We start from the raw sequence: 71,293 nt of genomic DNA on the forward strand, positions 1-71,293 counted from the left end.
ATGGCGCGGCGCGTGGTCCCAGTCCGGCCCGTGTTCCAGGCCCTGCCCGTGGCGGCGCTGGCCGCGGTGGGCGCCGTGTCCGCGGTGTACACGATGGGCGTGGCGCTGGGCCCCGCGGCGGGCGCGGTGGGGGGGCTGGTCCTGGCGCTGCGCTGGTACAGCCGGCGCGTGCGGCGAGTGCAGCAGCGGCTGGCGCGGGGCCTGTCCGCGGCGCTGGAGGCCGCGGGCCGGGCGGGGGAGGCCTGCGCCCGGGCGCGGGCCGGCCTGCTGGCGGAGGGGCTGAGCCCCGCGGAGCTGGACGGCCGCGTCGCCGGGGACCCCGAGCTGCGCGCGCTGCGCGACGGCGCCCTGGACTGGGCGGCGGGGGTCCGGCTGGCGCTGGGGGCGGCGCAGTGCGGGTCGCTGCTGCCTCGCGGCGCTGGCGAGCTGGCCCACGCCCTCCAGAGCGTCCTGGAGGGGGGCTCGGACAGCCTGGAGACAGCGCAGCGGGTCGGGGAGTGCGCCCGGCGAGTCCAGGCCAGGATCGCCGGCGTGGGGCAGCGCCGCCCCCTGCTGGCCAGGCTGGGGAGGTGCGGCGGGGAAGAGACTTCGGAGTAGGGCCGCTCCTGCCTGACGCTGGGTCAGTCCTGTCTGGACTGATCCTGGTTCTGTCCTGTCCTGACACTGGGCCGCTCCTGCCCGTTCCAGAAGGAGACTCTACCTGCCAGGGGCTTGAGGAAGAAGAGCGCTGCCTCCCTCTAGTGGCCTCACATGGAACTGCAGCCTGGCAGAGACGGGGGTCTGACCTGGAGCCCACGCTCACCGGCCGAGCGGCTGTGAGGCTGACCGAGCCAGCCAGCAGGGTGGGGAGCCCAGGCTGCAGCAGGGGAGACACAGGGAGCAGGCAGGCCGCCCTCCACCATCCAGACTCCGCACAGCTGCTGCTGGGGGGGGGGGGGGAGAGACGCAGTGGAGCCCCACAGACTCGCTGCGATGGCGTGTGGTGGCCGTCTCCTGTTTCTGCTGTACCAGCTGTGGATGTTGTTCTGTTTCGGCATCAATCGTGCCAATAAATTCCAGTGACTCTGATCGACTGTTCGGTATGTCTGTTCAAGAAGGAGCAGAGACGGACCGTACCCCTCCCTGCTGGACAGACAGACAGGGGAGAGACCAGCCCTGCCTCTCGTGACGTCCATCTCACCCAGACCCACCCTCCCCTCTGACAACTACACACACACACACAGCCCAGTGATCACACTCCTCTTACAGCTACACACACACAGCCCACTGATCACACTCCTCTCTCACAGCTACACACACAGCCCACTGATCACACTCCTCTCTCACAGCTACACACACAGCCCACTGATCACACTCCTCTCTCACAGCTACACACACACAGCCCACTGATCACACTCCTCTCTCACAGCTACACACACAGCCCAATGATCACACTCCTCTCTCACAGCTACACACACAGCCCAATGATCACACTCCTCTCTCACAGCTACGCACACACAGCCCACTGATCACACTCCTCTCTCACAGCTACACACACAGCCCAGTGATCACACTCCTCTCTCACAGCTACACACACACAGCCCAGTGATCACACTCCTCTCTCACAGCTACACACACAGCCCAGTGATCACACTCCTCTCTCACAGCTACACACACAGCCCAATGATCACACTCCTCTCTCACAGCTACACACACAGCCCACTGATCACACTCCTCTCTCACAGCTACACACACAGCCCACTGATCACACTCCTCTCTCACAGCTACACACACACAGCCCAGTGATCACACTCCTCTCTCACAGCTACACACACAGCCCAGTGATCACACTCCTCTCTCACAGCTACACACACCTCTCAGTGAACCACACACAGCCCACTGATCACACTCCTCTCTCACAGCTACACACACACCTCTCACTGAACCACACACAGCCCACTGATCACACACACCTCACTGAAACACACTCCTCTCTACTACACACGCCTCTCACTGCGATTGTTCACTGATCTCACTCCTCTCTCGCGCACACAGCCCACACTCACAGGAATACACCCTCCTCTCACTCGGAGCACTCTCCTCTCTCACACTCACTGATACACACTCACACACACACACACGTACAACACGCAATCCTCTCCAACACCACTAACGGATACACACCTTTCTCTCACACACTCACCGCCTTCAGAATAAAACAGCCAGACACGAGCCGTCAAAACAAAACAAACTGTTTATATACAATCAGAGTAACGGAAAGGACAGGAGAGACAGAAACGCAGTCTGTCAGTGAGGATAATAGAAGTAACAAGAATAATGTTGTAATAATGCAGACAGCAGGGGGCGCCGGGGGTCTGGGGTCCCCAGGGCCACCCGTTCTCTCTGCTCCTCCCCCGAATCGGACCTGGGGCACCCCCCAGTGGACGGGCAGGCTCCTCGAGGAGCTCAATTAACCAATTAGGAGCGCGGTCTGGACCGAGGGCGGCCCATCGTCGAACCCGAGCAGGAGCCTGCAGCCCTTCTTGTGCGGGACGTCAGGGGCCAAGACAGACCTCCTGCTCCCCTGGGACCCGTAATGGTCGGCGAATTCGGGTTTGGACCCAGACACCCTCCGTCATGGCACATGGTTTAACCCAGGCGCCCCCTCTCACATTCAGGACACATGGTTTAGCCCACACCAGAACACACACTTTTCAAATCTCATGCCTTTTTACATACAAAGTTCTCCCTCTCCAGCATCAAACCCCATCAATCTCAAACAAGATACACTCTCTTCACGCCTTCAAAAGTCATGACAAATGGTTAAATCCACTACTTCTCTAACTGTGTGATGGCTATATATTCCATCCTCCCCCCCCCACACCTTCTCAAATAGATTAGCCCAACTCACTTCCTCCCTGCAGCACAGGAAGTGGTTCACTATGGCCACAGTCTTCCCCGGCACCTGACAGATGGTTTGGTCCTTCCATCCTCATGCCTGCTCTTCCCCTGAAAAGCTTTTAATGGTTCAATCCATAACCAAACCCGTGCCCACGTTGAGAAACGGCTTATCGTCCCCCCCCCCACAAACACCAGCATTCAGGAAATGGCTCAGGCCACTACTCCAGCCCATGAACAGATCTAACTCCTCCCCACTTGTGTTGATGAAATGGTTTGGTCCACTCACTCAACTTACCCCCCCTCTCAGAACTTCCCCCTCACCTCACCGCAAGACCCAGCCCGCCAGAACAGCCTCCTGCTCCGTCGGTCACCAACACGCCCAGGACCCCCATCAAACAGCACCCCCCCCTCAGCCCACCCGACCAGCAGAGCTAGAAGACTCGCTCAGTCTGGAGAGAGGTGTCCAGCTGTCCACTCTGAGCTCTGGTCAGGAGGGAGATGTCCAGTGAGAGGGGGGACAGAGACACACCTGGACAGGAAACGGCTGCACTGTCACAATCAGCGAAGACCCCTCAAGCCCAGCAGGGGGGCCGTGAGGAGGGTCACTCCAGCCCAGAGAGGTGGACAGAGGATTATAATGGGATACAGAAAGGAGATACAATTCCCTCAGGAGTACAGCCCCCCCACCCCCCGCCCTCCCCGCACCCCGAAAATAAAACCGCCACGCCTGCTCCAGCCCGAGAGTCTCCCCTCGTCCCCCGCGAACACAGCTGGACCGCCCGAGCGGACCTCACCCCACCAGACAGCCACCCGCAGAGCGACCAGCGCACTCGGACCACCCCGGACCGGGCCCTCTGGGCGGGACGGGGGACTGGAGCAGCCTGGCGCTGGCAGAGCAGAGCCCAGGCACACGCACTCGGGCACAGAGCACGCAGCACACACACTCGCTCACACGCTGTGGGCTCTGCATGACCCAGCGTGCAGAAGCTCACAAGCAGAGCACACAGCGTGACCCAGCGTGCACAAGCTCACAAGCAGAGCACACACTCATGCCCAGAGCACATAGCGTGACCCAGCGTGCGCACTCGACACGCAGAGCACACAGCGTGACCCAGCGTGCGCACTCGACACGCAGAGCACACAGCGTGACCCAGCGTGCGCACTCGACACGCAGAGCACACAGCGTGACCCAGCGTGCGCACTCGACACGCGGAGGTAAGGGACAGCTGGCAGTGCACACGAGGAATAAAGGTCCCAGGCAGCACAAAGGAATGTTTCCATTTCCTGCACCTGGAGCTGCTTCCACTACAGCGGGGGGCTCACGGCTCTCGCCAGGTCCTAGAAAAACAGTCCATAACCCCCCCTGCCCCCGCCGCAGAGACATCGCCCTGCCACCCCTCTCTCCCCGGACCCCCGGACCCCCGGACCCAGAAACAGGATATACAAGGATATAATCAGGCATGATCCTGCAGTACTAACCACGAACATCACGAATAATTATAATAATACCAGCCATAATAATAATTATAATAAGAACAACATTAACTGTGAAGAGGAACGGAGAGCTAACAAAAACGGAAATGCAAAAAACAAACGTCAACCAAAAAAAACAACCTAAAAATTAAAAATTCTTCCTCTTCTTCCTCCTCCTCCTCGGATCCGGGGTCGCCGTCACGCCCGGACTCGCGCAGACCGAACGGAATGAGGTATCGCACATTAAAAACGGGCGGGTTCGGGCGGGCCGGTCACCTGGGGTCAGCGGGGCCGCGGACAGTCCCCCCCCCGCTGCCCCCCCAGCCCTCTCCCGGCGGCTCCGCTGTCGTCACCCTGAGGCCTCCGGCGCCCGCCGCGGCAACGCTCCTCCAGTCCTCTGTGGCTCAGGGCTCCAGGGAGAAGGCATGGGGGGGGGCAGGGGGGAGTCGGGGGGGGAATGGGAGTGGGATCTTCAGTAGGGGGCAAACCTGCTGTAGCCGCCCCTGTACAGACTGGCCTGCAGGGGGAGCCGGAGAGAGGGAGGGGCAGTTAGTCATACTGCTCAGCAGGGAGGGTGAGAAGACAGACGTGCTGTAAGACAGACGGACTCTTACCACAGCGCCTACTCCATAGGCAGCAGCAGCAGCAGGGGTCAGAGCGTGGTAGGGGTCTGTAGTGTACACCCGCCCGTAACTGAGAGAGACAGAGGAGTTAATACACACACTCCTCCTGCACACTACTGTACACTGACACTGCACTGAGAGAGAGAGGGGTTAATACACACACTCCTCCTGCACACTACTGTACACTGATACTGCACTGAGAGAGAGAGGGGTTAATACACACACTCCTCCTGCACACTCCTGTCCACTGACACTGCACTGAGAGAGAGAGAGGGGTTAATACACACACTCCTCCTGCACACTACTGTACACTACACTGCACTGAGAGAGAGAGGGGTTAATACACACACTCCTCCTGCACACTACTGTACACTGACACTGCACTGAGAGAGAGGGGGGTTAATACACACACTCCTCCTGCACACTACTGTACACTGACACTGCACTGAGAGAGAGAGGGGTTAATACACACACTCCTCCTGCACACTACTGTACACTGACACTGCACTGAGAGAGAGAGGGGTTAATAAACACACTCCTCCTGCACACTACTGTACACTGACACTGCACTGAGGGAGAGAGGGGTTAATACACACACTCCTCCTGCACACTACTGTACACTGACACTGCACTGAGAGAGAGAGGGGTTAATACACACACTCCTCCTGCACACTACTGTACACTGACACTGCACTGAGAGAGAGAGGGGTTAATACACACACTCCTCCTGCACACTACTGTACACTGACACTGCACTGAGAGAGAGGGGTTAATACACACACTCCTCCTGCACACTACTGTACACTGACACTGCACCGAGAGAGAGAGGGGTTAATACACACACTCCTCCTGCACACTACTGTACACTGACACTGCACTGAGAGAGAGGGGTTAATACACACACTCCTCCTGCACACTGCTGTACACTGACACTGCACTGAGAGAGAGGGGTTAATACACACACTCCTCCTGCACACTGCTGTACACTGACACTGCACTGAGAGAGAGGGGTTAATACACACACTCCTCCTGCACACTACTGTACACTGACACTGCACTGAGAGAGAGAGAGGGGTTAATACACACACTCCTCCTGCACACTACTGTACACTGACACTGCACTGAGAGAGAGGGGTTAATACACACACTCCTCCTGCACACTACTGTACACTGACACTGCACTGAGAGAGAGAGGGGTTAATACACACACTCCTCCTGCACACTGCTGTACACTGACACTGCACTGAGAGAGAGAGGGGTTAATACACACACTCCTCCTGCACACTACTGTACACTGACACTGCACTGAGAGAGAGAGGGGTTAATACACACACTCCTCCTGCACACTACTTTACACTGACACTGCACTGAGAGAGAGAGGGGTTAATACACACACTCCTCCTGCACACTACTGTACACTGACACTGCACTGAGAAAGAGGGGTTAATACACACACTCCTCCTGCACACTACTGTACACTGACACTGCACTGAGAGAGAGGGGTTAATACACACACTCCTCCTGCACACTGCTGTACACTGACAATGCACTGAGAGAGAGGGGTTAATACACACACTCCTCCTGCACACTACTGTACACTGACACTGCACTGAGAGAGAGAGGGGTTAATACACACACTCCTCCTGCACACTACTGTACACTGACACTGCACTGAGAGAGAGAGGGGTTAATACACACACTCCTCCTGCACACTACTGTACACTGACACTGCACTGAGAGAGAGAGAGGGGTTAATACACACACTCCTCCTGCACACTACTGTACACTGACACTGCACTGAGAGAGAGAGGGGTTAATACACACACTCCTCCTGCACACTACTGTACACTGACACTGCACTGAGAGAGAGAGAGGGGTTAATACAGACACTCCTCCTGCACACTACTGTACACTGACACTGCACTGAGAGAGAGAGGGGTTAATACACACACTGCTCCTGCACACTACTGTACACTGACACTGCACTGAGAGAGAGGGGTTAATACACACACTCCTCCTGCACACTACTGTACACTGACACTGCACTGAGAGAGAGAGAGGGGTTAATACACACACTCCTCCTGCACACTACTGCTGTGTACAATGTTTTAAAGTTGTTGTAAGATGTAATATTCAGAATTATCTACTGAATAAAACACTGACCATCTCTCCTCCACTATCCCAGGGTGCACTGCACTCACCTGTCACTGTAGGCAGCTGCCGCGGCGGCAGCGGCTGTTGCCCCGGTAACGGCAGCCGCTGGCTGGGCGTAACGGTACGCGGCATAGCCGCCCTGGAGAGGCGAGGGTTAAACGAAGAGACAGGAGTGACCGACTGCCACACAGACAAGACCAGAGACGCTGGGCACAGGCAGATGACTGAACGATATGCAGACAGAGCAACAGTCCAGGCAGGAACACTGCCACGCAGACAGACATGCAGACACAACCCCCCCCCCCCCCAATCAAAGATTCAGGCGGAGAGAGAGAGAGATGGACAGACAGGCGTTGTCAGACAGCATGCACCCAACAAGGCAAACCAACTACCACTCAGCATCCGACCTAAAAGACTACAACTCCCAGCATTCCTGCACAGGACCTTCAGGAAGGGGAGGGGCTCCACGGGGAAGGCGAGGAGGTAGAGGCGTGGACACGTGCAGACGCGAATGCAGGCAAGAGGCAGAATGGAGTGGACAGAGGGGGTGGGCGAGGGGGGGGGGGGGGTCAATACAATCAAATCAGTCGTCTTTTTTACGGACTGCAGAGATGGAGATCTTCATACAACTGCAGTGTCCTGGGTTGGCCACAAGGGGGCCCTGCAGGCCAGCTGTGGGCTTTAGAACTGTCAAGATCCGTCCCAGTGAAGAACTAATCCAGCTCCCAGTCCAGCCCAGCCTGGAGAGTCTCAGACTGCTCTGGCAGTGGAGTCTGATTATAATCCCAGTGAAGAACTAATCCAGCTCCCAGTCCAGTCAGTCCAGTCCAGCCTGGAGAGTCTCAGACTGCTCTGTCAGTGTCAGTGAGTCTGATTATAATCCCAGTGAAGAACTAGTCCAGCTCCCAGTCCAGCCAGTCCAGTCCAGCCTGGAGAGTCTCAGACTGCTCTGTCAGTGTCAGTGAGTCTGATTATAGTCCCAGTGAAGAACTAGTCCAGCTCCCAGTCCAGCCAGTCCAGTCCAGCCTGGAGAGTCTCAGACTGCTCTCTGAATTTCAAGGTTGGTCAAAACATTAAAATTGTAAAAACAAATTCCCTTCCCCACTGCAGTATGAGAGGCTGGGCTTGGTAAGTTAGTAGAGAAGGAAAAAAAATCACATCAGAACCAAACCCAGACAGAACAATCATGTTATCAACGACACCAGAACCCACACAGCCTGCTGGGGACAGCTGCTCTAGAACAGTCCCTACCTGGGGCAGCCTGGAGCTAACGAAACCTTCCTGAAACACTATTCTATAACAGAGAACAGAACAGCTCTTCAATTCCCAGCGCTGTCTCGCACGCACACGCACACGCACGCAGGGCCGGCGGCCAGTCTCCAGCGTCCAGCGGCCTGTCCAGACCCGGGCTGGGAGTCTGGGCTCCGGCCCCGCACCCACACCACAGTCACCTGGCCAGGTGAGAGCAGCACTGTCCTTGAGCCCCCCGCCCCCCGAGATGACCCCAGAAACCCCAGTGCGCCAGACCAGGTCCTCACAGAGCTCTCCCTGACCGGACCGCACCAGACCGGACCGGACCGGACCGGACCGGACAGCTCGGTCAGATGCCGCCTCCTCCTCCCTTCACCCGGATTGGGGCAGCAGGTTGCCATGGGATCTAAACCGCTAGGCCACTGTCAGGTCCAGCAAGTCAGCAGCCAGGCAGTGTGCCCAACAGCCCGCTGTCGAACTGACCGACTGACCGGCCACACACTGACCTGACCTGCTTCACCTACTGACCGGTCACACACTGACCTGAGCTGCTTCACCTACTGACCGGCCACACACTGACCTGAGCTGCTTCACCTACTGACCGGTCACACACTGACCTGAGCTGCTTCACCTACTGACCGGCCACACACTGACCTACTGACTGGCCACACACTGACCTACTGACCCGTCACACACTGACCTGAGCTGCTTCACCTACTGACAGGTCACACACTGACCTGAGCTGCTTGACCTACTGACTGGCCACACACTGACCTACTGACCGGTCACACACTGACCTGACCTGCTTGACCTACTGACCGGCCACACACTGACCTGAGCTGCTTGACCTACTGACCGGCCACACACTGACCTACTGACTGGCCACACACTGACCTACTGACTGGCCACACACTGACCTGACCTGCTTGACCTACTGACCAGCCACACACTGACCTACTGACCGGTCACACACTGACCTGAGCTGCTTCACCTACTGACCAGCCACACACTGACCTACTGACTGGCCACACACTGACCTACTGACCGGTCACACACTGACCTACTGACCGGCCACACACTGACCTGAGCTGCTTGACCTACTGACCAGCCGAGCATCTGACTAGTGTCAAACCTGCAACCGACCTCATCAATCAGGGTGTCCAGGTCCCTGCAGGGGCAACGGTCACTCTGTAAGGAGCTGGAGCGACTACACATATTGACACCAGGACACTAATCAATTTAATTAATTAATCAAAGAATGATTCCCCAGGCCTGAGAGAATGCTGCTGGCACCTGGAGGAAAGGACGGGGTTAATTCACACACATGCACAGAACACAGAGAACCAGGCAAGAGGGCCGAAAACGGAGAGGGTGAGTCTGCTCTCTGCAGCGCCCCCTGGTGAGTTGGCTAGGTATGGCACTCAGACAGGCCCCTCCCACCCCCTGCTGGTGGCACAGGACCCCCGTCAGGCTGGTCTGCAGACAGCGAGGGGTCGGCGCTCTGCACCCAGACCGGACTGCAGACAGCGAGACAGACTGCAGACAGCCTGCTGCCCGGTCACCCCTGCACTCGTGTGGAAAGCAAGGAGCTCAGGAAGAGCAGACTCACCCGAAAAACAGACAGAGAAGCAGAGAGATCGAGAGAGAGGGAGAACGGAGAGTGTACTTACATAGAGGTCAGCGCTGTAAAAACCATCCTGATACACCACACTGAGGAAGAGAGAGGAGGAAGAGGAGGGAGAGAGAGGAGGGGGGTGAGGAGGAGGAAGAGGAGGGAGGAGAGAGAGGAGAGGGGCGAGAAGGAGGAAGAAGAGGGAGGGGGAGAGGAGAGGGGTGAGGAGGAGGAAGAGGAGGGAGAGAGAGGAGAGGGGCGAGAAGGAGGAAGAGGAGAGAGGGGGAGAGGAGAGGGGCGAGAAGGAGGAAGAGGAGGGAGAGAGAGGAGAGGGGCGAGAAGGAGGAAGAGGAGGGAGGGGGAGAGGAGAGGGGCGAGGAGGAGGAAGAGGAGGAGGAAAGGAACAGGAAGAGAGAACGAGAGAGAGAGGAAGGCTGTTATTTCACACTCATGCAGCATGCGGGCAGAAATACAACTCCCGACAGACAGGGGGTGATGCTGAGGCACTGCTCACCACCCCCCGCGCACACGGTCTGAGGGTGGGAGCTGGAGGCTGTATTTCCTGCGGTTCAATACTTGTCCACATGACAGATCCGCTCCTTCTCGAAGTGTTACACTCAACACCATCGCCCTCCTCGACGAAGGGCTTCACAGGCAGCGTGCAGACTGACAGGGCTCACACAGTAGTGTGTTCAGTACAGTGTGTGCGCAGACTAACAGGGCTCACACAGTACAGCGTGCTCAGTCTTACCCTGGGTATGCTGGTGTGTTGAGTACAGTGTGTGTGCAGAGGGGTGTTGAGTACAGTGTTCAGTCTTACCCTGGGTATGTAGGTGTGTCGAGTACAGTGTGTGTGCAGAGGGGTGTTCAGTACAGTGTGTGTGCAGAGGGGTGTTCAGTACAGTGTTCAGTCTTACCCTGGGTACGCTGGGATGGCAGGTTGGGGTACCGCAGCCCTCACTGCGCTGTACACCGTGCGGCCCCGCCCCCGCAGGTGAGCCCCCCGAAACGCCGCCGCTGCTGTCGAAGCTGCAGCTGCTGTAGGGTAGGGGAACCCTGGGACTGTGGAAGACAGAGAGAGGGACCCCCAGCACCCCATTAATACAGACAGGACCCCCAGACTCCCCACTGATACAGACACAGACAAGGACCCCCAGAGAGAGTTTCACACTGAAGTCTCGTACCTGCATACAGCTCAGGTCCGTACACAGCGCCCATCACTGGGCTGAGCTTCCAGCCTGCAGACAGACAGACAGACAGGCGGTTAGTGACCCCTCCAGAGCCCAGAGCCCCTACTGTAACCCCCCCACACACAGCCCAGAGCTATTACTGTAACCCCCACACACACACACAGCCCAGAGCCCCTACTGCTCCCCCCCAACACACACAGCCCAGAGCCCCTACTGTAACCCCCACACACACAGCCCAGAGCCCCTACTGCTCCCCCCCAACACACACAGCCCAGAACCCCTACTGCTCCCCCACACACACAGCCCAGAGCCCCTACTGCTCCCACCACACACACAGCCCAGAGCCCCTACTGCTCCCACCACACACACAGCCCAGAGCCCCTACTGCTCCCACCACACACACAGCCCAGAGCCCCTACTGCTCTCCCCACACACACACAGCCCAGAGCCCCTACTGTAACTCCCACACACACACAGCCCAGAGCCCCTACTGCTGCCCCCCACACACACAGCCCAGAGCCCCTACCGCTGCCCCCCACACACACAGCCCAGAGCCCCTACTGCTGCCCCCCGCACACACAGCCCAGAGCCCCTACTGTTGCCCCCCACACACACAGCCCAGAGCCCCTACTGTAACTCCCACACACACACAGCCCAGAGCCCCTACTGCTCCCCCAGACACACAGCCCAGAGCCCCTGCTGCTGCCCCCCACACACACACAGCCCAGAGCCCCTACTGTAACTCCCACACACACACAGCCCAGAGCCCCTACTGCTGCCCCCCACACACACAGCCCAGAGCCCCTACTGCTCTCCCCACACACACAGCCCAGAGCCCCTACTGCTCCCACCACACACACAGCCCAGAGCCCCTACTGCTGCCCCCCACACACACAGCCCAGAGCCCCTACTGCTCTCCCCACACACACAGCCCAGAGCCCCTACTGTAACTCCCACACACACACAGCCCAGAGCCCCTACTGCTCCCCCACACACACAGCCCAGAGCCCCTACTGCTGCCCCCCCACACACACAGCCCAGAGCCCCTACTGTAACTCCCACACACACACAGCCCAGAGCCCCTACTGCTCCCCCACACACACAGCCCAGAGCCCCTACTGCTCTCCCCACACACACAGCCCAGAGCCCCTACTGTAACTCCCACACACACACAGCCCAGAGCCCCTACTGCTGCCCCCCACACACACAGCCCAGAGCCCCTACTGCTCTCCCCACACACACAGCCCAGAGCCCCTACTGCTCCCACCACACACACAGCCCAGAGCCCCTACTGCTGCCCCCCACACACACAGCCCAGAGCCCCTACTGCTCTCCCCACACACACAGCCCAGAGCCCCTACTGTAACTCCCACACACACACAGCCCAGAGCCCCTACTGCTCCCCCACACACACAGCCCAGAGCCCCTACTGCTGCCCCCCCACACACACAGCCCAGAGCCCCTACTGTAACTCCCACACACACACACAGCCCAGAGCCCTTACTGCTCTCCCCACACACCTCCCATTCACAGTTTAGCTCAGGGTTCAGTTTACACGTGCGTGTCGGTGAGTGTCAGTGTGAGTGTGCGGATCTGTGCAAATTAGTGAGTGAGCAATGAAGAGCAAGAGTGTAAATCTGTGAGCGTATCTGTGCGCATCGGCGAGTGATGAAGAGTGAGAGTATCGTGCCTGATGAAGAGTGACGAAGAGTGAGAGTACTGTGCCTGATGAAGAGTGATGAAGAGTGAGAGTATCGTGCCTGATGAAGAGTGAGAGTACTGTGCGTGATGAAGAGTGAGTGTCGTGCGTGTTGGTGGCGGTAGAGGCGGGCGCGGAGGTGCGGGCAGTACCGTAGGGCAACGAGCTGAGCGCCTCACCGTTGGCGTACGGGCTGACGAGCTTCTTGTTGGTCATCACCCTGGCAGTGGCGTTATTGACCTGGGCACAGAGAGGACAGAGGTCAGGGGTCACGCAACCCTGGCACACAGTCACCATCGTGACAGAAACGTCCGGTAAGAAAGTCTAACTGCGAGTCTTTGTATCGTGGGCGCACAGCTGCAGTCGGTCTCCAGGGGCAACAGCGAAGGCTGGACTGTGGCACTGACAGTGCGTGTGTGTGCGTGTACCTCAACTACTGGAACAGCTGTCTTCCGAAACGCGTGTCCAGACAACGAGCCCCAGACCAGTCTGGTGAAGCTCATTCTTGTACAGGGCACAGTATTTCCCGGGACACCTGATTGGTGGGGCTCACTATTTACCACCTGAGTAATATTTCCCAGGGTGCACCGTGAGGCAGTAGCTAGCCTGGTGTGGACACTGGCCAGTGAGGTCTAAATTCCAGAACGCAGCGAGTCTGTCGTTCTCCGTGCCTGCGTGTGGGAGCACATGGGCGAGAGGAAGAAGGAAGACAAACCTGAACACTCACCCCCCCCCCAAACACAACCACACATCGACAGTTTTCACCAAAAAAAACAACAGAAAAAAAATCCAACCCAGTCAATCAATTACTGATCCATACATCCGTACATCACACGACCACTCCTGCACACGGGTGCCATCGTCAAACACAGCCAGAGAGGTGCGTCACATGACCAGCAAGAGAGAGAGAGAACCAATCAGCAAGCAGCTCGATGCAGCGCAGCAGCCAATCAGCAGCAGTCCAGGGGAGGGAGGAGGCAGGAGGGGGGCAGGCAGGACAAGGGGGGCGCACAGACACAGGGCAGCACCCCGGCGCCCCGACTGAGCACACAGAGACTCAGCCGAGAGACGGGGTGCGAGCACAGCCCCACCACTAGAGTCCCGACAGGAGCAGCCCGTCAAAGCGCTGAGTGTGCACGAGCACGTGAGGGAAACAGACCAGACTCCCAGGCACAGCAGCCTGAGCCCGCCTGCACTGGGCCGGGCCCGGAGTGGTCAGCCTGCGGGGCACTGGGAGCCTCGTCCGTATGAATACAGAGAGACGGACACGAAAGAAGAGCAGCAGGCATCAGTGATGGCTCAGGACGGGAAAAACTCAAATCAAATTACCACCGAACAAATCAAGTCAGCTGATCGACCCGTCTACTGACGGAGACGTGAGCATCAGCCAGGACACGGAGCAGAAGCTGGAGCAGAACGTCAGATCCTTCAGTGAGACTACAGCGCCCTCCAGTGGTTAAACGTTACACTACAGCACCATCTGGCTATAATTATAGACTGGCCTGCCCTTTAGTTACCACTATAGCGCCCCCTGCTGGCCTGTCTCATGACTGCAGCAGTCTCTGTTCATAGTGGATGCTGTGTGGAGGGACTCTGTGCCACTGTGTCACAGAGCCCAGACACAGGACAGTACCAGAACCAGTACCGGGCGTACTTGCAGATCATAAGCTGATCCGTTTGCTCAGTGTCTAACGGCACCTCCCTCTCTCACCCTGCCTCTTTCTGCTCTCCTGCCCTGAACACGACACTCAGACACGCCCGCTGCGCGGGGTCAGACAGCGACGGTGTCACAGTCCTGCCACTTACCGCCTCTTCTAATGGCGCAGTGCACAGATACCACGGAAACGGACAACACCGTGCGCTTGAACAGAGCGCGGGGTGGGGGGGAGGTGTGGGGAGAAACAAGAGCAAATAAATACTCAAAGCAAATAAAAAGACAAGAACAGAGAACTTCCTTCCTGGAACTGAGAGGAACAGCGCCCCCTGTGGCTGAGTGCAGGAGTGCAGAGTCGCAGCTCTGAGAGGAACAGCGCCTCCTGTGGCTGAGTGCAGGAGTGCAGAGTCGCAGCTCTGATAGGAACAGCGCCCCCTGTGGCTGAGGGCAGAAGTGCAGAGTCACAGCTCTGAGAGGAACAGCGCCCCCTGTGGCTGAGTGCAGGAGTGCAGAGTCACAGCTCTGAGAGGAACAGCGCCCCCTGTGGCTGAGTGCAGGAGTGCAGAGTCGCAGCTCTGAGAGGAACAGCGCCTCCTGTGCCTGTAACAATGATGTTACCAGCGCCCCCTGTGGCCAAGCACAGAAGTGTAGAGACACAGTTCTGACAGGAACAGCGCCTCCTGTGTCTGAGCGCAGAGCTGCAGCTCTGACAGGAGCAGGATCCAGGCGTCTCCGAGACAGCACTGCCTATAACATCCTAAGGAGTGTGTGAAAGAAATCCAGCTCCTTCCTCGTGCTTCTGTGTTTGAAGCACCATGGAGAACCAGAGGTCAACATCTGTTTTAAAAAGTTTAACCAGACTCTGCATTCCAGTCTCCCACAGAGCCAATCTTGGCCACAAGAGGGAGACAAACTCCATTTCTCCCTCTGTTCCTCTCTTAAACACTGCTCTTCTACACACTGACACAGCCCAGTCACAGGCTCTAGACTCTTCTAGTCCCTGTGGAGTCCAGTACACTGACACAGCCCAGTCACAGGCTCTAGACTCCTCTAGTCCCTGTGGAGTCCAGCACACTGACACAGCCCAGTCACAGGCTCTAGACTCTTCTAGTCCCTGTGGAGTCCAGCACACTGACACAGCCCAGTCACAGGCTCTAGACTCTTCTAGTCCCTGTGGAGTCCAGCACACTGACACAGCCCAGTCACAGGCTCTAGACTCTTCTAGTCCCTGTGGAGTCCAGCACACTGACACAGCCCAGTCACAGGTTCTAGACTCCTCTAGTCCCTGTGGAGTCCAGCACACTGACACAGCCCAGTCACGGGCTCTAGACTCCTCTAGTCCCTGTGGAGTCCAGCACACTGACACAGCCCAGTCACAGGCTCTAGACTCCTCTAGTCCCTGTGGAGTCCAGCACACTGACACAGCCCAGTCACGGGCTCTAGACTCTTCTAGTCCCTGTGGAGTCCAGCACACTGACACAGCCCAGTCACAGGGCTCTAGACTCCTCTAGTCCCTGTGGAGTCCAGCACACTGACACAGCCCAGTCACAGGCTCTAGACTCTTCTAGTCCCTGTGGAGTCCAGCACACTGACACAGCCCAGTCACAAGCTCTAGACTCCTCTAGTCCCTGTGGACACACTGACACAGCCCAGTCACAGGGCTCTAGACTCTTCTAGTGCCTGTGGGGCACCTGGGGTTCTCTTAGCATCTGTCCCATTAAAACAGCCCTTTATGTCTCTCTGAAGGGGCATGAGGATGAGGGACAGGGGTGCCCGTTTCCTGAGAGGACACCCCAGTTCCTTTAGAGAAAGTCAAGCCACACCTGTGCCTGACGGAAGCAGGGGGTCACAGCAGCACCAGGGACAGGAGCCTCAAGTGGACAGAGGGAGAGGCAGCCGGACAGGAGGGCAGCACATGTCCGGTACCAGGAACCCCAACAACACAACTCCCACAGGTGCAGACGGAGGAGAGGGGAGGAGACAGACAGGCGGACAGACAGAGGCAGAGAGAGATGGCACACGCAGCCAGAAGGGGGCACTCAGGCAGGGAGACAGAAGCAATAAAGCAATAGCAGACCTGGCTGGTGCTGATAAGAGTTGCCGTGCTGTGAGAGAAGGCGTGGGACTTGAGAGGGGGGGGCTGGGGCGGGGAAGAGGGGTGCAGTCGGGGGACCCCAGACAGAGCGGTCAGGAGAGATGGGCTGTGCACTGTGTCCGTCTCTCTCTCTCGTTCCCATGGTAACAGCCCCGGAGCAGGCTGAGTGACCCCACCACGCACCCCCGCAACGGCGAGACCCGAGGGCAGGCGGGCCGGACCATGCAGAACAGAACCAGGCACAGCCATGCAGCAGACCGGAGCCATGCAGGACCGCAGGGGCAGAACCGGAGGCTCCCAGCGCGGGGCAGGCTGATCCACTCCAGGTCTGACGGCAGCTGTGGCGCCGGGACAGCAGCAACACCAGGGGCTACGGGCCGCAGCACGGGCTCCTCTGCTGCGTCAGAGCGGGGCGCAGGAAGACCTGGAGTGGATCAGACCGCTCTGCACCGGGAGCCAGGTCTGTGTCTGCGAGAGACAACGGGCGTCACGGTTCGAGAAGCAGTCGGCAGCATCTAGACAAACGGGACCTTCAGTCACAGCTCGCAGGCAGGGAGGGGCAGATCAGAATCACACAGGAAACAACACTGGACTCTCGCCGGAGTGCTGCCTGGGCAGGAACCGAGGTCGACCCGTGCATTTTCACAGCCCAGCAGCCGAACACAAACATGGGGCCCAGAACACTGTCGTGTGTGCAACCACCTCTGGAGTGCAAGACACACATGCAGGGGTACAGCAGCTCAGTCACGAGAATGTGTGCGTGTGCGTGTCCTGTAAACCCATGCAGGACTCGTGTGTGTGCGTGTGTTGGAAACCCATGCCGGACTCGTGCGTGTGCGTGTGCGTGTTGTAAACCCATGCAGGACTCGTGTGTGTGCGTGTGCGTGTCCTGTAAACCCATGCAGGACTTGTGCGTGTGCGTGTGTGTGTGCGTGTCCTGTAAACCCATGCAGGACTTGTGCGTGTATGTGTGCGTGTGTTGGAAACCCATGCGGGACTCGTGCATGTGCGTGTGCGTGTTGTAAACCCATGCAGGACTCGTGTGTGTGCGTGTGTGTGTCCTGTAAACCCATGCAGGACTTGTGCGTGTGCGTGTCCTGTAAACCCATACAGGACTTGTGCGTGTGCGTGTGCGTGTGTTGGAAACCCATGCAGGACTCGTGTGTGTGTGCGTGTGCGTGTGCGTGTTGGAAACCCATGCAGGACTCGTGCGTGTGCGTGTGCGTGTGCGTGTGCGTGTGTTGTAAACCCATGCAGGACTCGTGTGCACTCATGCGCTACAGGACTGGACAGTCACAGTGGACAGACAGGGGGAGACATGCACCTCAATTTTGCGTCCCTCCACCAGCGTTCCGTGTAAGCGCTCCCTCGCTTTCTCGGCGTCAGCGCTCGACTCAAACGTCACAAACCCGAACCCCTGCATGCCCCAACCGGAGAGGGGAGGAGTGGAGTATCGAGAGAGGGAGGGAGGGAGGGATGAAGAGTATTGAGAGAGGGAGGGAGGGGAATATTAGCAGAGTATTGAGAGAGGGAGAACATTCAGGGAGGGAGAGGAGAGTATTAGAGTATTTGGAGAGCATTAAGGAAGGGAGGAGAGTATTAGCAGAGTATTTGGAGAGTATTAAGGGGGGTAGGGAGGAGAGCAGTGGCAGAATATTTGGAGAGTATTGAGGGGGGCAGGGAGTAGAGTAGCAGAGTATTTGGAGAGTATTGACAAAGTATTCGGAGAGTATTGAGAGAGAGGGGGGAGAGTATTAGCAGAGTATTTGGAGAGTATTGAGAGAGTGAGGGTGGAGAGTATTATCAGAGTATTTGGAGAAAGGGAGAGGAGAGTATTAGCAGAGTATTGAGAGAGTATTGAGGGGGGTAGGGAGGAGTGTATTAGCAGAGTATTTGGAGAGTATTGAGAGAGGGAGGGTGGAGAGTATTAGCAGAGTATTTGAGAGTAATGAGGGAGGGAGAGGGGAGTATTAGAGTATTCGGAGAGCATTGAGGAAGGGAGGAGAGTATTAGCAGAGTATTTGGAGAGTATTGAGGGAGGGAGGAGAGTATTAGCAGAATATTTGGAGAGTATTAAGGGGGGGAGAGGAGAGTATTAGCAGAGTATTTGGAGAGTATTGAGGGAGGAACAGAGTATTAGAGTATTTGGAGAGTATTGAGGGAAGGAGGAGAGTATTGGGGGAGGGACGTAGGGAGAGGGAGTGGAGAGAACACAACATGCACAACATTAAAAATAAAATAAATTCTTGAATTCAGAACAAATCAGAACCAAAAGCACTGCTTGAGATAATTAACTATGAAGAGGTCAATGGGTTAATCTGATTGAAAGAGCAACATGCCAAGCCACAATGACCCCGAGTGACCCCCCCAATACTCACATCCCGCCGAGCCCTGCACAACAGGACAGAGAAGACTGTGCGTTACTTCAAACTCACAACGCCCCCCGCCCCCCAGAGACACCCAGCCCTGACCGGGACAGGACCAGCACGGGGTCAGAGAATCCTCCCAGCATGCACCTCTCCTGAACCCCAGCCCTGACCGGGACAGGACCAGCACGGGGTCAGAGAATCCTCCCAGCATGCACCTCTCCTGAACCCCAGCCCTGACCGGGACAGGACCAGCACGGGGTCAGAGAATCCTCCCAGCATGCACCTCTCCTGAACCCCAGCCCTGACCGGGACAGGACCAGCACGGGGTCAGAGAGCCCTCCCAGCATGCACCTCTCCTGAACCCCAGCCCTGAGTGCGACAGGACCAGCATGGGGTCAGAGAACCCTCCCAGCATGCACCTCTCCCGAACCCCAGCCCTGACTGGGACAGGACCAGCACGGGGTCAGAGAACCCTCCCAGCATGCACCTCTCCTGAACCCCAGCCCTGAGTGCGACAGGACCAGCACGGGGTCAGAGAACCCTCCCAGCATGCACCTCTCCTGAACCCAGGACAGATCCTGCAGCAGTGCCACGGTGAAGACTGGCGTCTGCCTCCCAGGGGGTCACCCCAGCACCCCCAGCCAGTCCTGCCACCCCTCCTGCTGGTGCGGTCCAGGCACCAGTGCCGGTCCGAACCGCTCAGCAGCTGGCACGAGGGAGAGGGGTCACGGGCACGCCCTCCTACCTTTGAGCCTCGTTCGTTGAAGATGATCTCCACATCCAGGATCTTCCCGAATTGCTGAGAAATAGAAGCAGCGGGACAGTCAGGCACAGCCGCACCCCAAAACCCCAAAACAGAACACCCCCCCAAACACTGACCCCTCCCGCACTGCTCTCTCACCCCAAACATCTGGCGGAGATCCGGGTCCCGGAAACGGAAAGGGATGTTGGAGACGTGCAGCCGTTTAGGGGTCATCTTGGAATCCTGGGACTCGCCCCCCACAGACTGAGACTGGACACACTGTCCATCTGTCTGAGCCACACCATCAGTCTGCTGAGAGAGAGAGGGGTTAATACACACGCTGCTCCTGCACACTGACACTGCACTGAGAGAGAGGGGTTAATACACACACTCCTCCTGCACACTGACACTGAACTGAGAGAGAGAGGGGTTAATACACACACTCCTCCTGCACACTGACACTGCACTGAGAGAGAGAGGGGTTAACACACACACTCCTCCTGCACACTACTGCACACTGACACTGCCCTGAGACAGAAAGGGGTTAATACACACACTCCTCCTGCACACTGACACTGCACTGAGAGAGAGAGGGGTTAACACACACACTCCTCCTGCACACTACTGTACACTGACACTGCACTGAGAGAGAGAGGGGTTAATAGACACACTCCTCCTGCACACTACTGTACACTGACACTGCACTGAGAGAGAGAGGGGTTAATACACACACTCCTCCTGCACACTACTGTACACTGACACTGCATTGAGAGAGAGAGGGGTTAATACACACACTCCTCCTGCACAGTACTGTGCACTGACACTGCACTGAGAGAGAAAGAGGGGTTAATACACACACCTACTGCACACTACTGTACACTGACACTGCACTGAGAGAGAGAGGGGTTAATACACACACTCCTCCTGCACACTACTGTACACTGACACTGCACTGAGAGAGAGGGGTTAATACACACACTCCTCCTGCACACTACTGTACACTGACACTGCACTGAGAGAGAGAGAGGGGTTAATACACACACTCCTCCTGCACACTACTGTACACTGACACTGCACTGAGAGAGAGAGGGGTTAATACACACACTCCTCCTGCACACTACTGTACACTGACACTGCACTGAGAGAGAGAGGGGTTAATACACACACTCCTCCTGCACACTACTGTACACTGACACTGCACTGAGAGAGAGAGGGGTTAATACACACACTCCTCCTGCACACTACTGTACACTGACACTGCACTGAGAGAGAGAGGGGTTAATACACACACCTACTGCACACAATGGTACATAGTAAGAGAAAGAGATTACTGAACGATTCATATTGATGGAAACAGCAGAGTGACAGAGTCTGATACTCACTGCTGAGTTTGCTGTGTTATTAGCAGCACATGTGCTGCTGGTTCCTGGTCCCTGGTCTGTGGGCCCTCCTGGACCCCCATTGCCGTACAGCCCCATCCCACCCTGTGGTGCCCCAAACTCCGAGCTCAGCCCGTTCTGGGGGGGTGGTGGTGGGGGGAATGAGGGGAAAGGAGGGGGCACCAGGCCCTCTGAACCCCCTGCTGAGTCCTGAGCTCCCTGCAGAGCAAGAGAGAGGGGTTAATACACACACTCCTCCTGCACACTGCTGTACACTGACACTGCACTGAGAGAGAGAGGGGTTAATACACACACTCCTCCTGCACACTACTGTACACTGACACTGCACTGAGAGAGAGGGGTTAATACACACACTCCTCCTGCACACTGCTGTACACTGACACTGCACTGAGAGAGAGAGAGGGGTTAATACACACACTCCTCCTGCACACTACTGTACACTGACACTGCACTGAGAGACAGAGGGGTTAATACACACACTCCTCCTGCACACTACTGTACACTGACACTGCACTGAGAGAGAGAAGAGTTAATACACACACTCCTCCTGCACACTACTGTACACTGACACTGCACTGAGAGAGAGAGAGGGGTTAATACACACACTCCTCCTGCACACTACTGTACACTCACACTGCACTGAGAGAGAGAGGGGGGTTAATACACACACTCCTCCTGCACACTACTGTACACTGACACTGCACTGAGAAAGAGGGGTTAATACACACACTCCTCCTGCACACTACTGTACACTGACACTGCACTGAGAGAGAGGGGGTTAATACACACACTCCTCCTGCACACTACTGTACACTGACACTGCCCTGAGAGAGAGGGGTTAATACACACACTCCTCCTGCACACTACTGTACACTGACACTGCACTGAGAGAGAGAGAGGGGTTAATACACACACTCCTCCTGCACACTACTGTACACTGACACTGCACTGAGAGAGAGAGGGGTTAATACACACACTCCTCCTGCACACTACTGTACACTGACACTGCACTGAGAGAGAGAGAGGGGTTAATACACACACTCCTCCTCCACACTACTGTACACTGACACTGCACTGAGAGAGAGAGGGGTTAATACACACACTCCTCCTGCACACTACTGTACACTGACACTGCACTGAGAGAGAGAGAGGGGTTAATACACACACTCCTCCTCCACACTACTGTACACTGACACTGCACTGAGAGAGAGAGGGGTTAATACACACACTCCTCCTGCACACTACTGTACACTGACACTGCACTGAGAGAGAGGGGTTAATACACACACTCCTCCTGCACACTACTGTACACTGACACTGCACTGAGAGAGAGAGGGGTTAATACACACACTCCTCCTGCACACTACTGTACACTGACACTGCACTGAGAGAGAGAGGGGTTAATACACACACTCCTCCTGCACACTACTGTACACTGACACTGCACTGAGAGAGAGAGAGGGTTAATACACACACTTCTCCTGCACACTACTGTACACTGACACTGCCCTCAAGGGTTGAGTGTTAAATTCCCTGACGTGTCTGTGAGTGGGACACAGAGGGACACAGTGGGACTCGCTCTGTGCTCGGGGGTTCGGGGTATCACCGTGACACTGTCTGCTGAGCCCATGAAATATTGAGAAGGAGCCCATGTATTATTGATGGCCAGGCCAGCTCCCTGACTCACTCGCACACTGACTCACACACGTACAGGCCGCCTGCCTGTCTCCGGGCGTGCGCCTGGGCTCGGCGTGAGTCACCGACAGGAACTGCCGGTCCCGGGCGCGAGCTGCCAGCCTCCCACACGCACGACTGGACACTCGGCCAGCCAGAACTGTCACACCAGACAAGAGCACTGACCACCAGACCAGACCCTGTCCACTCCTTTCATCAGACTGACCAGACCAGACCCTGTCCACTCTCTCCTTTCATCAGACTGACCACCAGACCAGACCCTGTCCACTCTCTCCTTTCATCAGACTGACCACCAGAACAGACCCTGTCCACTCTCTCCTTTCATCAGACTGACCACCAGAACAGACCCTGTCCACTCTCTCCTTTCATCAGACTGACCAGACCAGACCCTGTCCACTCTCTCCTTTCATCAGACTGACCACCAGAACAGACCCTGTCCACTCTCTCCTTTCATCAGACTGACCACCAGAACAGACCCTGTCCACTCTCTCCTTTCATCAGACTGACCAGACCAGACCCTGTCCACTCTCTCCTTTCATCAGACTGACCACCAGAACAGACCCTGTCCACTCTCTCCTTTCATCAGACTGACCACCAGACCAGACCCTGTCCACTCTCTCCTTTCATCAGACTGACCACCAGACCAGACCCTGTCCACACCCTTCTTTGGTCAGGCCGGCCAGTGACCACCACGCCGGCCACTGTCCGCACGCTGCCTTCACGGGGACGCGCACGCTCGCGAAACAGGAGCAGCGGGTGTCCAGTTACCTGCGAGACCATCTGTCCGTCCATGAACCGCCGGACAGCGGTCGCCACCTGCGCGCTAACTCTCTGGAGTCCGCACCGTGCCAGTGGAAACTGCAGGCCCAGGGAACCCTCCTGCCGGCTCCAGCTCTCTGCACCGCGGCTGCAGTCTACATCTCCGCCCGTCTTCCTCGCCCGTCCGCCGGCGGAAACTCCGCTCCCGGCCCTGCGCCGTGCGGGCCGCCGGCCCCGCCCCGCCCGTCACTCACTCGGAAACACGCCCCCCTTCGCCATCGTCACTGGCCCTTCTCCCCGCCTCCCTAACTATAGAAGGCTTTGTTCCCGCCCTGCCTGCTTTTTCCACGGACCTGATTGGTCTGCAAGGAACACGCCCAGGGAATTCTTAAAGGAGACGGCTCCTTTAAGCAATTTGACACGCTAACACTACACACAAAGGCAGCGGGACAGCGGGGTGCTTTAAAACGCTGATACTCCCCTTTAACACGCTTTGAACCGAGACGGTGTGGTTTCCCAAGAACGAACTCAAAACGTCTGTTTTCCAGATAGTCTTGTTGCTCAAATATTTAATAGTTTGCATGTTTTCACTTCAATACCACCGGAGAAGCATCTCAGCAGAAGGCTCCCCAAATTCTGTCCGCACACACCCAAAGCATTAGAAGAGGAATTCTGTTTAGAAACACGCAGCACCCCAGCCCTGTCAGCGCAGTCTAGACCAGACCAGACCCGGGCATGCTGAGATCCAACACCCGCAAAGAAACACCCAAACCTGTCTTGTCAGTCTGTCTCTCCCGCCCTGCTGTTGCTGGGTGTGGCCCAGCGATCTCCAGGAGCACTGCTGACAAGACAGACTGCCAGAAAAACACCCCCTGGGCCTCTCTCAGAGAGGAGACGCACACAGCCCAGTCACAGGCTCTAGACTCTTCCAGTCCCTGTGGAGTCTAGCACACTGACACAGCCCAGTCATAGGCTCTAGTCTCTTCCAGTCCCTGTGGAGTCTAGCACACTGACACAGCCCAGTCACAGGCTCTAGACTCCTCTAGTCCCTGTGGAGTCCAGCACACTGACACAGCCCAGTCACAGGCTCTAGACTCTTCTAGTCCCTGTGGAGTCCAGCACACTGACACAGCCCAGTCACAGGCTCTAGACTCCTCTAGTCCCTGTGGAGTCCAGCACACTGACACAGCCCAGTCACAGGGCTCTAGACTCCTCTAGTCCCTGTGGAGTCCAGCACACTGACACAGCCCAGTCACAGGGCTCTAGACTCTTCTAGTCCCTGTGGAGTCCAGCACACTGACACAGCCCAGTCACGGGCTCTAGACTCTTCTAGTCCCTGTGGAGTCCAGCACACTGACACAGCCCAGTCACAGGCTCTAGACTCCTCTAGTCCCTGTGGAGTCCAGCACACTGACATAGCCCAGTCACAGGCTCTAGACTCCTCTAGTCCCTGTGGAGTCCAGCACACTGACACAGCCCAGTCACAGGCTCTAGACTCCTCTAGTCCCTGTGGAGTCCAGCACACTGACACAGCCCAGTCACAGGGCTCTAGACTCCTCTAGTCCCTGTGGAGTCCAGGACACTGACACAGCCCAGTCACAGGCTCTAGACTCTTCTAGTCCCTGTGGAGTCCAGCACACTGACACAGACCAGTCACAGGCTCTAGACTCCTCTAGTCCCTGTGGAGTCCAGTACACTGACACAGCCCAGTCACAGGGCTCTAGACTCTTCTAGTCCCTGTGGAGTCAGGTACACTGACACAGCCCAGTCACAGGGCTCTAGACTCCTCTAGTCCCTGTGGAGTCCAGCACACTGACACAGCCCAGTCACAGGGCTCTAGACTCCTCTAGTCCCTGTGGAGTCAGGTACACTGACACAGCCCAGTCACAGGCTCTAGACTCTTCTAGTCCCTGTGGAGTCCAGCACACTGACACAGCCCAGTCACAGGGCTCTAGACTCCTCTAGTCTCTGTGGAGTCCAGTACACTGACACAGCCCAGTCACAGGGCTCTAGACTCCTCTAGTCCCTGTGGAGTCCAGCACACTGACACAGCCCAGTCACAGGCTCTAGACTCTTCTAGTCCCTGTGGAGTCCAGCACACTGACACACCAGTGCAGTGTTCATGTACTGGAGTGTCCAGTCAGTGTGTCTGTATGAACCCCTCTCCAGTACATTAACACTGCACTGAGAGAGAGAGGGGTTAATACAGACACACTGACTGGACACTCCAGTACATTAACACTGCACTGAGAGAGAGGGGGGTTAATACAGACACACTGACTGGACACTCCAGTACATTAACACTGCACTGAGAGAGAGGGGGGTTAATACAGACACACTGACTGGACACTCCAGTACATGAACACTGCACTGAGAGAGAGTGTCCAGTCAGTGTGTCTGTGTAAACCCCTCTCTCTCTCAGGGAGAGGGGTTGTCTTTCACAGCTCCTCCTCTGTCCACAGACACCCCACCCCCACTTTCTGAATGACCAGAACAGCTGTGGGCACCTGCTGCTGCTCCTGGGGGGGTGAATTAACCCTTTGTGCAAGTCCTTACATCTCAATGTGAGATTGAGGGGGTATTAACTCTGGAGACCACAGCTGCTTCAGTCACTCCTGACACAGAGGTGCAGACGTGTTGTTACACACTGAGTGTCTGTTCAGCTGCTCTACAGGAGTGATGATGATGATGAAGGGTGTCCGTGTGGATCTCTAATGTCCAGTCCACAGCGATACAAGACGATGGCGAACTGAGCAACAGCAGTGGCAGCACACTCACCGACAGCAGGCCGGGGAAGTCCAGGCGGTACAGTCCCATCATGATTGCTCAGGCGTGCAGACGCCTGTCCCTGGTCTGCTTCCCCCTGTCTCCCTCCTGCGGCTGGGCTGGGTGGACTGCTCCTCAGACTCCAGCCATGTGCCTCTCTGCCCCCCTCCCCCTGGACCCCCGACTCTCTCCCTGTGCTCTGTCTGTCTGCACGGCTCACTCTCTCCCTGTGCTCTGTCTGTCTGAACGGCTCACTCTCTCCCTGTGCTCTGTCTGTCTGCACGTCTCACTGTCTCCCTGTGCTCTCACTGTCTGCACGTCTCACTGTCTCCCTGTGCTCTGTCTGTCTGAACGGCTCACTCTCTCCCTGTGCTCTGTCTGTCTGCACGGCTCACTCTCTCCCTGTGCTCTGTCTGTCTGCACGGCTCACTCTCTCCCTGTGCTCTGTCTGTCTGCACGGCTCACTCTCTCCCTGTGCTCTGTCTGTCTGAACGGCTCACTCTCTCCCTGTGCTCTGTCTGTCTGCACGTCTCACTGTCTCCCTGTGCTCTCACTGTCTGCACGTCTCACTGTCTCCCTGTGCTCTGTCTGTCTGCACGTCTCACTGTCTCCCTGTGCTCTGTCTGTCTGAACGGCTCACTCTCTCCCTGTGCTCTGTCTGTCTGCACGGCTCACTCTCTCCCTGTGCTCACTCTCTCTCTCCCCGTCTCTCTGCAGGCCTCTCTCCCTCTGTCTGGAGACACAGCTGCCAGGCCAGGGTGTGTTAAGCTGAGCCACACCCACCCCACCCCACCCCCGCCTCCCGAGCGGGGACAGCCCCCCAGACCAGCCCGGGCTCACCGGCGCACCCGGCTGTACTCTAGCCCGGTAGTGCAGACGGAGCGAGGCACGGTCCATTGACCCGGGAGTCTGCTTGGCCATTTGTGTCCAGTGGTGTGTGTGTGTGTGTGCGTGTGTGACAACGACAAGACAGGACACGCAAATCCCAGGACCTCTGAGCACAAATGGCATCATCTCCAACGCACAAGGCACCCAACCGACTTGACACTGTGTGTGCCGAGCAAATCACACCCAAGATGGGACGACTGTGTGTGTGTGTGTGTGTGTGTGTGTCAGTAGGTTCAGAAGGAGCGACTGTCCAAGTCATTGCAACAGCTGCACTTCAACAAGGCGGTGAGGCAGCCCACACTCCTGCACTGACACACACACACACACACACACTCTCTCACTCACACACACACTGATAGAGGAGTAGCCCACACTCCTGCACTGACACACACACACACACACACACTCTCACTCACACACACACTGATAGAGGAGTAGCCCACACTCCTGCACTGACACACACACACACACACACACACTCTCTCACTCACACACACACTGATAGAGGAGTAGCCCACACTACTGCACTGACTGACACACACACACACTCTCACACACTGATAGAGGAGTAGCCCACACTACTGCACTGACACACACTCACAAGACCAGACAAGACCAGAGTCCAGTTTTTCCAGAAAAAAGCCAGACCTCAGGGAAACAGGTACCACTTCACACTGAACAGCAACACACTGGGCACACAGCCAGCTACACATACAGAACCTCGGACTGACTATCAGCTCATCTGACTCAGCCCATAGAAGCCCCGCACAGAGTTCTGTAAAACATCCTCCATGTGCAGAGAAAAACACCTCCCAACAACACATGCAGGACCCACTGAGGCCAGTGCACACCACTGACCAACATGCAGCAGAGAGCACTACAGCCCCAGTCACCCCTGAGAACCAGCGACCTGGCTGTCCAGAGAGGACAGGCTCAGTGACCACAGCCTGGCCAGAGACACTGGACACAGGCAGACCCGGCTGCCCAGAGAGGACAGGCTCAGTGACCACAGCCTGGCCAGAGACACTGGACACAGGCAGACCTGGCTGCCCAGAGAGGACAGGCTCAGTGACCACAGCCTGGCCAGAGACACTGGACACAGGCAGACCCGGCTGCCCAGAGAGGACAGGCTCAGTGACCACAGCCTGGCCAGAGACACTGGACACAGGCAGACCCGGCTGCCCAGAGAGGACAGGCTCAGTGAGTGGGAGAGGGGATTGTGCAGTGAGGGGATGCAGATGAGTGGATCAGGTTTCATCTACACAGCTGTGCTGCTGCTGCGCCCGCAGGCCCTGCAGACTCGCCCAGGCCTGCTCACCCAGTGCAGCTCCCGAACCCCCAGCGCAGCCGAGCAGCATTCCTGAGCAGGGAGTGCCCCCCGGGGTGCGGGGGGCGACCCACAGCTCTGACAGGCAGGCAGCACACGGGGCAGAGAGAGAGAGACAGGCAGGCAGCACACGGGGCAGAGAGAGAGAGACAGGCAGGCAGGCAGCACACGGGGCAGAGAGAGAGAGAGACAGGCAGGCAGCACACGGGGCAGAGAGAGAGAGAGACAGGCAGGCAGCACACGGGGCAGAGAGAGAGAGAGACAGGCAGGCAGCACACGGGGCAGAGAGAGCTGATCTGAACAAGACACGAGGCCAGGGCGCCCCCTGCAGGCCAGCCCAGTGCCTGTCTGGTGGAGTTCCAGTAGGCCGGCTTCTGAGCACAGATCAGCCATGTTCAGACAGTAGCCATTGACATGAACAATCAGAGCTGCACACTGCTCCCCTCATGTGTTCGCTGTGCATTACTGCAACCAACAGGAGCTAGTACTCCTGAGACACTCAGAACAGCCCACAGCACTACCCCACTCCTTCAGTGGGGCACAGCAAGACAAGAGAAAGACATGGCCTCCATCATCATCAATCCTGTAGAGCAGCTGAACAGACACTCAGTCTGTAACAACACGTCTGCACCTCTGTGTCCTGTGTCAGGGTGACAGTGGGGTTACAGACAGAGACTGGACACTGGAACTGGAGAGAGGATAGAGTCACCCAGAGCCCCACACTGACACCCTTCATCATCATCATCACTCCTGAACAGACACTCAGTGTGTAACAACACGTCTGCACCTCTGTGTCCTGTGTCAGGGTGACAGTGGGGTTACAGACAGAGACTGGACACTGGAGCTGGAGAGAGGATAGAGTCACCCAGAGCCCCTCACTGACACCCTTCATCATCATCATCACTCCTGAACAGACACTCAGTCTGTAACAACACGTCTGCACCTCTGTGTCCTGTGTCAGGGTGACAGTGGGGTTACAGACACAGCACAGCACCTGGGTCCACCTGCCTCAGCACCTTGAACTGCTCCCCCTGTCACTCCCAGCACACTCATACAAACAACCCAATGAAAGAGATTTCTTACCTGGCTGTGCAGGGGCTGGTATGCAAGATAACCCGAGGTCAGGGGGTCATTGCTCTGAAAGAAAGAGGGAGTGGCAGTGAGCAATGTGAAACAGTCAACACACACACACACACTCTCTCTCTCCTGCTCCAAGGACACCAGAGACACCCCTCTATCTCGTTCCAGGGGATTATCGCTCTCTCTTCAAACACTATCGACTCCCGAAAGGTTAATACTGTACACTGACACTGCACTGAGAGAGAGAGGGGTTAATACACACACTCCTCCTGCACACTACTGTACACTGACACTGCACTGAGAGAGGGGTTAATACACACACTCCTCCTGCACACTGCTGTACACTGACACTGCACTGAGAGAGGGGTTAATACACACACTCCTCCTGCACACTGCTGTACACTGACACTGCACTGAGAGAGGGGTTAATACACACACTCCTCCTGCACACTGCTGTACACTGACACTGCACTGAGAGAGGGGTTAATACACACACTCCTCCTGCACACTACTGTACACTGACACTGCAGTGAGAGAGAGAGGGGTTAATACACACACTCCTCCTGCACACTACTGTACACTGACACTGCACTGAGAGAGAGAGGGGTTAATACACACACTCCTCCTGCACACTACTGTACACTGACACTGCACTGAGAGAGAGAGGGGTTAATACACACACTCCTCCTGCACACTACTGTACACTCACACTGCACTGAGAGAGAGAGGGGTTAATACACACACTCCTCCTGCACACTACTGTACACTGACACTGCACTGAGAGAGAGGGGTTAATACACACACTCCTCCTGCACACTACTGTACACTGACACTGCACTGAGAGAGAGAGAGGGGTTAATACACACACTCCTCCTGCACACTACTGTACACTGACACTGCACTGAGAGAGAGGTTAATACACACACTCCTCCTGCACACTACTGTACACTGACACTGCACTGAGAGAGAGGGGTTAATACACACACTCCTCCTGCACACTCCTGTACACTGACACTGCACTGAGAGAGAGGGGTTAATACACACACTCCTCCTGCACACTACTGTACACTGACACTGCACTGAGAGAGAGGTTAATACACACACTCCTCCTGCACACTACTGTACACTGACACTGCACTGAGAGAGAGGGGTTAATACACACACTCCTCCTGCACACTACTGTACACTGACACTGCATTGAGAGAGAGAGGGGTTAATACACACACTCCTCCTGCACACTACTGTACACTGACACTGCACTGAGAGAGAGAGGGGTTAATACACACACTCCTCCTGCACACTACTGTACACTGACACTGCACTGAGAGAGAGGGGTTAATACACACACTGCTCCTGCACACTACTGTACACTGACACTGCACTGAGAGAGAGGTTAATACACACACTCCTCCTGCACACTACTGTACACTGACACTGCACTGAGAGAGAGAGGGCTTAATACACACACTCCTCCTGCACACTACTGTACACTGACACTGCACTGAGAGAGAGAGGGGTTAATACACACACTCCTCCTGCACACTACTGTACACTGACACTGCACTGAGAGAGAGGAGTTAATACACACACTCCTCCTGCACACTACTGTACACTGACACTGCACTGAGAGAGAGAGAGGGGTTAATACACACACTCCTCCTGCACACTACTGTACACTGACACTGCACTGAGAGAGAGGAGTTAATACACACACTCCTCCTGCACACTACTGTACACTGACACTGCACTGAGAGAGAGAGGGGTTAATACACACACTCCTCCTGCACACTACTGTACACTGACACTGCACTGAGAGAGAGAGGGGTTAATACACACACTCCTCCTGCACACTACTGTACACTGACACTGCACTGAGAGACAGAGGGGTTAATACACACACTCCTCCTGCACACTACTGTACACTGACACTGCACTGAGAGAGAGAGGGGTTAATACACACACTCCTCCTGCTGCACACTACAGTCCAGTCTCTCCCCCTGCCCCCCCTCTCTGCCCAGAGGGAATCTCTATTTTGGTTCCTCCTGTTGCTGCCCAGCCAATCGGCAGCGGGCCCAGGCGGTCGCCATGGTGATGCAGTCATACGGGAGGAGCGGGAGGAGGTGGGAAGACGCAGGCCGGGGGGACGTTGGGAAGGCAGGAAGGAAGCAGGAGTGAGCTCACTCCGAGCGCGTCCAGGGCAGGGGGGCAGTGGCGGGCTCCAGGAGCAGGCACAGGGACAGGCCGGCCCAGTTCGGACACAGGCCCCTCTTTGTTCAAGGACTTCCTGCCTCATCGGGGATGGGTTTCCACCACGCGCCTCGTTCCCCCAGGGAATTCTCCCTCGGAGCGGGAACAGGGCCAGAGCAGGAAACTGCCCCCTGCGGCGGCCATCTTGGTTCTCGGGACCCTGGGAACTGCTGGGAGCTGGGAACTGCCTTGGAGCCAAGATGGCCGCCTGGCGTCCCCACCCTGGCGCCCTCTCAAGACGACAGCGATACAGCCCTCGGCCCTCCCACAGACTCGCCCGTGAACTGGACCACGCTGCTCATTCTCATGTGGCAGGGACGCAATGATCATGGGAGTGAACGCAAGAGCTGGAGATTCTGTAATCACAGTCAAGAGGTCAGAGGGCTGACTGCTGTATCACTGGAGATTTTGGGGTCAGGGGTCAGAGGTCAGAGGGCTGACTGCTGTATCACTGGAGAGCCTGGGGTCAGAGGTCAGAGGGCTGACTGCTGTATCACTGGAGAGTCTGGGGTCAGAGGGCTGACTGCTGTATCACTGGAGAAGCTGGGGTCAGAGGTCAAAGGGCTGACTGCTGTATCACTGGAGAGTCTGGGGTCAGAGGTCAGAGGGCTGACATATCACTGGAGAGCCTGGGGTCAGAGGTCAGAGGGCTGACTTATATCACTGGAGAGTCTGGGGTCAGAGGGCTGACTGCTGTATCACTGAAGAGTCTGGGGTCAGAGGGCTGACTGCTGTATCACTGGAGAGTCTGGGGTCAGAGGTCAGAGAGCTGACTGCTATATCACTGGAGAGTCTGGGGTCAGAGGTCAGAGGGCTGACTGCTGTATCACTGGAGAGTCTGGGGTCAGAGGTCAGAGGGCTGACTGCTGTATCACTGGAGAGTCTGGGGTCAGAGGTCAGAGGGTTGACTGCTATATCACTGGAGAGTCTGGGGTCAGAGGTCAGAGGGCTGACTGCTGTATCACTGGAGAGTCTGGGGTCAGAGGTCAGAGGGCTGACTGCTGTATCACTGGAGAAGCTGGGGTCAGAGGTCAGAGGGATGCCTTACTGTACTGTGGACAGGAGACACCGAGCTCAAGTTCAGACAGCCTGGGGTCAGAGGTCAGCCGTGAGCAGGGAGAGGAACGGACAGCCCCACGACACCCCCCAGGACTGGTAGAGCTCTGCCTGCGGTCGTGCCAGAGTCCGCGCCAGTGCCAGGTCCGTTTAATCTCATCATTCTGCTGCCCCCCCTGCTTCCCCATTATCCCCATCCTCCCAACACAAAGCCCACTAATTAACTCACACTGAGCTCGTTAGCACTGATTATCGCAGACACGCTCAATTACAGCCGTACTCAGACAACACCAGTCCGAGACGCTGGGTCACAGCCAAACACAGACACCAGATCACACCTGAACACAGGCCGTCCCACTGAGAGACACCAGATCACAGCTGAACACAGGCCATCCCACTGAGAGACACCAGATCACACCTGAACACAGGCCGTCCCACTGAGAGAGACACCAGATCACACCTGAACACAGGCCGTCCCACTGAGAGACACCAGATCACAGCTGAACACAGGCCATCCCACTGAGAGACACCAGATCACAGCTGAACACAGGCCATCCCACTGAGAGACACCAGATCACAGCTGAACACAGGCCATCCCACTGAGAGAGACACCAGATCACACCTGAACACAGGCCATCCCACTGAGAGAGACACCGGATCACACCTGAACACAGGCCGTCCCACTGAGAGACACTGGATCACACCTGAACACAGGCCGTCCCACTGAGAGAGACACCGGATCACACCTGAACACAGGCCGTCCCACTGAGAGAGACACCAGATCACACCTGAACACAGGCCATCCCACTGAGAGAGACACCGGATCACACCTGAACACAGGCCGTCCCACTGAGAGACACCGGATCACACCTGAACACAGGCCGTCCCACTGAGAGAGACACCGGATCACAGCTGAACACAGGCCGTCCCACTGAGAGAGACACCTGATCACACCTGAACACAGGCCGTCCCATTGACAGAGACACCGGATCACAGCTGAACACAGGCCGTCCCACTGAGAGAGACACCGGATCACAGCTGAACACAGGCCGTCCCACTGAGAGAGACACCGGATCACACCTGAACACAGGCCGTCCCAGTGAGAGAGACACCAGATCACACCTGAACACAGGCTGTCCCACTGAGAGAGACACCAGATCACACCTGAACACAGGCCGTATCACTGAGAGACACCAGATCACACCTGAACACAGGCCGTATCACTGAGAGACTCCAGATCACACCTGAACACAGGCCGTACTATTGAGAGAGACACCGGATCACACCTGAACACAGGCCATCCCAGTGTGAGATGCTGGATGACAGCTGAACACAGGCCGTCCCAGTGTGAGATGCTGGATGACAGCTGAACACAGGCCGTCCTGGCGAGAGAGAGGCGCAGCAGAGTGGTGGAGAAGGGAGAGAGGCTGGCAGGGCGGGACAGAGGGCTGGGGGAGGGGACGCTCTCAACATCTGGATTCAATCAGTCTGGGAGTTGGGGGGGGGGTGAGTCAGGCTGGGGGAATGTCATGGCGCCTCTGCAGGGGGAGGGGGAGGGGAAGAGCCGGACCAGCAGGGGCCCGGGGACGAGGCAGGGAGACCCGGAGCGGGTCGGCGCTGTGTCCTGCTCGGCACAGAGGGACAGAGACCAGCGCCCTCGTGGCACTCATCGCCCGGGGTCGAAGGTCAGGGCCTCCCCCAGCGCGCCGGGGGGCAATGTCCACAGCGCAGAGCTGGCAGCTCCGCCCCCCCCGGGCCGCAGGTCCGAACCCAGCGCGCGCAGCCGGACCGCCCCCACCCCTCCTGCACACACTGAGCCGATTCCTCCGATCGCTGGCGGGTAAAGAGGCTTTGTGCAGCACTAACGAGATCAGTTCGTTAAAGCCGCACATTATCCGATATGATCCACAACAAGCTTACAAACACGGGGAGAGAGAGAGAGATTGCTGAATAGCCTCCAGACTGCTCTGTTTCAGGTCTGCACACACACACACAGGGCCCTGTGGATCTGCGCACACACACACACACACACACACACACACACACACAGGGCCTTGTGGATCTGCGCACGCACACACACGCACACACAGGGCCCTGTGGATCTGCGCGCGCACACACACGGCCCTGTGGATCTGCGCGCGCACACATACACACACGGCCCTGTGGATCTGCGCACACACACAGTGGGACAGTCCCCCGGCTTGCTGCCCTGCTCAGCTGAAGGATGGGGATCAGGGGCACCCAGAGATTCTGGGGGCTCAGAACCCAGCCTGATGTGACGCGGTGCAGTGGAAACGAGGTCACCCCTCCTCCACCCCCGACAATCGACTGACCTTTCACTCAGCTGTGACTCTGACCTCACAGGATCGATAACCGTCCCCAGAAAATCAATACTTCCATATCACACCCTCATCATCGTCACACAGTCACACACAGAGACTGGACACTGGAGCTGGAGAGAGGATAGAGTCACCCAGAGCCCCACACTGACACCCTTCATCATCATCATCATCACTCCTGAACAGACCCTCAGTCTGTAACAACACGTCTGCACCTCTGTGTCCTGTGTCAGGGTGACAGTGGGGTTACAGACAGAGACTGGACACTGGAGCTGGAGAGAGGATAGAGTCACCCAGAGCCCCACACTGACACCCTTCATCATCATCATCACTCCTGAACAGACACTCAGTCTGTAACAACACGTCTGCACCTCTGTGTCCTGCAGTCAGGGTGACAGTGGGGTTACAGACAGAGACTGGACACTGGAGCTGGAGAGAGGATAGAGTCACCCAGAGCCCCACACTGACACCCTTCATCATCATCATCACTCCTGAACAGACACTCAGTCTGTAACAACACGTCTGCACCTCTGTGTCCTGTGTCAGGGGGACAGTGGGGACACCAGTGAGATGATATCCAGCTCTCGTCTGGAACAAGCTGCACGTTACTGAAGCTCCAGACCCCTGCCACCCTCGGAGCACAGAAACGCCTCCTGCTCTCCGAGCTGGGGTCCGCAGGTCTGGGCCTGAGCGACCAGAGCCCCGCGGGTCAGAACCGGCCCACGGCGACCCACTCGATCCAGGCCGCTCTTTACAATCACAAGTGGGCAATACTCTGTCAGGCCCCTGCTGGGGACCTCGCGAGGGCTCCCCCTCCTCTCGCGTGCGGCTCGCGCACAGGTCGGCTCTTTGTCTCGGCGGCAGCCTCCCCTCCCCCCCCCCCGGCTCGCGCCTCACCTACAGGGCAGCCCCCCACCCCTGCCCGCTCCGCCGGCCGCGAGAAACCCTCCACGCGGTTCTCTTCCCCAGCCGCTTCACGGGCCGCCTCACGCGCAGCTCCCTTCTTCACACGCACTCACACGGACGGACACACACACACAAACACACACTCTCACACGGACACACACACACGCGCAGGCTCAGCGCGCAGATAAGCGCCGGTCTGACCTACAAGGCGCTCACCTCCACGGAACACGGCCAGAGGCGGAACCGCACGGACTCACCTGCCCCACGTCCGCGTCGATCCTGGCCCGCTTGCAGTCCGCCTCCGGGCCGCTGGCCGCCAGCTGCGGCTCCGGCTCCGGGTCGCCGCGCTTCATCCCGCGGCTGGGGTTCGGGGCCGGGTTCGGCGTGTCCAGCTCCCTGTCCCGGTCCAGAATTCCCCGGGAGACGGGCAGCAGGAGGGACACGACCTCGGCAGACATTCACGGGCGGCTCTTGCTCTTCCTCTCCTCCTCCTCCTCCTCCTCCCGAGCGCGACTCCGCCGATTCCGAGCTGAACAAGCGCGGCTCCGCGAGCTGTCGGGCTCTTTGTTTACTCGGAGTCACGCAGCGCCGCGGGTCCGACCGAGACCATTTCACGGCGACCGGGGCGGTGGGAGCCACGCGCGCTTGCCAGGCCAGACCCACGCAACGGGCAGCGGGGATCTCTGTGGAGCTCGGCGCGCACCCTCGCGTCTGGGATCTCGCCCCACGGGCGCGACACGCCGGGCGGATAAAGGTTTCGAATCAAAGCGGTCGTCTCGGACGCGCCCCCACGGCTGACACACGCACACGGGAGGAAACTGTATCCGACCGCCGCTGTCTGCCCCAGCCCGAGTCTCCCTGTCTTCTGGCAGGAAAAACACCTCTGTCCCGCTCTCGTCCCGACAGATCAGACGCACGAAGGCTCCGTCTATCCCGATTTTGTCATTGTCCTCAAATTATCCCTGCGGCGTGAAAGGCAGCGATTTCCTCCCTCTCTCTCTCCTCCCCCGTCTGTTTTTTTAAATTCCCGAACCCCTTTCTCGCTCGCTCGCCTTCCCGTGAACCAGCTCGTATCCTCGCTCCCTCTCCCTCTCTCTCTCTCTCCCTCCCTCTCTCCCTCTGTCCCTCCTCCTCTCTCTCTCTCTCTCCTCTCTCCCGGCTCGTCCTCTGCCCGCCCGTGGCGGATGGCTAATTTTCTGTAATCGCTACCGAGTCGCTGCGCCTCCGGCTTTTACCCCACGGAACCACGCAGGCAGGGGCGCGCACGGACCCTGGGGCCGCTCGACTGGACTGGACCGGACCGGACCGCGTCGCTCCGACTCTGTGTGCGCGCGCCTGCGCGGGTCTGTCTCTGGGTCCGACCGTCTCCTTCCCTGGGCTCGCGGGCTCGGGGGGGAATAATGAGCGCTAATTAGAGCAGGACCGGGGCAGGGAGACACGCATTCCCAACCTCGGGATTTTCCGTGAGGGATAGACCGGATCTGACGGACTGCCGTGTGTTGGCGGGGGGGGGGAGGAGAAGGAGGGGGGGGCGTGCCTGCTTTCCGTCTTGTCTTCTCTCTCCCTCCGCCGGCTGCGGAGCGGGGCGCGGGCTCCGCCTAGCGGGGGAGGGGGGGAAGTGCGGCCTCTCGGACGCGGGTTCAGGGAGGGACCTCGCTTCCCCGGGAGGGTGATGCAGGAGGCAGAGACGCAGAAGGACTGAATTCTTCACTCTGGGCGGTGGGGTGAGACAGGGCTGCAGCCTGAGTTCAACATCTCGACCAGTGAGCTAGCAGGAGTGTGGGAACAGTCTGCAGCTCCTGGTCTCACACTACACGACACAGCTGATGACCTGGTCCTGCTGTCGCCCACAGAACAGGGGCTACAGCTGGAGCAGTACTGTCTGACCTGGGCACTGCCAGCCCATCTGGACCCAGAACAGGGTCAGCAGCAGAGCCTGGCACTGCTGGAGCAGTACTGTCAGACCTGGGCACTGCCAGCCCATCTGGACCCAGAACAGGGTCAGCAGCAGAGCCTGGCACTGCTGGAGCAGTACTGTCAGACCTGGGCACTGCCAGCCCATCTGGACCCAGAACAGGGTCAGCAGCAGAGCCTGGCACTGCTGGAGCAGTACTGTCAGACCTGGGCACTGCCAGCCCATCTGGACAAGACCAGAGTCCAGTTTTTCCAGAAAAAAGCCAGACCTCAGGGAAACAGGTACCACTTCACACTGAACAGCAACACACTGGGCACACAGCCAGCTACACATACAGAACCTCGGACTGACTATCAGCTCATCTGACTCATCTGACGCCCATAGAAGCCCCGCACAGAGTTCTGTAAAACATCCTCCATGTGCAGAGAAAAACACCTCCCAACAACACATGCAGGACCCACTGAGGCCAGTGCACACCACTGACCAACATGCAGCAGAGAGCACTACAGCCCCAGTCACCCCTGAGAACCAGTGACCTGGCTGTCCAGAGAGGACAGGCTCAGTGACCACAGCCTGGCCAGAGACACTGGACACAGGCAGACCCGGCTGCCCAGAGAGGACAGGCTCAGTGACCACAGCCTGGCCAGAGACACTGGACACAGGCAGACCCGGTTGTCCAGAGAGGACAGGCTCAGTGCCCACAGCCTGGCCAGAGACACTGGACACAGGCAGACCCGGCTGCCCAGAGAGGACAGGCTCAGTGACCACAGCCTGGCCAGAGACACTGGACACAGGCAGACCCGGTTGTCCAGAGGGGACAGGCTCAGTGACCACAGCCTGGCCAGAGACACTGGACACAGGCAGACCCGGTTGTCCAGAGAGGACAGGCTCAGTGACCACAGCCTGGCCAGAGACACTGGACACAGGCAGACCCGGTTGTCCAGAGAGGACAGGCTCAGTGACCACAGCCTGGCCAGAGACACTGGACACAGGCAGACCCGGCTGCCCAGAGAGGACAGGCTCAGTGACCACAGCCTGGCCAGAGACACTGGACACAGGCAGACCCGGCTGCCCAGAGAGGACAGGCTCAGTGACCACAGCCTGGCCAGAGACACTGGACACAGACAGACCCGGCTGCCCAGAGAGGACAGGCTCAGTGACCACAGCCTGGCCAGAGACACTGGACACAGGCAGACCCGGCTGCCCAGAGAGGACAGGCTCAGTGACCACAGCCTGGCCAGAGACACTGGACACAGGCAGACCCGGCTGCCCAGAGAGGACAGGCTCAGTGCCCACAGCCTGGCCAGAGACACTGGACACAGACAGACCCGGCTGCCCAGAGAGGACAGGCTCAGTGACCACAGCCTGGCCAGAGACACTGGACACAGGCAGACCCGGCTGTCCAGAGAGGACAGGCTCAGTGACCACAGCCTGGCCAGAGACACTGGACACAGGCAGACCCGGCTGTCCAGAGAGGACAGGCTCAGTGACCACAGCCTGGCCAGAGACACTGGACACAGGCAGACCCGGCTGCCCAGAGAGGACAGGCTCAGTGACCACAGCCTGGCCATAGGAGCTGCTTAATGGAAGCAATGGACAGAACTGACCAGTCACAGCTGAGGATGTAATATGCTTCTGAATCGCGGAAAAGGAGACCGGACACAGAGCCCTCGAAACAGAGAGGCGCCCAGTCGAGTCGCTGTCATCCTGCAGGACACGCGCGATGACGTCAATTGTATTTCACTGGGTTGTGAGTCTGTCAGATCCGTGTAGTAGCGGACCGTGGACACCACAGCGGCCAGACACGGAGCCCACGGGAGTTTCCAGCGTTTATAAATACCGCCTGGCTAAATATCGGCTCTGCCCGGCCAAACACAAGCGTGGAAGCAAGTGTCGGGTACAGAAGACGATTGCACCTCACCCCATTAAAGCGCTTCAGTACCCTGGGGCTCTCCCGCAGCTCGCGAGGGGGTGGGTGGGGTGCTGTGAGCCCAAGCTGGAGCCCCTCGGGCTGCAGTCGCGCGGGGTGTCAGGGCTCAGGGCTGTGGAAACCCACCCGAGATCAGCGCGGGAACGCCACTGCGGCCGGACCGTGTAGCTGATGAACGCTCCTCGCGGATCTCACCTCGCGTGTTTATTCACCCACATGATTTCTTCCCACAGTTCCTGTCAGGCGTCAGAGCAGTGACCTGCAAGTCACGATTTACTACGAGTGTGAAGTGACAGAGATCCCGTTTATCGTTATTTGTTGTTATCGATGTTCCTATTTATTATCTTCGATGTGGAAATACGCCCTGTTCGTGTCCGTGACGTGTCTGCTGTGATCCCCGGACCCGGGTAGTGTGCTATTTCAGGGCTCAGGGACAGTAAAGTCACACTGAGACAGCACATCACCATCAGAGACCCCCGGCCCCCCGCCCGGCTCCGGGTCTGAGCCCTCACGCCTCAGGACGGGTCACGGACACGCGCGTCCGCAGCGCTGAAGTCATCCTCAGCAGAGCATCTCGTGGGTTTATACAGCAGTTAATACTACTAACAACAACACCAATACAATCTTATTATCATCATTCTTGTACATTATTATTGACTCACAGGCGTGAGACAGTGGGCCCCCGCGCGCAAGGTGAGTCTCTGCGCGTCAGGCAGCAGCAGCCCACGCGTGGCCACGCTCGCGGGTGGGGGACGCGATTGGCTGGGGCGCGATGAGCCTCACGAGCGGCACCTGCTCGCGCCGTGTAAATAGAGCGCGCGTGGGGATGGTGGGGTATAGCCTGCAAAGCCTTCGCGTGTTCTCGGTCCTGCAGGAGGTTGTTGTCGGTTTATCCGCTGTTTGTTTCTTTCCCACGCGTGTTCGTGTTCCTGATGCGCGGCGCGATGGAGAGGCGGCGAGCGTGGCCGCTGCTGCCGTGTTTCGTGTGTGTCCTGCTGCGGCTGTGTCCCGCCGCGGGGCGGGGGCTGCCGGTGTCGCCCGCGCCGGGCTTCGTGCTGGGGGCGGCCGCGCTGGCGCAGGCCGGCGAGCCGAGCGCCGATGTGCTGTCGCTGCTGGCGGCGGAGCAGCTGCCCGAGGAGATGCTGCAGGACGAGGGGTCCCGCCCGGAGCCCCAGAGCCCCCGGGGCTCCCCGTCCCGCAAGGCCGACAAGAAGGGGCGCAAGTGCCTGAAGAAGCGTGGCCGTGGGGGTGCCCCTGCCCTCCCGGAGCCCTGGGTCGCGGAGGGGGTCCCCAGGCCGTCTCCTGCGCCCCGAGTCCCTGAGCCCGCCGGCGCGCCGCTGCGGAGGCCGCCCGTGATCTCCAGGGAGCCCCTGCCGCTGGCCGGGGAGGAGCTGCCGCAGGAGATGAGGGAGGATGCTGGGGTGACTGGCGGGGAGCCCCAGGAGCCTGGTGCTGGGAGGTCACGGGCCAGTGAGAGTGAGGCCCTGGTGCCCCCCCTGCAGGAGCTCCTGCCGGCTGAAATGATGATGCCCTCCGGACCGGTCAGCACTGAGAGACCGCGGGCTGAGCCTGCACCCCGATCCCCTGTGAAGATGAGGGGGCCGTTGGCTGACTGGGCAGCCCCCCGACATGGGTTCCCTGTGAGCCCCCTGGCTCTGGACTTGGGAGAGGACCTGGACATCTCCAAACTGCCCCGGCCCCCCCTCGCCCTCACCCCTGCCCCGCCCACTGAGCACTGTCCCCTCGCCCAGCGTGACCTTATGCCACCACCCTCTCATCCTGCAGGTGAGGCCTTGGGGTGCCTGTACCCCCCCCCCCCCCCCCCCCCGATCCCTCCTGGGGTTCTCTCTGGGCAGCCCTGCTGACCACAGCCTGGCCAGTGTCTCTGGCTGCGGTCAGCGGGGCTGTCCCCCATCTCGCTCTCGCTCTCGCTGGCTGGCTGGCTGGCTGTGGTCAGCGGGGCTGTCCCCTCTCCGTCCTCTCTGGCTGTGGTCAGCGGGGCTGTCCTCTCTCTGTCCGGCTGCAGGCTGTGAGATCCCCTCGGAGCAGCAGGTCCGCTGTGGTCTCCCGGACACCAGCCCGGCCGCCTGCCAGGCCCGCGGCTGCTGTGTGGACAACACGACGCGCAGCTGCTACTACCCGCTGAACGGTCAGTCAGTCGGCCGCGCTGAGGGGGTGGGGGGCTACCCTGTGGGGGTGCCTGACCCCTGACCGCTCTGCCCCCTGCAGTTTGCACGCAGGACGGCCACTTCATCTTCACGGTCCACCGGCACGACACGGTGCCCGCGACGGACCCGCGGGGCCTGGTGGCGGGGCCCAGCAGCTGCGCGCCCGCGCTGGCCACGCCCCAGTACGCCATCTTCGCCATTGGCCTGCAGCTGTGCGGCGTGCGCTCCTCGGTAGGCCCGCGCCCGGCCCGGCCCGGCCCGCCCCGCCCGCCTGCCGCGTCCCGCTGACCGCTGTGCTCTTGCAGGTGGAGGGCAACGCCACAGTGTACACGGTGGAGGTGCGCGGCACCAGGCTGGCGACGGCGCAGGTCGGCTACGGGCAGATCAGCAGGGACGTGCCCTTCAGGTGAGCAGCGGTCCGGCTCCGGCTGTGGAGGACCCCTGACCCCTGACCCCTGACCCCTCTCCCCAGCATGCAGGTGCGCTGCCGGCTCGTCCCCGGCTCCTTCAGCAGCCGTGGGTTCCTTGTGAAGGACCTGCCTCCGCCCATCGCCTCTGCCTCCGGACAGCTGCGCCTCGAGCTCCGCGTCGCCAGAGGTGCTGTGTCCGGGGCTCCCCTCCTGCGCCCCAACAAGGGGCTGGGGCTGGGGCTCCTGCTGGTTATCTGCTCGGGGGGGTAGGGAATGCAGGCCTGTGACTCTTCCCTCCCTCCCACCAGATGGCTGTTACCGCTCTTACTTCCCCCAGTCTGCCCTCCCCCTGCAGCTGCGGCTGAAGGCCCCCCTGTTCCTGGAGGTGCGGCTGGTGTCGCCCCCCGACCCCAGCCTGGTGCTGCTGGTGCACTACTGCCTGGCCTACCCCCGCTCTGCGCAGGCCGCCTGGGTGCTCATCTACGACGGGTCAGTGTCTCGGCCTGGGGGGCCGGCGGGCCGCCCCTCGCTCTCGAGCTGGGGATGGGGGGTACCTGCTGCACTCACCCGGCCTGTCCCCCTCGGTGCAGGTGCCCCAATGAGGTGGACCCTGACTCTGTGGACATCAAGGTGCAGCCAGCTGAGCACCCCAGACACTACCGGCGCTTCACCGTGCACACCTTCCAGTTCATGAACCCCAACACGGGCCGCTACCTAGGGGAGGAGGTCAGTGTGTGGCGAGGGGGTGACCCTGCTGACTGCTGGCGCTGCGCTCGGTCCTGACCTGCCCTCTCCTCCCCCAGATGTACATCATGTGTGTGACCGAGGTCTGCTCTCCTGCTGTCCAGTCCTGTGACCCCAAGTGCTTTGACCCTAAAAGTAAGTATCCAGCTGACCCCTGACCCTGCCTGCTGGGGTGTTGGGGGGTGTGAGCCCATCTTTCTGGGGAGAGTGGCTGGGAGGTAGTTAATCCAGGAGCAGGGACTCTGGCCAGCAGCTCGTGGGCACAATTGAGAATTAACTCTCCTCTGTGGCCAGCAGCCCCTGGCTGTGAGCTCCTCTCTCCTCCTGCGTGAGGCTACAGGATCTGCTCTGCTCACTCCAGCAGCCCCTGGCTGTGAGCTCCTCTCTCCTCCTGCTCCTGCGTGAGGCTACAGGATCTGCTCTGCTCACTCCAGCAGCTCCTGGCTGTGAGCTCTCTTTCTCTCTCCCACAGCCATGAGGATGCAGCTTCCTGGCTCCAAGCCTGTGCCAGGGGACATCGCTGTCCAGCAGGGCCCCTTCCTCATGCCCAAGGCTTGGCCACCCAAGTGAAGGCGAGTCCAGCTGGGAGGGGTCTGCTGTTCTGGCCCTGTGTGACTCTATGCTGCTCTACTCTGTTGCAGGCTGCTGCTGCTGTGTGGTCAGTGTGGAGATGCTAGTGATTTTGCAATAAAAAAAACAAACTGAACTGATTTCTGCTTCCTGTGATCATTCCTGGCCTCTTGGCTCCTGCTGTGAGGTTCTGGACAGGTGCAGAGCTCAGCTCCTGTCTGCTCTGGGAGAGAATAAGTCAGGGCCCTTGTTGGGTTTAGGGGGACACGTAGAACAGCAGCAGGCAGGGTGTGATTCCTCCTTTCTCCAGCAGGGGACACTGGAAGCCCGTCAGCTCCAGTCCCTGGGGCAGGCCTGGGGGCTCGTTCATGATGCGAGATGACAATGCACCACTGTGAACATGTGGACAACAGTCTGGATTCTGGGCTTCCAGCAGTATGATTGACCTGTAACTGGATTAGTCCTGTGGTAGTCAGCTCCTGCATGACTGGTGAGTCCAAGGTAGCCTGACAGAGCTCCATGCTGGAGGGCAGAAGTGAATAGAGCCCAGGACACATCACCATTTTCTGACTTTATTTCAATGTGCATAGAAAAACAGTGCGGTACAGCAAGCGTGGCTACAGTGATGGGACTGACGCTCCTGAGCTGCACCTGACCCCTCCCTGCAGTGAGGGTGGGCTGGCCACGGCTGCAGCCCCCCCCTGGAGGCTGCGTGAGCTCTGGCCCTGGGAGCGGAGGCAGGACGGGAGCTGGTGCCGGAGGCTTGTCAGTTGCAGAAGCGGGAAGACTAATAGACCATACTGGAGCTGTAAAGAATGGGGATGGGCTGGACCTTCTTTATTGCAGAGGACAGGATAAGACTACACACCAAGGCACAGACCTGCAGAGAGAGAGAGAGGGGTTAATACACACACTCCTCCTGCACACTACTGTACACTGACACTGCACTGAGAGAGAGAGGGGTTAATACACACACTCCTCCTGCACACTACTGTACACTGACACTGCACTGAGAGAGAGAGGGGTTAATACACACACTCCTCCTGCACACTACTGTACACTGACACTGCACTGAGAGAGAGAGGGGTTAATACACACACTCCTCCTGCACACTACTGTACACTGACACTGCACTGAGAGAGAGGGGTTAATACACACACTCCTCCTGCACACTACTGTACACTGACACTGCACTGAGAGAGAGAGAGAGAGGGGTTAATACACACACTCCTCCTGCACACTACTGTACACCGACACTGCCCTGAGAGAGAGAGGGGTTAATACACACACTCCTTCTGCACACTACTGTACACTGCCACTGCACTGAGAGAGAGAGGGGTTAATACACACACTCCTCCTGCACACTACTGTACACTGACACTGCACTGAGAGAGAGAGGGGTTAATACACACACTCCTCCTGCACACTACTGTACACTGACACTGCACTGAGAGAGAGGGGTTAATACACACACTCCTCCTGCACACTACTGTACACTGACACTGCACTGAGAGAGAGAGGGGTTAATACACACACCCCTCCTGCACACTACTGTACACTGACACTGCACTGAGAGAGAGGGGTTAATACACACACTCCTCCTGCACACTACTGTACACTGACACTGCACTGAGAGAGAGAGGGGTTAATACACACACTCCTCCTGCACACTACTGTACACTGACACTGCCCTGAGACACAGAGGGGTTAATGCACACCACTGTACACTGACACTGCACTGAGAGAGAGAGGGGTTAATACACACACTCCTCCTGCACACTACTGTACACTGACACTGCACTGAGAGAGGGGTTAATACACACACTCCTCCTGCACACTACTGTACACTGACACTGCCCTGAGACACAGAGGGGTTAATGCACACCACTGTACACTGACACTGCACTGAGAGAGAGAGGGGTTAATACACACACTCCTCCTGCACACTACTGTACACTGACACTGCACTGAGAGAGGGGTTAATACACACACTCCTCCTGCACACTACTGTACACTGACACTGCCCTGAGACACAGAGGGGTTAATGCACACCACTGTACACTGACACTGCACTGAGAGAGAGAGGGGTTAATACACACACTCCTCCTGCACACTACTGTACACTGACACTGCACTGAGAGAGACAGAGGGGTTAATACACACACTCCTCCTGCACACTACTGTAAACTGATACTGCACTGAGACACAGAGGGGTTAATGCACACCACTGTACACTGACACTGCACTGAGAGAGAGAGAGAGAGAGAGAGAGAGAGGGGTTAATGCACACTACTGTACACTGACACTGCACTGAGAGAGAGAGGGGTTAATACACACTCTTCCTGCACACTACTGTACACTGACACTGCACTGAGAGAGAGAGGGGTTAATACACACACTCCTCCTGCACACTACTGTACACTGACAATGCACTAAGAGAGAGAGGTTAATACACACACTCCTCCTGCACACTCCTGTACACTGACACTGCACTGAGAGAGAGAGGGGTTAATACACACACTACTGTGCATTGAGAGAGAGAGAAGCAGCGTTGGGTTTTCCAGATGTGTCCTGCAGGACCCAGAGCCCTTGTCAGCACTCATGGTGCTACCAGCTGACTTTTCACTGCACCAGAGGTCACACCTGGCTGCCACACCAGGTGACAAACCAGCTGTCCGGAGCTGTGGGCTGTAACTGTGACGAGTCACGAGTTCCACAGGCCTCTGCAGCTCAGAGCTCCCGTCACCAAGCCCACCCGAGCGCCCGCAGAGAGAGACGGGACAGGACACGGAGGGCATGAGTGTGTACCTAGCGCGCGACAGCCAGGTTAGTAGAGTGGGGCGGCCGTGCCGGGGGGGGGCGACTGGGGGCCGCGGAGCTGGGGCTCGAAGGGGGCGGGCTGCAGTGTCACGGAGCTGCTCTCTAGGATCAGGTACTGCGGACCCTGGTGAGCCTGCTTGATCTGTCTGGACAGAACCGAACTGCACAGCAGAGCTAGAACCTGAAAACACAAATACACACCCTGACTGAGGACACCACACAGACACACAACTCTACACACACACCCTGACTGAGGACACCACACAGACACACAACTCTACACACGCACACACCCTGACTGAGGACACCACACAGACACACAACTCTACACACACATACACCCTGACTGAGGACACCACACAGACGCACAACTCTACACACACACACACCCTGACTGAGGACACCACACAGACGCACAACTCTACACGCACACACACACCCTGACTGAGGACACCACACAGACGCACAACTCTACACACACACACCCTGACTGAGGACACCACACAGACACACACACCCTGACTGAGGACACCACACACACACACAACTCTACACACACACACACCCTGACTGAGGACACCACACACACACACACAACTCTACACACACACACACACCCTGACTGAGGACACCACACAGACACACAACTCTACACACACACACACCCTGACTGAGGACACCACACAGACACACAACTCTACACACACACACACCCTGACTGAGGACACCACAGACGCACAACTCTACACACACACACACCCTGACTGAGGACACCACACAGACGCACAACTCTACACACACACACACACACACCCTGACTGAGGACACCACACAGACACACAACTCTACACACACACACACACCCTGACTGAGGACACCACACAGACACACAACTCTACACACACACACACACCCTGACTGAGGACACCACACAGACACACAACTCTACACACACACACACCCTGACTGAGGACACCACACAGACACACAACTCTACACACACACACACACACCCTGACTGAGGACACCACACAGACACACAACTCTACACACACACACACACCCTGACTGAGGACACCACACAGATGGGGTGGGGACAGGGGGCGGAGAGGGTGGGGGGGGTCAGAGAGGCTGTGGAGGGGGTGGGGACAGGATGTGGAGAGGGTGGGGACTGTGTGGAGGGGGTGGGGACAGGATGTGGAGAGGGTGGGGGGGGTCAGAGAGGCTGTGGAGAGGGTGGGGACAGGATGTGGAGAGGGTGGGGACTGTGTGGAGGGGGTGGGGACAGGATGTGGAGAGGGTGGGGGGGGTCAGAGAGGCTGTGGAGGGGGTGGGGACAGGATGTGGAGAGGGTGGGGGGGGTCAGAGAGGCTGTGGAGGGGGTGGGGACAGGATGTGGAGAGGGTGGGGACTGTGTGGAGGGGGTGGGGACAGGATGTGGAGGGGGTGGGGGGGGTCAGAGAGGCTGTGGAGGGGGTGGGGACAGGATGTGGAGAGGGTGGGGGGGGTCAGAGAGGATGTGGAGGGGGTGGGGACTGTGTGGAGAGGGTGGGGACAGGATGTGGAGAGGGTGGGGGGGGTCAGAGAGGCTGTGGAGGGGGTGGGGACAGGATGTGGAGGGGGTGGGGACTGTGTGGAGGGGGTGGGGACAGGATGTGGAGGGGGTGGGGAGGGGTCAGAGAGGCTGTGGAGAGGGTGGGGACAGGATGTGGAGGGGGTGGGGAGGGGTCAGAGAGGCTGTGGAGAGGGTGGGGACAGGATGTGGAGGGGGTGGGGAGGGGTCAGAGAGTGTGGGGTGCAGCCCCCTGTCTCACCATGAGCAAGGCCAGTCCCACGAAGCAGCCCAGGACCACTGGGGCTCTGGAGTTGAACACATCAACAATGACAGCAGGGCAGGACTGCAGAGAGACAGGAAACCTGTGTCAGTGAGAACGTCATGACGCTATAACACAGAGCCACAGAGCGCCACAGACTCCCACACACCCACAGAGCGCCACAGACCCCCACACCCACAGAGCGCCACACCCACAGAGCGCCACAGACCAGACGCCCACCAGACGCCCACCAGACGCCCACCAGACGCCCCACAGAGCCCCACAGAGCCCCACAGGCGGACTCACAGGCATGACCAGTGTCTGCAGCAGGCCAGCGCGGGGACAGGTCTCTCTGACGAAGGGCTCCAGGGCGCCGCCCCCGACCCCACAGCAGTCCAGCTGGGCATGAGAGGAGGACAGAGTGAGACACGACAGAGACACGACAGAGACAGAGTCAGTCGCTCAGTGTGAGCAGGCCAGCCCCATGATCCCCGTGAGGAGTGGGGTGCCTACCGCGTTGTGGAAGAGCTTGAGGGTGATGGCCAAGCTGGGGTCCCCCCCCTTGTTCACGTACTGGGCGTAGATGGTGGCGTAGAACTCGGCCAGCTGCTTGCCCACCTGACACACAGAAGCACAGGGGAGCCAGGTGAGCCAGGTGAGCCAGGTGAGCCGAGGCCTCAGAGGCGAGAGGACTCAGACTCTCTCTCTCACCTCGTCACTGTTCACAAAGGCCAGCACCCCCGCCGTGATCTCGGCCAAGATCAGCACTGTCAGCAGACCGGAGAACTGCACACAGACAGGAGAGAGAGAGACGGGTCACATACACAGCCAGGCGAGAGGGGGAGAGACAGGTCACACACACACAGCCAGGCGAGAGGGGGAGAGAGACAGGTCACACACACACAGCCAGGCGAGAGGGAGAGAGAGACGGGTCACACACACACAGCCAGGCGAGAGGGAGAGAGACGGGTCACACCACACACCACACACCACACACACACACCCAGGCGAGAGGGAGAGAGACGGGTCACACACACACAGCCAGGCGAGAGGGAGAGAGACGGGTCACACACACACAGCCAGGCGAGAGGGAGAGAGAGACGGGTCACACACACACAGCCAGGCGAGAGGGAGAGAGAGACGGGTCACACCACACACCACACACCACACACCACACACCACACACCACACACCACACACCACACACCACACACACAGCCAGCCAGGCGAGAGGGAGAGAGACGGGTCACACACACACAGCCAGGCGAGAGGGAGAGAGAGACGGGTCACACACACACAGCCAGGCGAGAGGGAGAGAGAGACGGGTCACACACACACACAGCCAGGCGAGAGGGAGAGAGAGACGGGTCACACACACACACAGCCAGGCGAGAGGGAGAGAGAGACGGGTCACACACACACACAGCCAGGCGAGAGGGAGAGAGAGACGGGTCACACACACACAGCCAGGCGAGAGGGAGAGAGAGACGGGTCACACACACACAGCCAGGCGAGAGGGAGAGAGAGACGGGTCACACACACACAGCCAGGCGAGAGGGAGAGAGAGACGGGTCACACACACACAGCCAGGCGAGGGAGAGAGAGACGGGTCACACACACACAGCCAGGCGAGAGGGGGAGAGTGAGATCAGACAGTCTCCATCCTGTCCTCGGTGACTCACCACTCCCAGCGCACAGCGAGACTCACTGCAGGCTCCACAGTCCCCGAACAGAGCTACCAGCAACATCAGAGTCCCTGTCACCATCAGCACTGTCACCCCTGAGGACAGCGGGAGAGAGGGGAGCACAGTGACCTCACTGTCAGAGCACTGAACCCAACACTGGGCACAGCGACCTCACTGTCAGAGCACTGAACCCCAACACTGGGCACAGCGACCTCACTGACAGAGCACTGAACCCCAACACTGGGCACAGCGACCTCACTGTCAGAGCACTGAACCCCAACACGGCACAGCGACCTCACTGTCAGAGCACTGAACCCAACACTGGGCACAGCGACCTCACTGTCAGAGCACTGAACCCCAACACTGGGCACAGCGACCTCACTGACAGAGCACTGAACCCCAACACGGCACAGCGACCTCACTGTCAGAGCACTGAACCCCAACACTGGGCACAGCGACCTCACTGACAGAGCACTGAACCCCAACACTGGGCACAGCGACCTCACTGTCAGAGCACTGAACCCCAACACGGCACAGCGACCTCACTGTCAGAGCACTGAACCCAACACTGGGCACAGCGACCTCACTGTCAGAGCACTGAACCCCAACACTGGGCACAGCGACCTCACTGACAGAGCACTGAACCCCAACACTGGGCACATGATTGTGCATGTGAGTGTGATAGCGTGATTGTGTGTTTGTGAGTGTGATAGCGTGTGTAGTGTGATAGAGGGTGTGGGTGTGACTATGTATGATTATGTGAGGGTGATACCGTGTGTGAGGGTGTGTTGGCGTGTGTGTGAGTGTGACACGAGCTTGTGATTGTGTGTGTCAGGTCGCAGTACTGTACGTTACCAATGACGAACTGCTGTGTGTTCAGGTCGATATCGAAGAACCCGCGTGTCTCCGAGCCGAACCTCAGCCACAGGCCAAGGCCCAGCATGGCGAAGCCCACGATCTGCAGAGACAGAAAGGTGAAAGGTTAAAACCATGACACGCCCTCCACTCTCTCACCTATACTCCCCAACACCCCGACATTAGTGACTACTCTCTCACACAGCCCTCAGCACAGACACAGAGCACCACACAGCCCCGAGCACAGACTGAGGGCACAGACACAGGGCACAGACACAGCCCTGAGCACAGACACAGGGCACAGGGCACCACAGAGCCCCGAGCACAGACGCAGGGCACAGACACAGCCCCGAGCACAGACTCAGGGCACAGACACAGCCCCGAGCACAGACACAGCCCTGAGCACAGACAAAGAGCTCAGACACAGCCCCGTGCACAGACACAGGGCACCACAGAGCCCCGAGCACAGACTCAGGGCACAGACACAGCCCTGAGCACAGACTCAGGGCACAGACACAGCCCTGAGCACAGACACAGGGCACAGACACAGGGCACAGACACAGCCCTGAGCACAGACACAGGGCACCACAGAGCCCCGAGCACAGACTCAGAGCACAGACACAGCCCCGAGCACAGACTCAGGGCACAGACACAGCCCCGAGCACAGACACAGCCCTGAGCACAGACAAAGAGCTCAGACACAGCCCCGTGCACAGACACAGGGCACCACAGAGCCCCGAGCACAGACTCAGGGCACAGACACAGCCCTGAGCACAGACTCAGGGCACAGACACAGCCCTGAGCACAGACACAGGGCACAGACACAGGGCACAGACACAGCCCCGAGCACAGACTCACGGCACAGACATAGCCCTGAGCACAGACACAGGGCACAGACACAGCCCTGAGCACAGACTCACGGCACAGACACAGGGCACAGACACAGCCCTGAGCACAGACACAGGGCACCACACAGCCCAGCGCGTCTGGACCGGGCCGGGGGTCAGTGGGCACCAGCGCGTCTGGACCGAGCCCGGGGGGCAGCGGGCACCAGCGCGTCCAGTGGTGTTTGGACCGGTATCTAATGAAGTCGCGGTAACCCTGGGCAAAACCGAGCCCGGCCGCGGCGGCGGCGATTTCTGAGGAAACGAAACTTTGAGGGAAAAACGAAACTTTGAGGGAAAAACGAAACTAACTCGCCGCAGCCCGCCCACGCCTCGGCTGACACGGGCGGGCCGTGGCGACCAGCCGTCCCCTCGCGGGTGTCCAGCCCAGCTACCCCCGGCTGGACCCTCGGAACCAGAGCCAGGCCCCGGCCCGCGTAGGCTCGGATGGAGGCAAGGCTGCGGAAAGGGGCGTGGAACGGACACGCGAATCCACCGCGAGCTGGAAGAGCAGAAATCTGCGTTGTTTTTCCACGGAAAGACTGACACGAGCGGCCTGGTCCGCAGAGCGGAGCCTCCGGGTCCAGCCGCCCCCAGCGCGGACACCGCCACGCCACGCCACGCCACCTACCGCGAAGAAGATGTTGAAGATGATGAGGATGACCTTGCAGCAGTAGCCGCAGCCGTCCAGAGCCATGGCGCGCAGATCGCTAACTGACCAAAGACCACAAGAGCGCAAAGGCGAGCGGCTGATCCCGGGGACACGGTCCGTCGCTGTCCTGAGTGGGCACACAGCACCGCGCGAGAGCAGGGCACAGGGAGCGCGGGGGCAGGTGAGCCCCCCCCGCCCCGCGACAGCGCTTATAAACGCAGCCCGGCCCCCGCCATGGCAACCGCGGCCACCAATCAGCAGCGGCCGCCCCGCCTCTGCCTGAAACACGACGCCCCGCCCCCCGCGGCTCTTCCCAAAACACCCGCGCCTCGCGGTCCCCCACTCTGTCCCAGCGCGACGCCCTCAAACTCAGGGTCCCCCAAACACCCGCACACCCTCCAGGACCAGGAGTCGTCTCAGCTCGTCAACTCAGCCCCCGGGGCGCACGGGGGAACGGGGGGCACCGCGTTGCTGGTCGGGGGGTACAATGAACCAGCTGATCCAGAGGGCCCTGGGGCAACAGAAAAGGGGAACCCCCAGCGGAGCCTCACTGAGCTCTAGTCACACTAACGGCCGGCCGGAGGGCGAGACCTCCTGCTTCCCCTCCGCCCCACACAGAGCCCACAGCAGCGCGCACCTGCACTGAACTCCGGGGGGGTGAGAGGAGCCGACAACAGCCAGCAAGAGGAACTCCAGGTAACCACAACCAGGATGTGACTGTTTCAAGCTCTACTGCACTGAGAAAACAGCTAATACACACACTCCTCCTGCACACTACTGTACACTGACACTGCACTGAGAGAGAGAGAGGGGTTAATACACACACTCCTCCTGCACACTACTGTACACTGACACTGCACTGAGAGAGAGGGGTTAATACACACACTCCTCCTGCACACTACTGTACACTGACACTGCACTGAGAGAGAGAGAGGGGTTAATACACACACTCCTCCTGCACACTACTGTACACTGACACTGCACTGAGAGAGAGGGGTTAATACACACACTCCTCCTGCACACTACTGTACACTGACACTGCACTGAGAGAGAGAGAGGGGTTAATACACACACTCCTCCTGCACACTACTGTACACTGACACTGCACTGAGAGAGAGGGGTTAATACACACACTCCTCCTGCACACTACTGTACACTGAGACTGCACTGAGAGAGAGAGGGGTTAATACACACACACACTCCTGCACACTACTGTACACTAACACTGCACTGAGAGAGAGGGGTTAATACACACACACACTCCTGCACACTACTGTACACTGACACTGCACTGAGAGAGAGAGAGGGGTTAATACACACACACACACTCCTGCACACTACTGTACACTGACACTACACTGAGAGAGAGAGGTTAATACACACACTCCTCCTGCACACTACTGTACACTGACACTGCACTGAGAGAGAGAGAGAGGGGTTAATACACACACTCCTCCTGCACACTACTGTACACTGACACTGCACTGAGAGAGAGAGGGGTTAATACAGAGACAGTAACTCCAGTTTCTCAAGATTCTTTATTGCAACACCATACAATCATGTTGTAGAGATTCTCGGCACGTCTTCCCAAATCAGAACTGCTGGGATCCTGTTGAACTGCAAAGAGAGAAGAGCTTGAGTGAGTGAGGACAGGAGGCACAGCAGCACAGAGAGAGAGAGAATCACAACGGGTCCCAGTCCTACTGGGAGAGGGAGGAGGGAACTCAGCTGAACTGGCAGCCCAGTATGTGATCTCCTGTCACAGCCTGAGGAACAGTGAGTCTGTCTCCCAATAATGTTCCATCTGTCTACAGTATATGTCAATATTTTATAATATGTCTTTGTTGTAAATGTCTGTAGATTTTATTTTTGTTTTTTTTTCCCCATGTGAATTTTTATTTGCTTTGGCAACACTGATTGTACCCATCAGTCAGGCTAATAAAGCCCCTTGAATTGAATTGCGAGAGACGACAGGAGGAGTGGAAGGCACAGTGGGTGAGGGAGATGATGAGCTGAAGACAGACCTGCCTGCACTGAGCTCTGGCCCATCAGCACCAGGTCCTGTAGAGCAGGGCACTGTGCCACAGCCTCCTCCTGCACCAGCCTGAGAGGGGCCCAGGATGTCTGAGGAGAGAGAGAGGAGGGAGAGGCTGGTATCTGTGCCCACCGGGATCTCTGAGAGAGAGAGAGGGAGAAGGCACTCAGGGCTTTCTACGCAATAAGAAAGAGGCTCTTCAACATCAACCCACCAACAAGAATCTGGCTCCAAATACTTGAAAGTGTAATCCAACCCATTGCCCTATACGGCAGTGAAGTGTGGGGTCCCCTCACAGACCAGGATTACACCCAATGGGACAAACACCCCACAGAAACTCTGCACATGGAGATCTGTAGAAACATCCTCCGTGTGCAGAGAAGAACTCCTAACAACGGGTGCAGGGCCGAATTAGGCCAGTACCCACTATTGATAAACATACAGAAAAGAATATTCAAGTATTGGCTACACCTAAAAAACAGTGACCAAAATTCCTACCACCACAAAGCCCTGCTGAGCCAAGAGCTGAGCCCAAAACAGAGCCCCCTGAGCCAGCTGGTCCTGAGGCTCACCGACCTGAGCCACACCGACACTAACCAGCCTCAGGACAGCACTGCTAGAGCACCACAACCCAGATTCAACCACATCACAGCACAGATCAAACAGCAATATCTCACACACTGGGACACACACACACAGACACAACATAAACTGGAATGTTACAGAACCTTAAACAGACAATACACACTAGCTGAATATTTGACCAAAATAAAAAATAACAAACAGAAACAGACCCTGACGAAGTACAGGCTCAGTGACCACAGCCTGGCCATAGAAACTGGGCGACACAGGCAGACCTGGCTGTCCAGAGAGGACAGGCTGTGCTCCCACTGCCAGCGGGGAGAAATAGAGACAGAGGTGCACTTCCTACTGCACTGTGACAGATACTCTGGGATTAGAGAAACATTCTTCCCTAAATTCAGAAATCTAATCCCAGAGTTCCCACACCTGCCAGAATCACAACGGGTCCCAATCCTACTGGGAGAGGGAGGAGGGAACTCAGTTGAACTGGCAGCCCAGTATGTGATCTCCTGTCACAGCCTGAGGAACAGTGAGTCTGTCTCCCAATAATGCTCCAGCCGCCTACAGAATATGTCAATATTGTATAATATGTCTTTGTTGTAAATGTCTGTAATATGTCTGTAGATTTTATTTTACTTCTATTTTTGTTTTGTTTCATGTAAATATCATTACTTTCATTTGCTTTGGCAACACTGATTGTACCCATCGGTCATGCTAATAAAGCACCTTGAATTGAATTGAATTGAATTGAGAGAGAGGCTGGTATCTGTGCCCAGGAAGATCTCTGAGAGAGAGAGAGAGAGAGGCTGGTATCTGTGCCCAGGAAGATCTCTGAGAGAGAGAGAGAGAGAGAGGCTGGTATCTGTGCCCAGGAGGATCTCTGAGAGAGAGAGAGAGAGAGAGAGAGAGAGAGGCTGGTATCTGTGCCCAGGAAGATCTCTGAGAGAGAGAGAGAGGCTGGTATCTGTGCCCAGGAAGATCTCTGAGAGAGAGAGAGAGGCTGGTATCTGTGCCCAGGAAGATCTCTGAGAGAGAGAGAGAGAGAGGCTGGTATCTGTGCCCAGGAAGATCTCTGAGAGAGAGAGAGAGAGGCTGGTATCTGTGCCCAGGAAGATCTCTGAGAGAGAGAGAGAGAGAGAGAGAGAGAGAGAGGCTGGTATCTGTGCCCAGGAAGATCTCTGAGAGAGAGAGAGAGGCTGGTATCTGTGCCCAGGAGGATCTCTGAGAGGAGAGCGAGAAAGAGGCTGGTATCTGTGCCCAGGAAGATCTCTGAGAGAGAGAGAGAGAGAGAGGCTGGTATCTGTGCCCAGGAAGATCTCTGAGAGAGCGAGCGACAGAGAGAGGCTGGTATCTGTGCCCAGGAAGATCTCTGAGAGAGAGAGCGAGCGACAGAGAGAGGCAGGTATCTGTGCCCAGGAAGATCTCTGAGAGAGCGAGCGACAGAGAGAGGCTGGTATCTGTGCCCAGGAAGATCTCTGAGAGAGAGAGCGAGCGACAGAGAGAGGCAGGTATCTGTGCCCAGCAGGCAGCAGGGCACAGCACTGGGGGGTACTCACTGTGCCTGTGGAAGCAGCCCTCCACACAGGGCCCCTGGCTGGGGGAGCAGACCTCTGTGGAGCACATGAAGTAGATCTGGGGAGAGAAGGTAGATTAGGGGAGACCCCGAAGACCAGGGGCAGAGGGGTCCCCACAGTTGCTGAAGAGAGCCGCAGCCACAGGCTCCTCCGAGCCCACCGGAGCTCTCGGGGGGCCGAGGGCAGGTCCACAGGCCCCTGCCCCTCCCGGGCCTGAGGGCCGAGCCCGGTGGCTCAGCGGACGTCCCGGGGCTGTGCCTGCAGCCGGGCGGGCGGCGGTCCGAACCTCCTGGTCCTCCCTGGGCCTCAGCGCGCCACTCGGCACAAACTGGAAGGCGCGCACCAGGAAGCGGCGCCGCTGGCGGGTCGGGTGGGCCGGGCCGGGGTGCAGCACGGAAGTCTGGCCCACGTCCAGGGGGTTGGGACAGCTGGACAGAGGGGAGCACAGGGGTCACAGGGCCAGAGAGGTCGAGGGTCACTGCTCTGAGCGCGGGCGAGGGCAGCAGGTACCCCCATCCCCAGCTCGAGAGCGAGGGGCGGCCCGTGGGCCCCCCAGGCTGAGACACTGACCCGTCGTAGATGAGCACCCAGGCGGCCTGCGCAGAGCGGGGGTACGCCAGGCAGTAGTGCACCAGCAGCACCAGGCTGGGGTCGGGGGGCGACACCAGCCGCACCTCCAGGAACAGGGGGCGTCCCAGCAGGAGACTGAGGGGCCGGTGATACTGAGGGTAGAACTGAGTATAGTGTTCATCTGGAGAGAGAGAGAGGGGTTAATACAGACACACTGACTGGACACTCCAGTACATTAACACTGCACTGAGAGAGAGAGGGGTTAATACACACACACTGACTGGACACTCCAGTACATGAACACTGCACTGAGAGAGAGAGGGGTTAATACACACACACTGACTGGACACTCCAGTACATTAACACTGCACTGAGAGAGAGAGAGGGGTTAATACAGACACACTGACTGGACACTCCAGTACATTAACACTGCACTGAGAGAGAGAGGGGTTAATACAGACACACTGACTGGACACTCCAGTACATTAACACTGCACTGAGAGAGAGGGGTTAATACAGACACACTGACTGGACACTCCAGTACATCAACACTGCACTGAGAGAGAGAGGGGTTAATACAGACACACTGACTGGACACTCCAGTACATCAACACTGCACTGAGAGAGAGAGGGGTTAATACAGACACACTGACTGGACACTCCAGTACATTAACACTGCACTGAGAGAGAGAGGGGTTAATACAGACACACTGACTGGACACTCCAGTACATTAACACTGCACTGAGAGAGAGAGGGGTTAATACAGACACACTGACTGGACACTCCAGTACATGAACACTGCACTGAGAGAGAGAGGGGTTCATACAGACACACTGACTGGACACTGAGAGAGAGAAGTTTACCAGTAGCAATGAGGAGCTGCACACCAAATTTCCCTTCAGCATGAAGTATGGGAGGCAGAAAAGGCATCTTCACCAGGAGTCCCACACTGGTCAGACTACCCTGTGCATAGCGGCACTCTACAAACAGCCTGGACATAGAGGGGTTAATACACACACTCCTCCTGCACACTACTGTACACTGACACTGCACTGAGAGAGAGAGGGGTTAATACACACACTCCTCCTGCACACTACTGTACACTGACACTGCACTGAGAGAGAGAGGGGTTAATACACACACTCCTCCTGCACACTACTGTACACTGACACTGCACTGAGAGAGAGGGGTTAATACACACACTCCTCCTGCACACTACTGTACACTGACACTGCACTGAGAGAGAGGGGTTAATACACACACTCCTCCTGCACACTACTGTACACTGACACTGCACTGAGAGAGAGAGGGGTTAATACACACACTCCTCCTGCACACTGCTGTACACTGACACTGCACTGAGAGAGAGGGGTTAATACACACACTCCTCCTGCACACTACTGTACACTGACACTGCACTGAGAGAGAGGGGTTAATACACACACTCCTCCTGCACACTACTGTACACTGACACTGCACTGAGAGAGAGAGGGGTTAATACACACACTCCTCCTGCACACTACTGTACACTGACACTGCACTGAGAGAGAGGGGTTAATACACACACCCCTCCTGCACACTACTGTACACTGACACTGCACTGAGAGAGAGAGGGGTTAATACACACACTCCTCCTGCACACTACTGTACACTGACACTGCACTGAGAGAGAGAGAGGGGTTAATACACACACTCCTCCTGCACACTACTGTACACTGAGAGAGAGGGGTTAATACACACACTCCTCCTGCACACTACTGGACACTGACACTGCACTGAGAGAGAGAGAGGGGTTAATACACACACTCCTCCTGCACACTACTGGACACTGACACTGCCCTGAGAGGGGGGGGGGGTGATACACTTTGTACCTGAAAGGTAGGTCTCGGGTGATGCGCCCATAGTTCTGACTCCTGGTCGTCATGGTGTTGGTGACCTCAGTCAGGTACACCAGTGTCTCCCCGACGACCTGCCGTCACACAGACAGACTGCGTGTCAGAAAACCGGGGCGCCTGCGAGAGAGAGACGGGGCGCCCTTGCTGGACCTACAAAGGAGCGTGTCCCACAGCCAGAGAGGGGGACCCTGAAGACTGCGAAGTCGGGGGTGGAGACGAGGGGAGTGCAGGAAGGGTTCCCCGCAATAACCAGGCTGGTGGGGTCCAGGGGGGGCTCCGCCAGCGAGCGGGCCACCGAGAAGACGAAGTGACCGTCAGGGGTGCACTCTGCGGAGAGGAGGGGCGCGTGAGTGAGGGCCGCTGGGCCGCGTGCGGGGGGAGCCGCCTGCAGAACGGGGGGACCCTACCGTCCATGGGGTAGTAGCACCGGCCGGTGAGGGGCTCCACGCAGCAGCCCCTCTGCAGGCAGCGGGAGGGGGAGACGCCCCCTGCTCCACACTGCACCCGCTGGCCGGGCGGGGAACTGCAGCCCGGACTGGCGGGGGGCGGGCGGAGGGGGCAGGACAGCCGGCTGGCACCCCGCGCCCCGCTGGCAGCGACGTACAGCACCTCCAGCGTGTAGTGACCTGCCTGAGAGACAAGGGATGGGGTCACCCCCTCCCCGAGCCTGCCCTGGGGGGCAGCGGTCAGCGGTCAGCGAGCTCACCTCTCTCCGGACATGACAGGCGCTGTAAGGGACCCTCAGAGTGTTCCTGTCCCCTGCGCTGGTCACCTCGTACCCACACAGCCCTGCAGCCCCCAGAACCCCCACCTCCTCTCCAGAGGCACCTACAGCAACACAGGACAGAGGAGTCAGAGCTCTGTCAGTGTACAGTAGTGTGCAGGAGGAGTGTGTGTATTAACCCCTCTCTCTCTCAGTGCAGTGTCAGTGTACAGTAGTGTGCAGGAGGAGTGTGTGTATTAACCCCTCTCTCTCTCAGTGCAGTGTCAGTGTACAGTAGTGTGCAGGAGGAGTGTGTGTATTAACCCCTCTCTCTCAGTGCAGTGTCAGTGTACAGTAGTGTGCAGGAGGAGTGTGTGTATTAACCCCTCTCTCTCTCAGTGCAGTATCAGTGTACAGTAGTGTGCAGGAGGAGTGTGTGTATTAACCCCTCTCTCTCTCAGTGCAGTGTCAGTGTACAGTAGTGTGCAGGAGGAGTGTGTGTATTAACGCCTCTCTCTCTCAGTGCAGTGTCAGTGTACAGTAGTGTGCAGGAGGAGTGTGTGTATTAACCCCTCTCTCTCAGTGCAGTGTCAGTGTACAGTAGTGTTCAGTAGTGTGCAGTAGCTGGGCTCTACTCACTCCGCACTGCGATGCCCCTGACTGGCCCGCGGGGCAGGTCCACACTCAGATGCTGTCGCCCACAGGTGACCCTGGGCTGCAGTGGGGCGGGGAGCGGGTGAGGGGAAGGGTGGGGCCCAGGGGGGTCGGTGGTCCGAGGGGGTGTGGGGGGAGTCTGTCCGGGAGCCACTGGGCACCGCAGGTCCAGCGTGCGCCAGCGCAGCAGGGCATCGTCGTGGAAACGGAGCGGGAGAGAGAGCAGGGATGGGGCCTGGGAGAGGACAGGGGTTACCGGGCTGTCCCGCGCACCGGGCCGGGCCGAGCAGGAGGCGCACACTGACCAGCGTCCGGGAGTCACAGCCGGGCAGGGGGGAGGAGAAGACCACCCCCCCCTCGTCTCCCCTCTTCACCTCGTAGGCGCAGAGTGGCGCCACGCCCCCCACTGGCCGCCACGCGCCGCTGCGGTCTGCAAGAGCAGGACGGGCTCACGTGGGCGAGGTCCTGACCCGGCCCGGTGCCAGCCGTCCCGCGGCTCATGGGTCAGACCCGGGCGCTCAGGGACCGCAGGGGCCCCAGTGACCGCCACGGGGGCCCCAGAGGTCAGGGGGAGAATCACCGGCTGGGCCAGATGTACCCCAACACCCCGCCGCCTGTGTCCACCCGCCCCAGGAAATAACGGGCGCGTGGTCACTGTCCGGGGGGAGACCCCGGGGAGAGAGCGGACTCACCTCGAACCTGCAGCGAGTCGGGCCGGGCGGACGGCAGCACCGCCCACATCCTGGTCTTCCTGCAGAGGAGCGAGGGGGGCCGCGGCGGGGGGGCCGCTGTCCCAGGGGGAGGGGGAGCGGGGGGCAGGACAGCCGGGCAGGACAGAGTGACCTCCCTCTCACCCCAGAGCAGGGTCAGGGAGTACACCCCACCCTGAGGACAGGAGACACCCTGACTGAACACTCCAGTACATTAACACTGCACTGAGAGAGAGAGGGGTTCATACAGACACACTGACTGGACACTCCAGTACATTAACACTGCACTGAGAGAGAGAGGGGTTAATACAGACACACTGACTGGACACTCCAGTACATTAACACTGCACTGAGAGAGAGAGGGGTTAATACACACACACTGACTGGACACTCCAGTACATGAACACTGCACTGAGAGAGAGAGAGGGGTTAATACACACACACTGACTGGACACTCCAGTACATTAACACTGCACTGAGAGAGAGAGAGGGGTTAATACACACACACACTGACTGGACGCTCCAGTACATTAACACTGCACTGAGAGAGAGAGGGGTTCATACAGACACACTGACTGGACACTCCAGTACATGAACACTGCACTGAGAGAGAGAGAGGGGTTAATACACACACACTGACTGGACACTCCAGTACATGAACACTGCACTAAGAGAGAGGGGTTAATACACACACACTGACTGGACACTCCAGTACATTAACACTGCACTGAGAGAGAGAGGGGTTCATACAGACACACTGACTGGACACTCCAGTACATGAACACTGCACTGAGAGAGAGAGGGGTTCATACAGACACACTGACTGGACACTCCAGGACATTAACACTGCACTGAGAGAGAGGGGTTAATACAGACACACTGACTGGACACTCCAGTACATTAACACTGCACTGAGAGAGAGAGGGGTTAATACAGACACACTGACTGGACACTCCAGTACATTAACACTGCTCTGAGAGAGAGAGGGGTTCATACACACACACTGACTGGACACTCCAGTACATTAACACTGCTCTGAGAGAGAGAGGGGTTAATACAGACACACTGACTGGACACTCCAGTACATTAACACTGCACTGAGAGAGAGAGGGGTTAATACAGACACACTGACTGGACACTCCAGTACATTAACACTGCACTGAGAGAGAGGGGTTCATACACACACACTGACTGGACACTCCAGACATCTCTCTACTGTACCTCTGACTTGACTCCACAGCCACTGTACGCCACAGTGAAGACCAGCCTGTCCTCACTCCTCCTCCAGCTGAACCCACAATGCCCTGCAACTTCCTCCACCAACACCCACTGCCCCCTCACTGGAAGAGACAGAGGGGTCAGGGTCAGGGTCAGTGCCTGACTGCACACGACAACACAGAGGATAAATGTGGGACTCACAGCGCACCCGGAGCTCCTGCACAGACAGCACCTCCAGCTGGACACTCATCTCCGCAGGGCTACAGGAGATTGGCGGGGGCAGCAGGGGAAACACAGGGCAGGACATCAGGACAGGGTGCCCCTGCCAAAGCACTGGCAGCACATAGCGTCCACCCTGAGAGAGAGGGGTTAATACACACACTCCTCCTGCACACTACTGTACACTGACACTGCACTGAGAGAGAGAGAGAGGGGTTAATACACACACTCCTCCTGCACACTACTGTACACTGACACTGCACTGAGAGAGAGGGGTTAATACACACACTCCTCCTGCACACTACTGTACACTGACACTGCACTGAGAGAGAGGGGTTAATACACACACTCCTCCTGCACACTCCTGTACACTGACACTGCACTGAGAGAGAGAGGGGTTAATACACACACTCCTCCTGCACACTACTGTACACTGACACTGCACTGAGAGAGAGAGGTTAATACACACACTCCTCCTGCACACTACTGTACACTGACACTGCACTGAGAGAGAGAGGGGTTAATACACACACTCCTCCTGCACACTACTGTACACTGACACTGCACTGAGAGAGAGGGGTTAATACACACACTCCTCCTGCACACTCCTGTACACTGACACTGCACTGAGAGAGAGAGGGGTTAATACACACACTCCTCCTGCACACTACTGTACACTGACACTGCACTGAGAGAGAGAGGTTAATACACACACTCCTCCTGCACACTACTGTACACTGACACTGCACTGAGAGAGAGAGGGGTTAATACACACACTCCTCCTGCACACTACTGTACACTGACACTGCACTGAGAGAGAGAGGGGTTAATACACACACTCCTCCTGCACACTACTGTACACTGACACTGCACTGAGAGAGAGGGGTTAATACACACACTCCTCCTGCACACTACTGTACACTGACACTGCACTGAGAGAGAGAGGGGTTAATACACACACTGCTCCTGCACACTACTGTACACTGACACTGCACTGAGAGAGAGAGGGGTTAATACACACACTCCTCCTGCACACTACTGTACACTGACACTGCACTGAGAGAGAGAGGTTAATACACACACTCCTCCTGCACACTACTGTACACTGACACTGCACTGAGAGAGAGAGGGGTTAATACACACACTCCTCCTGCACACTACTGTACACTGACACTGCACTGAGAGAGAGAGGGGTTAATACACACACTCCTCCTGCACACTCCTGTACACTGACACTGCACTGAGAGAGAGAGGGGTTAATACACACACTCCTCCTGCACACTACTGTACACTGACACTGCACTGAGAGAGAGAGGTTAATACACACACTCCTCCTGCACACTACTGTACACTGACACTGCACTGAGAGAGAGAGGGGTTAATACACACACTCCTCCTGCACACTACTGTACACTGACACTGCACTGAGAGAGAGAGGGGTTAATACACACACTCCTCCTGCACACTACTGTACACTGACACTGCACTGAGAGAGAGGGGTTAATACACACACTCCTCCTGCACACTACTGTACACTGACACCGCACTGAGAGAGAGAGAGGGGTTAATACACACACTCCTCCTGCACACTACTGTACACTGACACTGCACTGAGAGAGAGAGGGGTTAATACACACACTCCTCCTGCACACTACTGTACACTGACACTGCACTGAGAGAGAGAGAGGTTAATACACACACTCCTCCTGCACACTACTGTACACTGACACTGCACTGAGAGAGAGAGGGGTTAATACACACACTCCTCCTGCACACTACTGTACACTGACACTGCACTGAGAGAGAGAGGGGTTAATACACACACTCCTCCTGCACACTACTGTACACTGACACTGCACTGAGAGAGAGAGGGGTTAATACGCACACTCCTCCTGCACACTGACACTGCACTGAGAGAGAGAGGGGTTAATACACACACTCCTCCTGCACACTGACACTGCACTGAGAGAGAGAGGGGTTAATACACACACTCCTCCTGCACACTGACACTACTCTGAGAGAGGGGGTTACACACACACTGCAGCTCAGTGCTGTGGGGACAGACCTGCAGGCTGGTGGCACAGCCAGTGTACGACACCGTGAGGACCAGCTGCCTCCAGGTTTTCCTCCAGCTCAGTCCACAGTGAGGCGGCAGCTGGGAGAGGGGGATGGGGGTGGCGCCCCCTGGGGGAGAGAGGGAGACGTTGCTGCCTGGTGTCCCCCCACAGCGCGGCCGCCCCTCCCCTTGCTCACCGGGCGCCACGGCGATGTCGTCCGCGCGCCGCCCTCTCACGGTTAGCGTCATGCTGTCGGCCCCGCAGTGCACCCTGGGGCCCCTGCGCAGCCACGAGCCCGGAGGGGGCCCCGACACCTTGCCCTGCGCCCCCCCTGCAGACGGGACAGAACACGGGGAGACAGGAGCTGCAGGGGCCACAGCCGCCCCCGCGCCAGCCCCCTGGGAGAGCAGCAGCTCCTCTCGCCCCGGTGCGGAGCATCGAGGGGTGGCGCCCCAGGGGGCCCCGTGTCCGCGTGTCCCGAGACCTCAGGAGCGATTCACGCGGGGGAGCGCCTGCTCTACACCGAGGGCGGTGGGAGTGTGGAACAGGTCAAGCACGTGTGCAGGCGACTTCTCTGAAGAGGCTGGATGATTTACTCAGTCCTTTAGCTCTTAATCTCCTGCATCACCAAACGAGCTGGACAATATACTATTAATATACTCTCATATATACTGTTAATATACTAACATACAGCACACAGCTCACAGACACCCCCTTCACCCCCACAGAGCCACAGACAGCCGGCCCGGTCCCGGTTCGGCACTCACGCGCCCTGACCTGGGCTCGGCTCCCAGTGCGAGTCCGTCCCCGGCGCCGGCTGCCTGCTGCCGGACCTCCAGTCCGGGTCCCGGGAGCCCAGCGGCTGGTCCATCAGGACCGAGCCCGGGCTGGGAGAGGGGCGGCGCCCGGCTTCCAGAATCCGCCCGGGCTCGGTCCCGTGTGCCGGGGCGGGGTCGGGTTGCCCGGGCCGGGCCGTCTCCCGCACCGAGTCCACTCGCGGCAGCGTGGACGCGTCCCCCCCCGCGTCCAGCCTCTCGCCCACGCCGGGCCAGCGGGAGGCGCGGGCCCCGTACCCCGGGGGGTCCGGGGGCTCGTCGGAGCGGTCGTAGTCGGGGTCCGTTTCCCCATCGGCCTTCAGGAAGTCGGAACCGGTGAGGCGGCCCCGCACGAGCCCCGTGCAGCTCCACGTGAACACGATCAGAAAGCCGAGCTTGGCGCGTCTCCGCACGGAAAGCATCGCCGCGCACAGCACAGTCCTGCGGGCCTGCGGGCGGGCGCCATATACCCTCGGCCGCCATCGCGGGACTCGCATTCCCACGCGTGTCCGAGCCCGCCGGCCGCGCGGCTCGATGAGGATGACGACACCCGCGGCGCGTGTGGACGGGCCTCGGCCCTTGAGCGCTTTTCAAAAGCCGACAGGTGACACGGAAGAGGAGACTTAATGACCCCCCCCCTCCAGCCCCGAGAGAAGCAACAGGCACGACACACGTGGAAACTGACACAGAGTGAGAGCAGCAGCTCTACTGTACACAGAGAGGGGTGGGAGGGGGGAACGAGCAGCCCAGCCAGCTTGTTGAAGCGTATACCCCGTCTTCTCTCCAGACACAGCTGGATGAGCTCCTGCAGTCAGGACAGGAGGCTCTGCTGTACACAGAGGGGGGGTGGGAGGGGGGAACAAGCTGCCCAGCCGATACCCTGGACGCCCCTCTTCCCCCCCCTTCAGCAGGGCTGCTATCTACGGCTCTTGCAGGGGAGGGAGCTGTGCAGCAGCCCTTGGCTCAGGGTGTGAGGACCTGCCCCGCCCTCATGCACTAACTAACTCAAACCCTCACTTTCAAACAACTGCACACAGAGTTCCTCAGTGCTCTGCACTGAGCATGCCGGTCTGTGTACTCACTCAGGGCTCTGTGCTGTGTGTGTGTACGTACACAGTAGGGGCTCTGTGCTGTGTGGGGGTTGTGTGTGTGCACACGGTCCATAAGGGCTCTGTGCAGTGTGTGTGGGGGTGTGTGTGTACACTTGCTCAGGGCTCTGTGCTATGTGCATGTGGGCTTGTGTGTGTTCACTCAGGGCTCTGTGTGTGAGTGTGTGGACACTCACTCAGGGCTCTGTGCTGCATGTACACACTCACTCAGGGCTCTGTGCTGCGTGGAGTTGTGTGTACACTTGCTCAGGGCTCTGTGCTGTGTACATGTGGGCTTGTGTGTGTTCACTCAGGGCTCTGTGCAGTGTCTGTGGGTACACGCGCTCAGGGCTCTGTACTGCATGGGGTTGTGCGTGTACACTTGCTCAGGGCTCTGTGCTGTGTGGGGTTGCGTATTTGTGTGCGCGCCCACTCAGGACTCTGTGCGCTGTGCATATGTGTGCACGCGAGCGCTCGCTCAGGGGCTGTGTGCACGCGAGCGCTCGCTCAGGACTCTGCGCTGTGCGTGCGTGCGTGCGCGCGCGCGTGCTCTCAGAAGAGCTCTGCTTTGCTGTAAAGAGCTTCCCCCCATAACTGACGAGCCAGGACACAGACTTGCTCAGCTCAGACTTTATTCCAGTTCCCATCCCCCGCCCTGCGGCCGCAGGTTCGATTCCTGTCGTCAAGTGCCCTTGTAAGCAGGAGGGGGTGTCAGATCGCCGAGCTGCTGCAGGAACACTCCGAGCCACCGGGGGCACACCTGAGCTCCGTGGGCCACGCCGGGCTCGAACCCGGGACAGAGCGCAGCGCCCGCCTCCCCCGCCCTGAGGGAGAGAGGGGAGAGGCTGTGAGCAACCTGGTGTCCAGCCAGCGCCACTACCTCCACCCCCTGACACCCTGACACCCCCAGGTGTGAAGGGAGGGGTATCTGCACCCTGTACCCCCCACCCGTTACCCCGAAGCAGCGAGGGGTACTGACGGCGGGGGCCAGGGCAGCGTAGTAGGCAGGCCCTGCGGGCCGGGGAGCAGGCCTCTGTGGAGCACAGCACCCGCACCTGGGGATGAGAACACAGCCGGATCAGAACCGAACCGGGGGGCGGTACCGCCGAGAACTGGAGCCCCACAAAGCAGGAGCCTTCCGATCATCTCCGATCCGGTCCGGGTTTCACTACCAACCGCAGGCTCCGGAGCCAGCCAGCCCAGATCCCAGTCCGGCCCAGTCTGACCTCGTCACCTCCTGGAGGCGTTAACAGACCCCAAGGCCCTGCGATTCATCTGGAGGCTCGTGGTTTTGTCGGTTCTGATCAGGCACACCTGGCCAATACAGTGTGTCTCAGTGTCATTGACAAGTAGGGCCTGGCTGGGCCACCTAGTGGACAAGACCGGGACTGCAGAGACAGTCACAAGACATTCAGGGAAGAGGCTGTGCTGACTGGGTCACCCCTACAGCCTGTCAGGAGAGAACTCCGAGACAAAACAGACTCTGACTGACCTCTTCATGAATCTGCAGGGGGAGTTTCCTTACAGTGAAGCGCAGCTTGTCTCTGAACATCTGCCTCTCAAGTCGCTGTGAGCACCTGCACAGAGAGTGAGGGGTTAATACACACACTCCTCCTGCACACTGCTGTACACTGACACTGCACTGAGAGAGAGAGAGGGGTTAATACACACACTCCTCCTGCACACTACTGTACACTACACTGCACTGAGAGAGAGAGGTTAATACACACACTCCTCCTGCACACTCCTGTACACTGACACTACACTGAGAGAGAGAGGGGTTAATACACACACTCCTCCTGCACGCTACTGTACACTGACACTGCACTGAGAGAGAGAGGGGTTAATACACACACTCCTCCTGCACGCTACTGTACACTGACACTGCACTGAGAGAGAGAGGGGTTAATACACACACTCCTCCTGCACACTACTGTACACTGACACTGCACTGAGAGAGAGAGGGGTTAATACACACACACTCCTCCTGCACACTCCTGTACACTGACACTACACTGAGAGAGAGAGGGGTTAATTAAGTTAGGGGCACACTGACCCGTCATAGATAAGCACCCAGGCCTCCTGTGCAGATTTGGGGTACGCCACACAGTAGTGCACCAGCAGCACCAGGCTGGGGTCGGGGGTCGACACCAGCCGCACCTCCAGGAACAGGGGGGCCTTCAGGCTGAGGCGCAGGGGCAGCTGGCTGGGCCTGTGGAACTGGGAGTAGGTCGAGTCTGGGGAGGAGGGGGTGAGTGAGGCTGTGGGTCCGATCTCCCACACCACCATGCAGGTGCTCGAGAACCAGCCGGACGGTGCACTGCCCCCTAGTGGTCTTCCACGGCGGTGCTCTGACCTCTGGCCACGCGGATCTCCACCCTGGTGCGCTGCGTTGCCGTGGAGACGGGTGGGGCGTGGGGGTGCTTGAGGAAGATGCCCTGGCGCCAGGAGGGACCCGGGCCTGTGTAGATGCACTGGACAGAGGAGCTGGAGCAGAGGACACACCTGAGACACACCTGAGACACACCTGAGACACACGTCTGGCTCTGGTGTGAAGGGCTCTCTCACCCCTTCGCAATGAGCCCACCTCTCTGATGAAGAGCAACTGTTCCTGGTCAGCATATCGGCACCTAGGAGTCCCTCCCACAATCCCTCTGGCCAAACCCCCTGCCAGGAACACGCAGACTCCACACAGAAGGAGCCTCTGCCTGGAGTCAGACAGGACCCCAGAGCTGTGCCACTGTGCCCATGAAGTCCGGTGGCGGTGCTATACCCTGGTAATCCTGATCTGGGCACCCAGCAAGCCCACTGCCAGCCCAGTCCTCCCGCACAGAGTCCCCCTGGCCCGTCTCAGACCACCGGAACCTGGGGCTGGCGCACACTCACCTGTACAGGACAGCGTGCGGGACGTCCCGGTTCCAGTTGGTGCCGGTCCAAACAGTCCCCCTGACTTCAGCCACGTAAACTCGCGAGTTTCCTGTCACCTGAGGAGCAGGACCAGCACACCAGTAAGAGCAGCCCACACAGACACACAGTCCCAGTGCGCAGCAGTCTGATCCACTCCAGGGTTTACAGTGCTGTCAGTCAGACTCCCAGTGCGCAGCAGTCTGATCCACTCCAGGGTTTACAGTGCTGTCAGTCAGACTCCCAGTGCGCAGCAGTCTGATCCACTCCAGGTGTGACAGTGCTGTCAGACTCCCAGTGCACAGCAGTCTGATCCACTCCAGGGTTTACAGTGCTGTCAGTCAGACTCCCAGTGCGCAGCAGTCTGATCCACTCCAGGGTTTACAGTGCTGTCAGTCAGACTCCCAGTGCGCAGCAGTCTGATCCACTCCAGGTGTGACAGTGCTGTCAGTCAGACTCCCAGTGCACAGCAGTCTGATCCACTCCAGGTGTGACAGTGCTGTCAGTCAGACTCCCAGTGCGCAGCAGTCTGATCCCCTCCAGGGTTTACAGTGCTGTCAGTCAGACTCCCAGTGCGCAGCAGTCTGATCCACTCCAGGGTTTACAGTGCTGTCAGTCAGACTCCCAGTGCGCAGCAGTCTGATCCACTCCAGGGTTTACAGTGCTGTCAGTCAGACTCCCAGTGCACAGCAGTCTGATCCACTCCAGGTGTGACAGTGCTGTCAGTCAGACTCCCAGTGCACAGCAGTCTGATCCACTCCAGGGTTTACAGTGCTGTCAGTCAGACTCCCAGTGCGCAGCAGTCTGATCCACTCCAGGTGTGACAGTGCTGTCAGTCAGACTCCCAGTGCACAGCAGTCTGATCCACTCCAGGTGTGACAGTGCTGTCAGTCAGACTCCCAGTGCGCAGCAGTCTGATCCACTCCAGGGTTTACAGTGCTGTCAGTCAGACTCCCAGTGCGCAGCAGTCTGATCCACTCCAGGGTTTACAGTGCTGTCAGTCAGACTCCCAGTGTGCAGCAGTCTGATCCACTCCAGGGTTTACTGCAGACTCAGACTAATCAGGGTTTCGTCAGCTCTGCTAACTTGTCCCACTGGGGAAATTCACAGAGTCACACAAGCTGGAAGACTGCAGCTGCTGTTTCTGAGAGACAGAGGGGATACCCCCACACCCCCCGGCACCCCGAGACTCACCCGCAGCCGCGTGCCACACTCCTGCCGGTGGAACTTGAAGACGGCGAAGTCCTGGGTGAGAGAGACCGGGGGGCACCCACACTCCCCCACCCTCAGACTGCCCAGGTCAACAGGGGGCGTCGCTGAGCTGCGGTGAATCGAGAAGACAAAGTGCCCGTCTTTCGTACAGGCTGAGAGAGAGAGAGAGGGGTTAATACACACACTCCTCCTGCACACTGCTGTACACTGACACTGCACTGAGAGAGAGAGGGGTTAATACACACACTCCTCCTGCACACTACTGTACACTGACACTGCACTGAGAGAGAGAAGGGTTAATACACACACTCCTCCTGCACACTACTGTACACTGACACTGCACTGAGAGAGAGAGAGGGTTAATACACACACTCCTCCTGCACACTACTGTACACTGACACTGC

The 71,293-nt window shown here is 58.2% G+C and overlaps 3 protein-coding genes and 1 long non-coding RNA gene across 9 annotated transcripts; 2 read left to right on the plus strand and 2 right to left on the minus strand.

The window, feature by feature from the left end:
- Window positions 1-2,215: 2,215 nt before the first annotated feature.
- Window positions 2,216-37,666, minus strand: rbfox2 (RNA binding fox-1 homolog 2). 5 transcript variants are annotated; one of them, XM_088930871.1, is made up of 13 exons: window positions 36,463-37,666; window positions 29,661-29,714; window positions 21,125-21,340; window positions 19,902-20,051; window positions 19,746-19,799; window positions 17,956-18,048; window positions 13,035-13,122; window positions 11,178-11,231; window positions 10,911-11,055; window positions 10,052-10,091; window positions 7,178-7,269; window positions 4,968-5,046; window positions 2,216-4,870 (listed from the first exon to the last, which is right to left on the minus strand). In XM_088930871.1, the coding sequence occupies exons 1-13, from the start codon at window positions 36,661-36,663 to the stop codon at window positions 4,826-4,828; spliced, it is 1,311 nt and encodes a 436-aa protein (XP_088786997.1). In that variant the 5' UTR covers window positions 36,664-37,666; the 3' UTR covers window positions 2,216-4,825. The 5 variants fall into 5 exon arrangements, 4 of the variants coding, with proteins under 4 accessions (XP_088786997.1, XP_088786998.1, XP_088786996.1 ...); XM_088930872.1 differs by having other exon boundaries at window positions 13,062-13,122; window positions 19,902-20,054; XM_088930870.1 differs by having other exon boundaries at window positions 19,902-20,054.
- Window positions 37,667-40,515: 2,849 nt separating this feature from the next.
- On the plus strand, window positions 40,516-43,942 carry LOC148821476 (zona pellucida sperm-binding protein 4-like). Its single transcript, XM_088930978.1, has 9 exons — window positions 40,516-41,835; window positions 42,077-42,199; window positions 42,280-42,449; window positions 42,524-42,624; window positions 42,691-42,815; window positions 42,937-43,117; window positions 43,219-43,354; window positions 43,432-43,507; window positions 43,845-43,942. Exons 1-9 carry the CDS (start codon window positions 40,983-40,985, stop codon window positions 43,940-43,942), a joined length of 1,863 nt encoding a protein of 620 aa, XP_088787104.1. The 5' UTR covers window positions 40,516-40,982.
- Window positions 43,943-44,504: 562 nt separating this feature from the next.
- cd9r (CD9 molecule related) lies at window positions 44,505-52,840 on the minus strand. Of its 2 annotated transcripts, XM_088930936.1 has the most exons (9): window positions 52,632-52,840; window positions 51,117-51,219; window positions 50,259-50,356; window positions 49,288-49,362; window positions 49,090-49,194; window positions 48,883-48,975; window positions 48,577-48,660; window positions 46,751-46,943; window positions 44,505-44,822 (listed from the first exon to the last, which is right to left on the minus strand). In XM_088930936.1, exons 1-8 carry the CDS (start codon window positions 52,695-52,697, stop codon window positions 46,770-46,772), a joined length of 798 nt encoding a protein of 265 aa, XP_088787062.1. In that variant the 5' UTR covers window positions 52,698-52,840; the 3' UTR covers window positions 44,505-44,822; window positions 46,751-46,769. The 2 variants fall into 2 exon arrangements, with proteins under 2 accessions (XP_088787062.1, XP_088787063.1); XM_088930937.1 differs by lacking the exon at window positions 46,751-46,943 and having other exon boundaries at window positions 52,632-52,767.
- Window positions 52,329-56,009, plus strand: LOC148821478 (uncharacterized). The gene is made up of 2 exons (XR_016093928.1): window positions 52,329-53,348; window positions 54,249-56,009. It is a non-coding gene; the product is annotated as an uncharacterized LOC148821478 (long non-coding RNA).
- The last annotated feature ends 15,284 nt before the right edge of the window (window positions 56,010-71,293 follow it).

Source organism: Atractosteus spatula, chromosome 13 (genome assembly GCF_055471065.1).
Source record: "Atractosteus spatula isolate fAtrSpa1 chromosome 13, fAtrSpa1.hap1, whole genome shotgun sequence".
NCBI classification, from domain to species: Eukaryota; Metazoa; Chordata; class Actinopteri; order Semionotiformes; family Lepisosteidae; genus Atractosteus; species Atractosteus spatula.

Coding starts and splice junctions, on each gene's coding strand:
- LOC148821476 (XM_088930978.1), top strand. CDS start 40,983: ATGCGCGGCGCGATGGAGAGGCGGCGAGCGTGGCCGCTGCTGCCGTGT. Junction 43,355..43,431: donor GCCGCTACCTAGGGGAGGAG/GTCAGTGTGTGG, acceptor CTCCTCCCCCAG/ATGTACATCATGTGTGTGAC. Junction 43,508..43,844: donor CAAGTGCTTTGACCCTAAAA/GTAAGTATCCAG, acceptor TCTCTCCCACAG/CCATGAGGATGCAGCTTCCT.
- cd9r (XM_088930936.1), bottom strand. CDS start 52,697: ATGGCTCTGGACGGCTGCGGCTACTGCTGCAAGGTCATCCTCATCATC. Junction 49,195..49,287: donor CCTTTGTGAACAGTGACGAG/GTGAGAGAGAGA, acceptor TCTGTGTGTCAG/GTGGGCAAGCAGCTGGCCGA. Junction 48,976..49,089: donor TCAAGCTCTTCCACAACGCG/GTAGGCACCCCA, acceptor TCTCATGCCCAG/CTGGACTGCTGTGGGGTCGG.
- rbfox2 (XM_088930870.1), bottom strand. CDS start 36,663: ATGTCTGCCGAGGTCGTGTCCCTCCTGCTGCCCGTCTCCCGGGGAATT. Junction 21,341..29,660: donor ACCAGCCCCTGCACAGCCAG/GTAAGAAATCTC, acceptor CTTGCTCTGCAG/GGAGCTCAGGACTCAGCAGG. Junction 11,232..13,034: donor GCTCAGCTCGTTGCCCTACG/GTACTGCCCGCA, acceptor GTCTGTCTGCAG/GCTGGAAGCTCAGCCCAGTG.